The 68,248-nt window shown below is 37.0% G+C and overlaps 9 protein-coding genes across 11 annotated transcripts; 4 read left to right on the plus strand and 5 right to left on the minus strand.

Annotated features, from left to right (window-relative positions):
• Window positions 1-3,321: 3,321 nt before the first annotated feature.
• Window positions 3,322-7,902, minus strand: LOC137713721 (uncharacterized). Of its 2 annotated transcripts, XM_088684104.1 has the most exons (4): window positions 7,717-7,902; window positions 6,875-7,060; window positions 5,699-5,910; window positions 3,322-3,345 (listed from the first exon to the last, which is right to left on the minus strand). In XM_088684104.1, exons 2-3 carry the CDS (start codon window positions 7,025-7,027, stop codon window positions 5,743-5,745), a joined length of 321 nt encoding a protein of 106 aa, XP_088540230.1. In that variant the 5' UTR covers window positions 7,028-7,060; window positions 7,717-7,902; the 3' UTR covers window positions 3,322-3,345; window positions 5,699-5,742. The 2 variants fall into 2 exon arrangements, with proteins under 2 accessions (XP_088540230.1, XP_068309163.2); XM_068453062.2 differs by lacking the exon at window positions 3,322-3,345 and having other exon boundaries at window positions 5,516-5,910; window positions 7,717-7,897.
• A 771-nt stretch (window positions 7,903-8,673) lies between these two features.
• LOC137713115 (TLD-domain containing nucleolar protein) lies at window positions 8,674-12,105 on the plus strand. Of its 2 annotated transcripts, none has more exons than XM_088684103.1 (8): window positions 8,674-8,820; window positions 8,902-9,004; window positions 9,096-9,223; window positions 9,340-9,425; window positions 10,031-10,272; window positions 10,404-10,593; window positions 11,065-11,248; window positions 11,495-12,105. In XM_088684103.1, exons 3-8 carry the CDS (start codon window positions 9,155-9,157, stop codon window positions 11,798-11,800), a joined length of 1,077 nt encoding a protein of 358 aa, XP_088540229.1. In that variant the 5' UTR covers window positions 8,674-8,820; window positions 8,902-9,004; window positions 9,096-9,154; the 3' UTR covers window positions 11,801-12,105. The 2 variants fall into 2 exon arrangements, with proteins under 2 accessions (XP_088540229.1, XP_068308473.2); XM_068452372.2 differs by having other exon boundaries at window positions 9,119-9,223.
• Window positions 12,106-13,319: 1,214 nt separating this feature from the next.
• Window positions 13,320-14,003, minus strand: LOC137712574 (small ribosomal subunit protein eS17w). Its single transcript, XM_068451666.2, has one exon. It carries the CDS (start codon window positions 13,901-13,903, stop codon window positions 13,484-13,486), a length of 420 nt encoding a protein of 139 aa, XP_068307767.1. The 5' UTR covers window positions 13,904-14,003; the 3' UTR covers window positions 13,320-13,483.
• Window positions 14,004-16,319: 2,316 nt separating this feature from the next.
• LOC137712036 (short chain aldehyde dehydrogenase 1-like) lies at window positions 16,320-17,368 on the minus strand. Its single transcript, XM_068451183.2, has 2 exons — window positions 17,322-17,368; window positions 16,320-17,152 (listed from the first exon to the last, which is right to left on the minus strand). Exons 1-2 carry the CDS (start codon window positions 17,366-17,368, stop codon window positions 16,339-16,341), a joined length of 861 nt encoding a protein of 286 aa, XP_068307284.2. The 3' UTR covers window positions 16,320-16,338.
• A 3,740-nt stretch (window positions 17,369-21,108) lies between these two features.
• Window positions 21,109-23,227, minus strand: LOC137712447 (secoisolariciresinol dehydrogenase-like). The gene is made up of 2 exons (XM_068451518.2): window positions 23,165-23,227; window positions 21,109-21,919 (listed from the first exon to the last, which is right to left on the minus strand). The coding sequence occupies exons 1-2, from the start codon at window positions 23,200-23,202 to the stop codon at window positions 21,127-21,129; spliced, it is 831 nt and encodes a 276-aa protein (XP_068307619.2). The 5' UTR covers window positions 23,203-23,227; the 3' UTR covers window positions 21,109-21,126.
• A 7,988-nt stretch (window positions 23,228-31,215) lies between these two features.
• LOC137712876 (IAA-amino acid hydrolase ILR1) lies at window positions 31,216-35,213 on the plus strand. The gene is made up of 5 exons (XM_068452055.2): window positions 31,216-31,746; window positions 33,557-33,682; window positions 33,805-34,119; window positions 34,371-34,499; window positions 34,715-35,213. The coding sequence occupies exons 1-5, from the start codon at window positions 31,399-31,401 to the stop codon at window positions 35,099-35,101; spliced, it is 1,305 nt and encodes a 434-aa protein (XP_068308156.2). The 5' UTR covers window positions 31,216-31,398; the 3' UTR covers window positions 35,102-35,213.
• A 6,955-nt stretch (window positions 35,214-42,168) lies between these two features.
• On the plus strand, window positions 42,169-45,350 carry LOC148691452 (IAA-amino acid hydrolase ILR1-like). The gene is made up of 5 exons (XM_088684422.1): window positions 42,169-42,779; window positions 43,907-44,032; window positions 44,115-44,429; window positions 44,560-44,688; window positions 44,765-45,350. The coding sequence occupies exons 1-5, from the start codon at window positions 42,417-42,419 to the stop codon at window positions 45,140-45,142; spliced, it is 1,311 nt and encodes a 436-aa protein (XP_088540548.1). The 5' UTR covers window positions 42,169-42,416; the 3' UTR covers window positions 45,143-45,350.
• Window positions 45,351-47,499: 2,149 nt separating this feature from the next.
• LOC137713967 (bric-a-brac protein) lies at window positions 47,500-48,647 on the plus strand. Its single transcript, XM_068453328.2, has 2 exons — window positions 47,500-47,778; window positions 48,194-48,647. Exon 1 carries the CDS (start codon window positions 47,551-47,553, stop codon window positions 47,740-47,742), a length of 192 nt encoding a protein of 63 aa, XP_068309429.1. The 5' UTR covers window positions 47,500-47,550; the 3' UTR covers window positions 47,743-47,778; window positions 48,194-48,647.
• A 603-nt stretch (window positions 48,648-49,250) lies between these two features.
• LOC137713006 (uncharacterized) lies at window positions 49,251-52,620 on the minus strand. The gene is made up of 3 exons (XM_068452234.2): window positions 51,797-52,620; window positions 51,306-51,431; window positions 49,251-51,119 (listed from the first exon to the last, which is right to left on the minus strand). Exons 1-3 carry the CDS (start codon window positions 52,277-52,279, stop codon window positions 49,692-49,694), a joined length of 2,037 nt encoding a protein of 678 aa, XP_068308335.2. The 5' UTR covers window positions 52,280-52,620; the 3' UTR covers window positions 49,251-49,691.
• Between the last annotated feature and the right edge of the window lie 15,628 nt (window positions 52,621-68,248).

Raw genomic sequence — 68,248 nt, forward strand, 5'->3', positions numbered from 1 at the left:
TGATCCATGACTAATCCTCCAAAGGTAGATGCCTTTCAAGCTCAGAAAGAATTTCGTTAAACGATTGAATTCTTCATACGTAGTTGGGCAGATAACTTCCACAGAAAAAAGGACCTCAGAAACAATTTCAATTAAGTAGATGAGATTACTACAAAAGCTCTTGATTAGTTCTTCATATATCTCCTTTAATCTATATTAAGGAAATGGTCTAGTCTTTTGTTTCCCCCCTTGGTTTATATACAGTTGCATCATTTACATTCGTAAACCCTAATATGATGGCACTAATCTGTCTCTGATTATGCAACTGAAGAAATTCCCAGAGAGTCCCACTTTCCTAGCAGTCTAAAGATGAATGCGGTAACTATTGTTTCGATGCTAAAATAGACCTTTTTGTATCACCCTTATAATACAGGGGGAAATATTTTGGACTAATTGGAACAATATAAAAGGCTTGCCCTCCTATCAAAAATACAATACTACAAACTTTGAATCAGCAGCAGAGAAGGCTTCATGTTAAATTTTATTACCAACTTGCAAGAAATTGGGACCATTTTCACAGTAACTACTAAATAAGTAAAACACTAGCCTTAAATCTTCTCACAGTACAAACTACTATAGTAAGAACAGAAAAAAGAACCATCTGGGATGATCATAGACATGTGAAGGAGAGGGAAAAGCAAAGGTAAGACAGACAGGGTACTAAGATCACAATAATGGTGATTCCAGAAAATGGTACTAAAATTAAAACACTGTTGTAATTAAATGCCTCTTCGCAAAAATCATAAATTGAAGTGTCAGGCATTGTAATTATGTTCATCCAAATATTAAATCCAAACATGAATCTCAACACAGGTTTCTTCACAAAAAGTTTTGGAGTTCAAACGTGAGACGATGACAGCAAGGAAGAACCCTGCACCAACTTCACTCTTTTACTGAGTACACTTACGAACACTCACCATTTCATGAGAAAATAAATTAACAACAGTTTAAATGCCTCTGCCCCAACGCAACAACAGTTTAATATTGAGAGGACAAATTTCATGAGAATATTAAAGGATAATAGCTGTTGCTGTGCCTTTTGATCAACCTGAACAACATATACAGATCCCTCAGCCCCTTTTTAAATTACTAATGGACTATCCTTCACTATTTTAATAAAAATGGAACGTAACGATCTTGTTTTGTTTTTTAGTTGAAAATATCTCTTAAGCAATCGGAGAAACACTTTGATAATAGACATATAATTATATACAACGTTACTGAAATGACGGATTTTCTCCAATGGGTGGTTGAGACTCCCATTTATTATTATTGATGATACGTGCAAGACATAAATATGAAAACAGTTCCACCTTTGAATCACAATGAACACAAGTTGACAGAAAATTTACTTATTTCTGTGTGACATTAGTTAGGACGGCTTCAACCATTTTCAGAACCAAGAAGGTTGCGGATCTCTGTTTCGAGTGTCTTGGGCTACCAAGAAGGGGAAATTAACCTGGATATGATTGGCCTAAACTTGCCATGTCTATTATTTTGCAGAAGTTACAGCATTTAGATCGATACATGGACCTAAAAATAGTTTCTCAAGAAATTCTTATTTTTATGGGATTCATTTTACTTTTTTAAAGGTTTTCTGAACATATAAAGTGAAAGGGAAATCATATCAAGCAAAAAGCATAGGCCATGTTCGGTATTGCCTTTTTTCACTGAAAAGCGGTTTTATTTTAAAGTTAGGTAGTAAAAACTTCAAGTAAAATTAAAATATTATGCTTATTTTGATTACTAGTTTGGTATTGAGATGCTTATATATATATATATATATATATATATATATATATATATATATATATATATATATATATATATATAAAGTGGGTATAAAAAAAAGCTAAGCTCAAAAAGGTGTTTGGTAAACACTTAAAAACAGCTTATTTTCATACTTTTGGATGAAAAAAAAATTGAAAACGTGAAACAACAAAAATGAGCCCTAAAACCACAGCAATACCAAACCAGCCCTAAAACCACAGAAACAATTTTTTTTCAAAGCACAGCAATACCAAACCAGCCCTAAAACCAATAGCCTTCAGACAACAAATGAACAAAACATTTAATGAATATCTCAATTCTCGTGATACCCTCACTAGTGTTTAAGAATGACATGTTTTCACCATTCCTTGTGTTTTACGCTCTTTATCTAACTACCAACGAACGAACCACCACCACCACCTACCATCGCCACCACACCATGACCACCATCACCACAAATAACACCCTCTCCACCACCGCCATTGTAGCCACTACCACTTCGCTGCCACCTCGTCACCATTGTTGCCCTTACACCCCACCATTACCACAACCACCACTACCTTACTGCAACTTGGCCTGCAATCTAAAAGTACATACTGATTTTCAAGGCCCCTAACCATGAACGTAGGTTGACTTCTGATATGTGGGAGCAAGGCCCCCTAACCATGACCGTAGGTTGACTTCTGAACGTAGGTTAACTAGAATCATGCAAACATCCCAAGTTCTCACCTGCCCATGATTGTTCTGGAGGATTTGGGTTGCAAATCGGTTTGATACAATTTAAATTCGTGCTAGGCTCATTTTTTTATTGAACCCTAATACCTAACTTGACTGATTTCTTCACAGTTTGCCAAAAGTCGACTGTGCAATATACTGTGACATATAACGCTAACTTCACAGTAGAGCATCAAAGAAGGCCTCAAATTGTATTCAGGAACCATGATGACTATGACTTTGATACAGAGCTGGAGCTACTTACTATGATGAATGCGCTAATTATGGATATAATGCGAAAAATAGATTGGAATAATGTAAAGGGCTTGCCCCTCCTATAAAAAATATAAAAACTACAAACTCTGAATCAGCAGCAGAGAAGGACTCATGTTAAAGTTTCAGTACCAACTTGTGAGAAACTGGGACCATCTTACAACACTACTAAATAAGATAGGTTGAGGAAATAAATCGGAGAGACGGAAAGAGAAGTAAATCGCCAGCCTTGGTCTTCTCAATGGTAAAAATTACAACAGTAGGAATGGAAAAGAATACAGAAGTGCATCTGGTATGATCGTAAACATGTGAAAAAGAGGGAAGAAAAATGTAGGTAAGAATGGCTACTCAAAATACAATAATGACGTTTCCAGAAATAGTACTGAAGAGTGAAAACAGAAATAGTATGAAAGAGTGAAAACACATCGAAAAACCTATTCACCAAAATCATAAATTGAAGTGTCAGACATTGTAATCAAGTTCAGATCGAAATGTACCTCCTACAACTCATCAGCCCGATGAGTGGGTTATACAGCGACGTCTGTTCACCTGAATTTTAAATCCAAACATGAATCTCAGAAGGTTTCTTCACAATAATTTTTGAAGGACTTGCGAACAATAAACTTTGAGACAAGAGCTGCAAGGGACAATCCTGTACCAACTTCACACACTTACGAACACTTCCCACTGGGACCTCCTGAACAACCACCATTTCGGCAGCTATAACTTAATGCAGAAACTTAATAAATCATAAGACAAGATTTCTAGCTTAGAACTCCAGCCAAGGTATTGGTTCATGTTTAAGTTTGGTAAGCTACAGAAACCAATCAATTTACAGGGAATCACTAAAGGGCTGGACAACAGACAATCTCGGACTAAGCATCTACAAAATTTTCTAAAGTAATCCCAGTGTTAGATATTATGTTTAAGTAATAGGTAATAATAAGTTATAACATGATGCTTTTACAACACAAATAATTCAGAAATATTACAAAGATACAACCAAGGCCATACTATTGATTCACCAGTTTACCAAGATGTCAAATACCGAATCAGTTTTCTACTATTGACTACTAGAGAAGACTCAAATGAACCAGAAACGTAAAACAGCAAACCACAAAAAAGTAAATATCCATAGCATTATGGCAAAAGACGAGATAAGAATTTTGGTAATGTGATTTGCAACCAAATGGATGTAATTTCACATGAAGCTAAACAATAAAAGGGAATTGGGATTCCCTACTTGCAGATACAAACATGCTGAAATTAACATGTATGATCCATGACTAATCCTCCAAAGGTAGATGCCTTTCAAGCTCAGAAAGAATTTCGTTAAACGATTGAATTCTTCATACGTAGTTGGGCAGATAACTGCCACAGAAAAAAGGACTTCAGAAACAATTTCAATTAAGTAGATGAGATTACTACAAAAGCTCTTGATTAGTTCTTCATATATCTCCCTTAATCTATATTAAGGAAATGGTCTAGTCTTTTGTTTCCCCCCTTGGTTTATATACAGTTGCATCATTTACATTGGTAAACCCTAATATGATGGCACTAATCTGTCTCTGATTATGCAACTGAAGAAATTCCCAGAGAGTCCCACTTTCCTAGCAGTCTAAAGATGAATGCGGTAACTATTGTTTCGATGCTAAAATAGACCTTTTTGTATCACCCTTATAATACAGGGGGAAATATTGTGGACTAATTGGAACAATATAAAAGGCTTGCCCTCCTATCAAAAATACAATACTACAAACTTTGAATCAGCAGCAGAGAAGGCTTCATGTTAAATTTTATTACCAACTTGCAAGAAATTGGGACCATTTTCACTGTAACTACTAAATAAGTAAAACACTAGCCTTAAATCTTCTCACAGTACAAACTACTATGGTAAGAACAGAAAAAAGAACCATCTGGGATGATCATAGACATGTGAAGGAGAGGGAAAAGCAAAGGTAAGACAGACAGGGTACTAAGATCACAATAATGGTGATTCCAGAAAATGGTACTAAAATTAAAACACTGTTGTAATTAAATGCCTCTTGGCAAAAATCATAAATTGAAGTGTCAGGCATTGTAATTAAGTTCATCCAAATATATAAATCCAAACATGAATCTCAACACAGGTTTCTTCACAAAAAGTTTTGGAGTTCAAACGTGAGACGATGACAGCAAGGAAGAACCCTGCACCAACTTCACTCTTTTACTGAGTACGCTTACGAACACTCACCATTTCATGAGAAAATAAATTAACAACAGTTTAAATGCCTCTGCCCCTACGCAACAACAGTTTAATATTGAGAGGACAAACTTCATGAGAATATTAAAGGATAATAGCTAATAAAGAATGTTCATGATACTTAGCATAACTGTTAAAAAGGTTCAGCCCAGCAAATATACCATTGGGGGTCTCCTCAATGATAACCCGTTAGGGACTGTTAACTCAATGCAGAAACTTAATTAATCATTAGACGAGCTTTGTAGTCCAGGACTGAAACCGAGGTGTTGGTTCATGTTTAAGTTTGGTAAGCCGAATGAGAACTGATTCACCAGGAATACTAAAGGGGTGGACAATAGGCGATCCCAGCATACAGCGTCTAGGCAGTTCTCATCCCTGTGTTTGGTGTTAGGATGTTGAAATAATAGGTAATAAGTACTAACATGATGCTTTGAGGATAAATATTTCTCTGCAGTTATTGGTTATGTTCCTCCAAAATATTTGAACCTTGGTTTTCATTTCATGCCACCAAACCATTTACTCAAAATTCACCAATATACAAACTTTATATATCCATAACATACTGGCAAAAGATAAAGAGTTCTGATATTGCACTTTGCAACTAAACAAATGTAATTTCACGTGATGCTAAGCAATAAAAAAGAATTTATATTTTCCTACCTAGAGGTACAAGCATATTGATGTTTAATACGTCTGATCCATCATTAATCCTCCAAAAGTGGATGCCTTTCCAGTTCAGAAAGAAGTTCAGTCAAAGGAGCTGAAGTGCTATTGACAATCTCATTTTCACCTCTACATTGTAGCAATTGTTCTCGAAGACTCCGCACAAGCTCATTAAGTTTTTGTATATTTTTCTCTTGGGAGAGGATAATCTGCAGTGAAGATGAATTCAATGAGATTAAAGAACTTATCTACCAGTTGCAGCCCACCATAATTTGTAGAATTAGGCCATTATGCTACTGCAGGTATATAAGATGCAGGTAACTGAATAATACATTATCACATAACTCATAAGTAGTAAATTGTGTACGCTAAGAGAAACTTAGATTATCCAATGTGAAAATTAGCCTTTTAAGTACCTAATGCAACAAAATTCAAGAATCAAAGCCCAACCCAAAAAACAAACAAAGGTATATAATACTGCATATTTCCTTCTCGCTAAACAAATTCAAAGCCCAACCCAAAAAAAAATCAAAGATCGGTCATTTAGAGAAGGGAATTGCCGTTTGTAAGCACTTCAAAAAGCCCATCCATCCAGCAGTACCCCCTCCGTTGTTGAGTTCATGATGACTTTTTTGCAGTGCCAATAATAACTCCCATACAGAAATGGGCAAACACTTCAGATATAGAGGTCATTAACGGAAGAAGCCAATTATTAGGGGCCGTGGCATCAACTAAAGAATTTTTATCTAGATCGTTCATGCATTGTCGTAGAACACTTACTCTCTCTGGACAAGAATCAAAGCAAGGGTATCATTATGTATACAGGGCAATGTGGAGATATGAGTTTGTTATATTAACTGCTATTAAAAGTTAGAACTTAAGTCCCGAATGAAGCAAAAAAATGATCCAAAACTCAGGTATGTTGACAGCTTAAGTCTTAATCCCAAAGGCTCGCTGCATAAATTTCTGAATTTGAAGACCAGAATGACCTATTCATTACTAATTTGTCTTCTATTCCCCCAAGTAACAACATTACATAATTGAAATACATGTATATTGTTCAAACTAACACTTGTGAAAGTAAATAACTATAGATTTCCAACTCAAAATCACACGATAGGGTAGGCAAAGAAAAGAATCTGTATGTTATAGATTTCCAAAATTAGCACTCACTTTTTCTTTCACGGCTTCTTCCCTTTCAGATATATATTGTTGTTTCTTGGAGGTACTTGGACTTGGTTCATCATTCCCATATTGCTTCCATTCAAACTGTGATGTAAACACAATTAACAGGAGCAGACAAACCAACACCCATGGTCTGGACATTGTCACAGACTCAGATGCAGCGCTCACCGAAATCTGGTATACATTTCCAAAATTAGCATATCAAATATTTCATGAATGAAGGGAACTCACAATTCACAAAAAAGAGTGAGAAATTATTTAATTTGACAGCATGCTCTCATTTTATAGTTCGGTTGGACACCGATAACCATTAGGAAGAAACTTTGTCTTCATTTATCCTTCTACATTTATTTCATGTAATCATGTTTCATAACTGAGTTTGTGAAGATTTAAAGTTCTATATTACATAAGTATTTCTGGACTTAAAGATGGGTATAATTTTTTTTTTTTTCCATGGGAGCATGAAAAAAAGAACAAAAACAACAACAAAAGAAAAATGGCTTCCTTTCCTAAACATCTGAATGCTTCAGCAATTTCTGCCTTTTTTGGTTGCTGACAATACAACCCCCCAAAAAAATGGTGCCTAAATCTCAAGCATTTTACCTTAAATACACAGTAACACAAAAACCAATAGCAATACAAGTACTGAAACACAATATATGAAAGGGGGAAAAAAGGAAGAAACTTTGCAGTTAATTTTCTGTTTCCTACATTTTTCTTAACAACCAAACACGGCCTAAGAAGCAAGAAAGAAGAACCCCGTTACCCCAATCCAAGATACTACTAATAAAGTTTAAAAAATCAGTGAAAGAGAAAAGCATGGAACTTACAGATCTGAGTTGAAGAAGAAGAGTTGCTGTTGAACAGCTTGCAGTTTAGAAGAAAACCCAGATGGGTTTTGCGTTCTGGCTTTTGGCTTTCGGCTTTTAGCTTTTGCTATAATAAAGTGTGGATTTTTCGGTTGGGTCCTTGAGGCTCTGAGTATAAATTCCTTCACTAAACTTGCGTATAAACCTCTCTTTTCTCTTTAGTTGTGATTAACTTTACAGTCTCCATTTTCTGCAATTCGGTCCCTCAAGTTTGTAAAAGCTTTCAATTTAGCACCTCAAAGCTCAATTCTCACAATTTTTAATTTTTTTATACTATCCTTGCTATTAAAAAAGGCTAAATGTTCTTTAGATATTGATTCCTTGCGGACACAAAATAGTTCTTAAGGGACACGTACCAGAAAAAGAGTTGAAGAGAAAATGGAAAAGGAATAAGAAATCTTCATGATTTTGGCAACAAAATAATTTTTTTCATGATTTAATCCTATGACTTCCATATCATCATGAGGTCATTACTTATTGAGAATGACCTTCATACTTGCATGTAGTTTTTTTTTTTTTTTTCTTTCCTCCAAATCAATTGAAAAAGTCTAAATTTTTACACTTTTAAATTGAGTACAAAATTGACGTAAAATAAATCCCACCTGCAATTACTCGTAAAATAAAGTGTTGGTCTAAAGTAAAAATGCAAAATTAGATGATATCTCAAATTTTAACTCTAAAATTGTAAAAAAAGGAAAAAAAAAATTAAAAGGGGCAAAAATGATTTTTTTTCTTTTCTCGATAAGTGATTTTTATAGACTGTTTTTTAATTTTCACACACTTATTTGTATTTAAGACCATCGAATTGAATAAATTAAACAAAATTAATGACTAATATTAAACAAAGGTGTGTAGAATACATGTAATTACCAAAATGTTTGGGGGAGTTTGAACATATTGGTAAATTACAAGCACCTACTTCAAAAAAATTGCCATGAAAAAGTATAAATATCAATCTAGATTTTTTCGGAGTCCACACTGCAGAGGGAAGAAGAAAACCAGAAAAAAAATGGGGAACTCTCAGTCACCTCCTTCTCACAATCCTCGCTTCGCTTCCTCCTCTAGGTATCTCTCTCTCTCTCTCTCTTTAATTATCTGCATATACATAAATATATATTTGATTGATTGATTTGGAACTGATTGCAGAGCTTTTACTCATACGGAACTCGAAGATCTCAAATCCCTGCACGCGTCTCTGGCTGCTAAGTCGCAGAGCGGTGGTCCGTACATCTCCCCCTCAGTTTTTAAGGTAAATTAGCTTCACCCATGTCTTCGGCACTTACAATTTTCATGGAAATTCCATTTCTTTTGCTGTAAAATGATCTTTCCTCTGTACTTAGATATAGAGTTTGTGCTTTCGCAGACTTATTTCGGACTAAAGGGAGCTCTCGGAGATAGGATGTTCGACTTAGTTACCCAGCAACGCAAAAACGGAAAGCTCGCCTTTGAAGACTTAGTTATTGCCAAAGTAATTTTTTTTTTTTTCTTGAAAATCTGGTGAATTTTGCACTATTTGTTTTATATTTTTGAGTTTTATCATATGCCCATTTGCTTTATTTTGCTTCCCTTTTTGTGGGTTTTCAGGGGATTTATGAGAAGGGAACGAAAGATGACATTGAAGAATTCATATATCAGTTGTTAGACGTATCCGGGGATGGCATTGTGGGAAGGTAGAATTGGAACTCCAACTTTATCGAGAATATACGATATAGATTCATATTTTGATTGCACTTGGTTGAAGTATGTGGTTTTGTTATATCCTGTCTACAGAACCGATTGTTGCGTCCTGTAGTTTAGATTCTGTTGGTATGGTTTTAGTAAGTTTCACAGCGTGAACTTTTTCAATTTCGTGGAATAGAAACGCAACTAGCATTTGAATGATTTAAAGTTCATAGAAATAAGAACAGATATCTTAAAGTATGGCATTGTCGTATTACATGACTTGGGTTATACTTGTTACTGTGGCTTGCAATTCATAGAAGTATATGGGTGCTACGTTAAGTAGTTTAGTTACTGTTGTTTATTTTAAGTTCACAGTGTGATATTTCTTCAGATTCATTGAATAAAAACGTACAAGTAGCCCTCTTAATAATTTAAAGTAAATAGAGATAAGAACATATGGCATATTGCATGACTTTGGATTTACTTCTTGTTGTGGCTGCAGTAAGGATGGAAGAGTTTCGTGATTTCTATTTATAATGTGATAAGAAGTACCCGTCTTTGTATTCTTTTTATGTCTTGTCTGATGTATATGATATTAGGAATTTAAATTCAGGTCGGATTTGGAATGTGTTCTGGGTGCATTGTTTGACAATATATTCAATATGGACACCCCTGAACGTGGATCAAGTGCACATCAGGGCAGTGTCGATGTATTTCTTAATGCTGCAAAGTTTACTAAGCATGATGAAGGACATGATCAAGAAAGTTTGTCTCTTGAAGATTTCAGAACTTGGTGTACTCTTCTCCCATCTGTCAGGAAGTTCCTTGGAAGCTTATTGATACCTCCTCATCAAGGTTTTCTGATTTCTTTCACTTTTATCCTCTGGATTTGTTGGTTTTGCATTATAAACTGTTATCCCAATTAGTTTGGGAATCTGAATTTTGATTTGTATTTCCAATACTTTTGACATTGCCGCTCTTTGTAGGAAGACCAGGTTCCCAAGTTCCTCGACTAATGCATGTGGAAAACATCGATTCAAATATGGTGTTACTGAAGGAGGTATATGCTTGGCATATAGGAGGAATCCTTCCACAACAAGAGCTGGTGGAATGGAAACTGCTATACCACAGTTCTTTTAGCGGTCTGAGTTTTAACACCTTTTTGGGCAGCGTGTCGTGAGTATCTTGTTTACACAGTTATTTTTTATTTTATTTTATTTTTTTAATTTCATTTTGAATCTCTTAAAGTAAATTATATTTCTATTGTGAAGTTGAATATGTCCTTGTCGCAATGTGAATTTATCACTGTTCTCAAAACGAGGATTTAGATTTCTTGATACACTTTTAGAGTCAAATGGGTGGGTGTTCATGGATGTGCCTTGTTATATAGGCAATGAGCACAAATTCTGTATAATGTAGCCTGTTTTGGTTTAGATGCACAGCTACTTTGGTTTTGTTTCATTGATCTTGGGTTGAAGGGGAGATCATGTATAAAGACCGCTGAAGTGTTCCATTAAATGGTTATGCTTTGCCACTTTCCCGTCTTAGATAAAATGCTAAATACATTTTTTTTCTACTTTAGTTTCAGTCTTGTCAGTTGCTGCAACTAATTTGGGATGGAATGGGTAATTGTTCAATGAACTGCAGAAATGATAAAGGACCAACTGTGTTAATCATCAAGGATAAAGATGGTTATATTTATGGGGGTTACGCTTCCCAGCCATGGGAGAGGCATGGTGGTTTCTATGGAGATCTGAAGTCTTTTCTTTTCCAGCTGTATCCGAAGGCGTCAATATTCAGGCCAACGGGGGCAAACACCAACATACAATGGGTGAGTTCCCACTCGATCTTATAATTTATATTGCTCTCGAAATAGAAGACTTGTTTCTTTAATACGATTTAAGCATCCATTTGGTTGATGAATGTCTTAGGTCTTAGTTTCTTTCAGTTTAGAGTCAATCAACCGAACCACATCACATTGTAAAAGCTTGTTTATTCAGATGATCACCTTCGTAAATCAGTCGAGTCTGTTTCGGATTATGATGTTTTGAATTCTTCTTGTTTTGTATGCTGGCAGTGTGCTGTGAATTTCAGTTCAGAGAGCATCCCGAATGGTATCGGTTTTGGAGGAAAGGTGAATCACTTTGGCCTTTTTCTTTCAGCCAGCTTTGATCAGGGGCACACTTTCTCCTGTACCACATTTGGCTCCCCTTGCCTCTCCAAGACCAACCGGATACACCCGGAAGTTATAGAATGCTGGGGAGTTGTTACCAAAGTAGCAGAACAAGAAAAACACGCCGGTGGAAAAGGTACTGTACTGGAGAGATTTAAGGAAGACCGCCATATGCTTAACATGGTTGGGCTTGCTAATTCAAGTGAGTAAAGAATTATACGTACGTAGTTTGTATCTCCAAAACTTCGCGTTGAAAACACTTGTAGATTGAAGAGGCAGCTTGTGTTTGATGTGGTGTATGCTGTGCGAATTCATGATCGCGATTTCCCTGTATATCGAACTTTCGTTTTTCTTGTTTTGGTCTAAACGCTGTATATTTCATTTAGTCCTGTAATATTGGCGGCTCTTTTTACCAGTGACTGAGCTACAAGCCACCGGGTGCTGTCGATTTCTACTTGTCTATATCCTCGTTCCTTTCGAACGAGGAAAACATAAGCGACACTCATTTCATCAAAGCTCCTTTTACATGGAAGATGTTGATTTTTGTTTTGGGATGGATTAAGTACTAGTTTGGTATTGAGATACTTTTATAAAAAGTGAGTATAAAAAAGAAAAAAAATGCTAAGCTCAAAAAAATGTTTGGTAAAAACTTAAAAGAACTTATTTTCAGAGGTTTTAGTGAAAAAAAAAGCTGAAAATGTGAAGCATAAAAAAATGAGCTTATTCTCACAGCATAGCAAAGAAGTTTTTTTTCAAAGCACAGCAATACCAAACCAGCCCTAAGCAAAAGCATAACAAATTCTAACAAGTGGAAATTAAAAACCGATCTTCCTAATAACCTTTTGAAGTTAAGTCGCTGACAACAAATCTTAACCATACATCTTTTGTTCAATGGATAGAATTGAGTCATAGATTCCAAAATCACCACCATGCAGCAAACATCAACCCTAGGTTACAGGGCAAGTTTCGCATTTCCTAAAATTTTGTCTAGGGGATGTAGAAGAGGGCTTTTTTCGTCTAAAGGCAGGGGCTGGCTATCTCACTATACTACGAACGAGGAGGAGCATATGACGCGACAAGAAGAATTTGTGAGAGAGGAGCAAAGTGGGCATCATCGTGACAACAAGACATGCTTAAGTTATTTGCTAGCATTGGAAAGCCATTGTAGGACTAACCCAAAAGTCCACAATGGCGCAAATCACACCAGATGCAGTGGTTCCGGGACTTAATTCGACAATCTTTGGACAGTATAACAACCCAGTTAACAAGGAGGACATGGCAAAAAACCAAAGACACTACTGCTTATGTATTTACGGGAAGGAAAAAGCAAAACCGGCGCTGGTGTGGAAGCAAGAGACATGACTGAACCAAGCATACAACAATGATACTGATAGCGACAACTGATTAAACTAACCATTTTAGGAAGTAAATTGAACAAATCACTACAGCCTACATGCTGAATGTCAAAGTAGACTGAATAACGCATGAAAAATCAACAATAAGCATCAAAATCGGAATCACAAAGGTTCCAAATTCCAACAGATCAGAAACAAAGCCATAACATTGTTTCTGAGATCAAACTAATCATTCCCGACAACAGCACAAACCAATACCACGACCATAAAATTCGACACCAAATCGTAATCGAATCACATTCTTGAAGCCGAAAGCAACAGTGATATTAACCGAAAGAAGCAACAATCATCACCAATACGATTCATCCGACGAATTCAATAAAATGCAACATTTTCCATTCTAAATGCAAATTTGACACAATCCCATAACAAAAATGTCACACGCATTACATCCACAGTAAAATTAAACACATAACAAACTTCTTCCTAATTCAAAAACCAAATGTAATATAGCATCAAAACCCAATCATTCTCCGTTTTAGTACCTCCTGGGTGCACCACGCCCGTACCCGAGATTCTGAGTCTGAGCTTCCGGGTCGACCCGCTTGACACCAGGCATGTCAGCCATACCGAGAGCGGAGAGCATGTCGAGGGTCTCCTTGTCGACGGAGATCTCGTCGATCTTGATGGCGGACTCCTCGGGGACAAAGTCCATGCGGCGCTCGCGCTCCTCCTCCTGCAGCTTCAGGGAAATGCCACGGACCGGGCCCTTCTGGATCCGCTTCATGAGGTGGGTGGAGAATCCGGCAATCTTGTTGCGGAGGCGCTTGGAGGGGATGATGGCGACTTCCTCGAGGATCTTCTTGTTGGTGTGGAAGTCCAGGGTCATGCGCGAGTAGTAGCGCTCGATCACCTGGCGGGAGGATTTCTTCACTGTCTTTGTGCGGACGCGACCCATGGTGGTGGTGGAATTGCGCGGCGGAGCAGGGAGGAGACGAACGGCGGGTGAGTGTGTGTGCTCGTGAGAAAGGCAAAAAGAGGGTAAGGGAAGGGAAGGTAGGGTTTTGGGATATTTATAGGAGATCTCTGTTGGTGGGTTATATGAGGTTATTGGGCTAAATTACTGAATTTGGGGATGAAATTGGGCCACTGTATTGTCAAAATCCTGGGCTTTATTTGTTAAATTGAGTCTGTTTGGGAGAAAAACTTATATATAAAAACTTTGTCGTGATATTTTGATCAAATAATGCATTGTTATGTAGAAAATGCTTACACATCGTAATGCAATATTGGATCGAAATTTCATTTGGCAGTTAACTCATTCCATATAAATCATTCTCTTGTTTGGAATTTTGCTAATGGAAATGTTAACAATCAAAAGCTTTTCTGATTACGTTTTACTTAAAAACGCTTTAGGTTATAGAAACTATTTTTCTGGAACATAATCTATAAGCTATTGGGGCTAGCAAGTTCTTATTCTGGAAAAAAAAAGACCTAGATTTTTAATGGAAAAAGAAAATTCAGTATGTTTTTAACTAAAAAGTACTTCTAGCAAAAGCACTTATCAATAGAAATACTTTGTACAAAAGCTGGCTCAAACAATCAAGTGGATGAGGGTGGGGAATATAGATTAGAATATTACTAGAGAGACCACATAGTTACACCATATTCATTCACTGACGTGATATGTATACTCATCACTTGACGCATCATATGGTATATTAGCTAATACGGTACAAAGTTTCCCTAGCTTCGTAATGTGAGTTTAGATCAAACTATTGTTGTGTATTGTTATGATATCTATTGTAAGACTTCCATTTTATTTATGTGTATAGTTTATGAGGGTAAACTAGAGAGTTTAGGTAACGACTACTAAAGTTGAGTTTAGGAACAAGAAAACTACGTTTCGAATAAAATTTCTCTGCGTAATAGACACTTGTTATTATTGGACTTAGTATGGATTAAATCTAATTTAATCATAATGGAAGGAAATTATTTGAACTCAAGTTTTGAAGTAAGAGGTAGTTTTATTTATTTTATTTGTAGATGACACTTTAGTAGTGGTGGACAACAATTATGTCCATGTAGCCTGCTAGAGTTTTGATCCTCACATATCCCTTAACAATTCAACTCGCTAACGGCATGTTTGTTAAAAGAAAGAGATGTAGTTTATTTTGATTAGAAAACTAATGGTAACTGCTACCTTGATAGGAGGAGCAATTATCAACCTCTATATACACATCTTTGGTCTCTCTTCTCAAGTTAACCAGTTCGACAAATACTCGTCCTATCTACAGTGAGAACTATGAGGAACTATGAGAGAAGAAGATTGAATACCACCGTTTCAAGATGGCTCTTTGGAAAATCTTTATATTGAACTAGTCTTTTGTATTAGGGTTTTGCTGCGTGTGGTAGTTTTGCAGACAAGAATTACTGTTTGTATAGAAAGCTTTATAGCAAATGCGGTTAATGCCTTTATTGGATTATAGGGTTTATGCTTTATGGCTTTCATCTATTATATTGTAACAAGAAAAAGAACAATTTATTTTACATTCATTAATTTATGTTACATAAGAAACTTTGGAATAAAAGAAAGGATATTGCTTGAATCTTTACATACAAGGAGAGATTTAATTCTCCTTTAACGACAATGTGACATTGATCATTTCTCAATACAAATATTGTCAAAATCAGAATCGTTTACTAATTATCTTCATCATCGTCAGAAGACCATCTTTTAAAAAAGTTAATTTGATTTTGAAACATTTATTAGTTATCCATATGAATCAAACAAATTAAAACTCGATGATAAGACTGCTCCTATAATCGTCAAATTGAGGTCTCATTATAATATTTTCAAAAGGTTAGGTTTAATACCCTACGCTGCACATAGGCTCGCTCCTGTTGGACTTGGTCACCAACTGGAGGTGCAATGGCGGGAACACCCACCTGATATACTCTCGGATGTGCTAGTGCAAGATAGTTCTATTTGATTCCCCTTAGTCCGATTATTTAAGCGTTTCGATGAGGATAGTTACTTCTAAGCTTGTAAGTGCGGGACACTCTTTTTCTCTTAGACCAGAAGGAATCTCCGGCAAGATTTTTATTGAGGCTCAGTTATGCACCCTATCCTCATTTTGCATTGTAAGTTTCCCTCTTTTCAATGAATATCGTATTTTCTCTCAAAAAAAAAAAAATTGATACTATAAACTGATATTTCACTTAAATCATAAGAGTGCAAGTGTAATTAACTCGTTACAACTCATTAGGTCAGTGTTTCATAAAAGAGAGGATGACGAGTTTTGAAATGAAGATTCATACTTCAAATAGAGAAAGCGCGAAGGATCAAAACATAGCAGACTAACTAGTAGTAGCACAAGAAATGAATAATGCTTACAAAGCCTGGCTTGAGGACATTAAATTCCTCAAAACCATACTAAGAGACTGATTAGTGGTGCTATAACCTCCATCCACAAGAAGGTTCAGTCCGTTCACAAATTTAGACTCCTCACTCGCCAAGTACACGGCAGCCTCCGCCACATCCTCTGCCCTCGGCACCGCTTCTTTCAACACCGCAGAAGCGCAGATCAACTTCTCGACCGTATTTTTCTCAATCCCCATAAGATTTGTCAGCAACGGGGTTGCCATGGCACACGGAGATATGCAATTGACTCTAATCCCATGCTGCCCCAACTCCACACACAAGCTCTTCATAAGTCCCACCACCGCGTGCTTTGACATGGTGTACGCGTGTGTAGACTCGCCGCAACTAGCTGATGCCACGCTCGAAGTGAAAAGAATGACACCTTTTTTAGCAGCGATCATTGCCCTAGCAGCATGCTTGGCGCCCAAGAAAGCTCCGTAGACGTTCACATCAAACACCTGCTTGAAGTTCTCGGCATCAGCTCCCAAAATCGATGGGTCCAATTTGCCGGATATGCCTGCATTGTTGTACATGATGTCAAGCTTTCCGTACTTTGACAGAGCCACGTCTACAACATTTTTCACATCCAAATCGATAGTGACATCGCAACGTATGTACGAAATGGACTCTCCGTCTGAGTTGAGTTCTTTGCAGAGGGACAGAGCTAGTTCATCTTGGACGTCGGCTATGACGACTTTTGCACCATGGAAGACAAACAATCTTGCAGTGCTCTCTCCAATTCCACTAGCACCTCCAGTAATAATTGCGACTTTGCCTTCTAGCCTGCAAAATCAATGACGACAAATGAGACGTATGTTAATAGATGTAAAACTTAGAGATTCGAGCTCTGGACCTCAAGTGTAGGGTTATAAACAGTAATATATTAACCACTTGACCCTATAAACACCTGCTCGAACTCTAGATGTTGAAACGGGACGAAGACTAAGCGTACCTTTTGGGACTCGGAACCGGAACTAGTGAGGAAGAACCGCTCATCATCTTAGAATTCTAGTGACTGACGCAAATGTATGGTGATGCTTGAGGCATGAATCAAACAGTGTATGTGATGTACGTCTATAAATAGCATGGAAGTATTGGATGGAGTGAGAAATGCTGGTTAGGTCGCCGACAAGTTAACGCAACCCGATTTGAATGCATGTGACAGACAAATTCTGGGTTTGAAGCTTTTAAATTTTGTTTGGAAGTGTTCTTTCTTTTCATGCTTAGGTTGCATTTTTTTTTTTATTTTAGGATTCCAATTGTATATACAAATCGTGGGGTTAAGTACGCTTGCTTTAAACAAGAAAAAACTTAGTCAGAGATAAAAGCCGAGCAGAAACGTCCCAGTTACTACCAGATGAGGAGATATTGCAAATCAAATTGCCTGGCAAGGATCACAGGGTATGGAGGATTATATTTGTTTTTTCTTTTTCCTGGACCACATTTTGTCCTGCATAGGATTAAAAAATAATGGGTTTGACTTAATTGTCGACAACCCTTGGGATGAATTTAATTTTTTTATATTTTCTGCATGTTAAATTTGGGGTAGATTAATTGCATTTGGAGAATCAGAGTGACTTTGAGTTCAACTATTATAGTTTTTGTTGCAGTATTCAGATACAATATTAGGATAGTGCAGATGCATAAAAGGCTGTCTGTTAGTGGATCGAATATTTTTTGTTATTTTATCTCAGTGCATGCAAATTAAACAATTCAGCAGAGTCAGACTTGTAGTGTGATTAACTTTAAAGGTCTAGAACGGTTCACCACTAATATTATTGGTATTGTTTTTAATTTAACCACTTATTACTAGGTGCAGAGTTTTATCTTAAAAGACCTTGATGATATTAGGGATGGAAACTCCTATATATTAATCATATATTATTTTGTTATATTCTAATGTGAGATCATATTCTTCAACACGCCTCTTCATGAGTGGCCCCACATGGGGTCGCTAGGGAAACCAATTCCTATATTAGGAGCTGGTCAAGTCATTATACTTGAGCTAACGCTAATCTTTTCGAGAGTCTAATCAGTCTGCATTCAGTCACTGGAGCTAACATCAATCTTTTCAAAAACCCATTCAATATTCAGTCATTGGAGCCAATGTCAATCTTTTGGAAGACCCAATCGTTCAACCAATACTTTAAGCTGGAGCTAGCGAAACTTTTCAAAAACCCAATTTAAGAAAGCAGATTCAAGCCCAGTAACTCAAGCCCAAGACGTGTAGAAAGAATAGCATGTACTATGATAAGCTTTATAAGCCTAACCTCGTTCACCATCAATATTGCCGATATTATTCCCAAGATCACATTCATCAACTGCATGCATTAGTAGCTTCACTGGAACAATTTGCTCCTCTTATGCATTCAAGTTCGAACATCTTTGTGTTATGTAGTTCGTGCAGTTGCTTCTTCGCATCATTATTATTTTACACACAATTGTCACATAATGTAGCAGATTATTCAATTATTATGACGAATGAGCGCCGTCGTTTCCTATGACCAAATTGAATCATGTTCTCAAGTGATTGTTCAAATGTAGCCATGGCCTAATTAATAAGAAGCCTCGGCGTCTATCTATGAATCTCTAACTTGAACCAATAAGGAAGGAAATGATTTCTGCTCTCTTTTCTCTTTATGCTCTCAAGTGATTGTTCAATTGGTACACGAATCTAAAGCCTGAGTCCATTAACAGTTGGGAGCAATTAGAGTGAGAGTTCTTGAACTTCTTTTGCAACACACATCGCACCGTCAGCATGTTGGAGCTCACAAGTACAAAGCTATGGAAGGACGAGCCAGTTGTTGACTACATCAAGAGATGGAGCACTCTAAGTCTCGACTGCCAAGACAAACTCTCAGAAATCTCCTTGATCGAGATATGCTTACAAGGCATGCATTAGGGATTGCACTACATTCTTCAAGGTATCAAGCCCTAGACTTTCGAAGAGTTAGCTACTCGCACCCACGACATGGAGTTGAGCATCGCCCATCATGGGAAGAAAGACCCGATTGCTGATTACAGAAAAGACAAATTCTTTGGGCAGAAAATGGACAAATCCATGAGGGAACCTGTCAAGGAAGCGATGGTGGTTAACATAGCTCCCGTTAAAATCTCTACACGAGACAAGGTGAAGCGGACTGAAGTTTTTTGTGACCAAGAGAGGCATAAACGCACTTTAAAGGAGTTTGATGAGAAGACTTATCCATTCCCCGACTTCGATGTGGTTACCATGTTAGAGGACTTGCTCAACAAAAAAATGATCGATTTACCCGAGTGCAAACGGGCGGAAGAGATGAATTGCACCGACAACCTAAGATAATGTAAGTACCATCGCGTCATCAGTCACTCGGTTGAAAAGTGCCTTGTGTTGAAAGATCTCATCATGAAGTTGGTCCAAGAAGAAGTCATTGACTTAGGTCTTGATGATGTGTTGGAATCAAATAATACCACCGTCACTTTTGGCTCATTCAATTCAACATCTTCACCTCAATTGTTGGGGGCATACTCCAAAACCATGCCAGTCAAGCCGAGTGAAGTTGAAGGATGGACTCATGTCACTCCAGAAACACCACGCAAGAAGCATAGTTACACGGGCTTTGAGTAACTTTTATTTGGATCTTAATATGGAATTTGAGAGAGTTTGTGAGACTTAGTATGATTTTTAATAGATTTGCATAGATGTCAATGTTTTTTTTAATCGGCTGTTAAAATGGGTATTTCCACTAGTTTCAAAGTTTTAATTTTTTTTTAAATAGTGGTGGGTCATCATGTGTAATATTGGTGGCGGTATTAGAGGTGGGTAGTGGGAAGTGGTGGTGGCGGTGATTATGTTTCTAATAACGGTGGCAGGATAGTGGTGATGGTAGGGAGGATGGTACTAGTGATGGTCACAACAAAGTGATAGTGATTGTGACGGTGACGGTAATACGGTTGATTTGATTAGGGTTACATACTTTCTTATTCCTATATTTTAAATTTGGTCAATTTGATTCTTGTGTTTTAATCTATTAACAATTTTGAATCTTTCGGTTCAATTTGGGTTAATGTATACAAATGACACACTATGCTAACACGACAAAGTAACGTCAAAGTAGTTACAAGGGACAAAATTTGTTGATGGGATAAAATATAAAGATTAGCTACTTAGTACTAAAGTTCAGTAGTATTCATCTTCACTTGTAAGTGAGATGTCTTTAGTTCGATTTTCACCAAATGCGAATTTCAGCCACATTATTGCATGTCAGCCCATTGTGAGGCTGAGCTCACCTCATTCCCCTTAGTGTAGATACTATCGTTTGTTAAAATAAAATAAAAATAATATAATAAAAAAAAGGTCAATTTCAAAATATAGGGATCACAATAACAATCAAATATTAGGAAATGTACATAGATATCAAAATATAACTTGAACGTGGAAGTCTCTTTTATCACTCTTCTCCACTCAAACTTGTAGCAAACGAAGATGATGTACAACCTTCTAAAACGTACAATAACAAGATTGCTTATTGGAAGACCCGAATATTTCTACTCCGATAGGGGTACTTAAAAACCGGTCCTTTTTTTTTTTTTTTGTATTTTTTGTTTTTTAAAGGATGAACTTATAACAATTAAAAGTAATTCAAACTCAAACATGTAAAAAGGAAAAAAAAAAAAAAATCTATAGCACTTGAACGGATCAAGGCTTTGGAGGATAAACTGTCATAATAAAATCATCAACTGATCCATTTTTTAAAAAACCAAAAAAAAAAAAAAGATCAAGGCTCTTGAGGGTACTGAAACATTTCGAAAGAGGGATTAAGGATGCTGAAACCCCCATCTATCAAGAGATTATGCCCACTAATATACCTAGCCTCATCACTTGCCAAATATAGAGCTGCATTTGCCACATCCACCGCCTTAAGTGTCACGCCCTTCAAGTTGGCTAGAGATCCCATCACATTCTCAAGCTCCTCATCCTCAACCCCCACAAAATTCCGAGCCAACGGCGTTGCAAGCGCGTACGGCGACAAGCAGTTCACTCGGATCCCGAACTGACCTAACTCAACGGCTGCATTTTTTGTCAAGCCATTAACTGCATGCTTGGAACAACAATATGCATGTGAGGCTGCACCACCAACATATGAACTTATACTAGCAGTTGAAATTATGCTGCCCGTCCGCGTAGGAATCATGGCTTGGGCAGCATGCTTTATGCCGAGGAAAACTCCGGTGACATTTATGCTAAGCACGCGCTCGAAATCTGCCTTTTCATTGTCGATGATTCGGGCTTTGTTTGGGTCAACTACGCCTGCGTTGTTGAACATGATGTCTAGTTTTCCGTATGCGGCAACGGCTTTGTGTACGGCATCTTTTATTTGGGCTTCATCTGTGACATCACAGTGGACGAACGTGCAGTCCGATGGCCCGATGGACTCGCGAACCGAATGGCCCAGATCATCTTGGACATCTGCAATGACGACTTTGGCCCCATGCTGGACAAAGATTTTGGCTGTGCATTCTCCAATGCCACTGGCTCCTCCGGTTATCAGAGCCACCTTTCCCTCCAGCCTGCATTCAGTTACAAAATAATAATTACTTTTGAAAATTTCAACATACATAATCTCCGAACAGTAGGATTTGCAATTTACAGAGTTAGATTGATGGTGATCTACATTTCGTCACCACATAATTTTTTATAATTTTGTATCAATCGCAACGTTATGAAACTCATTCGTTTATCCATAAGGCTGGTTTTAATGGAATCAAGGTAATAAATCGCATCAGTAGACCTGAGTTTAGCCAAGTTGACTAATTAGGATAACGTTCTCTTTTATGTGCACACAAATTCGAATCTTCCTTCCAGCGTTATATGTATCTAATGAGGTTCTTTCAAAGCATCATGTTATTAATTTATTAATATACACATTGGTGTTCGCATAATGTACAAAACAGATGATGCAATAATTAGGAGGAATGAGCACTTTCACCATAAGAAAAGTGTGCAAAACTTACCCTAATGAGTAACTCTTTTTGTAGCTGTTGTTTGGGTCACAACGATGTTACCAATGAGAAAATAATGATGAAAAAAAAAATTAATGCGTTTGTCACATTTGAGATGTAACTATTACCTACTCTCTTTTTTTACACCTTTATTTCCTTTGGACATCGTTTTTACCTCAGCAACAAAAGTTACCAAAATGGTTACTAATTAATTAGGGTTGTTGTTGCTCACTTTTCTTGTAGTGATTGTTTCCAGTGACCGAATTGAATCATATTCTCAGTGGCTCCTCAACCAAAGAGTGGAGGAACCAAAGATTTGCCTTAGCCAGCTTAGCGTCTACACATCTCTAGCTTGGATAAATTAAGTAAATGAAATGATTACTCTTCTCTATTTTTAATCATTAGATTGAATAAATCAAAGAAGAATCAAGAGAGATAAACAAATAAAGATGTGCTATAGGAGAAAATAAGAGGGTGGAAATCATTTCCCATTAGAGGATAGGCACCATGAACTTGTATTTATGCGAAGCCATTTTTATTGTGAGTATACATTTGCAAAGCTGGGTCAGCAATCAGCATCTTGAGGAAACTAGCTTCATTCTATCATGAGAAAAGTTTTGTTTGATAATTTGGTAGATAGCTTGGATGAGTCAAGACTCAAGAGAGGTTGCAGTTCGTAAGTTTAATTAGTGAAAAAAGTAAAACTTGATTAATCATAGAAAGTTAGAAACTGATTAACTAGGAAAAGGTACACAAATAGAGGCACAAACTGAAAACTAAAAAACTTCGATTGATTAAGCATGTTCTGCTAACCTTCTTGGGACCGCCGAGAGTACTGAGGAGAATGCCATTGCTCAGAGAGAGAGAGAGTAGGGAGAAGGGTGGGGGGGGGGGGGTGGTGGAACTGATTCTCTTTTGAAATGGGGAGAAAACGTGAGAACTGATAAAACTTCTCCGCACATCCTGAATTTATTAGTTCTCACAAGTTGAGTAGTGGCATATCTACTGTTGTTTTTGTGACAGTCTAGAGAGATTATGACATGTCACCAAATGTATACCCTCGATATTGCAGCACACGAGATTTTCTTCCACGATAAACAAAGCAATACATAATTTTATATGTGGATCATCATGACTCATTCAAATTTGATGTATGTGGATCTTGATTAAGGGAATGATACGTTAAGGTAGTCCTAATTTTATATGTAGGACGATGTAAATGGACCAGTCGGAACCTGACACACAAACCAGAACATAAAATATAAAAATATTGCCGCATATATAGTAATAGTACAATGAACAAGCACCGTCTTAGACCATCTCCAATGGTTGGGCTAAAAGTCAAATTTTTTAGCCCGAAAAATTTTGCTTTTAGCCCAAAAACAGCTTTTCTACTCCAACCGTTCTACCCTAAAATTTTAGCCCGGGATTATTAAAGAATGAACTTAGGCTATTTTTTTTGTTAAATTAATTTTTTTTAAAAAAATAAATATGTAGACTATCGTAAATTAATTTTATGAACATTTTAATCTAAAAAAATTTAAATTCCGATAAATATTGGGTAGAGTCCACCCCGATTTCTGGGCTAAATTTCGGGGGGAATTTGGCATTGGTTTAGCATTTAGCATTTAGCTCAAAATTTCCCCTTGGGTTGGAGTGGGTTTGGGGGGAAATTTTGGGGGGTAATTTGGCTTTTAGCCCACCATTGGAGTTGGTCTTAGGGAGGGGAAGTGCATGAATGATTACGCTAATTAACAGATTAAAGATTGGATATTCCATAAACAAATGGGCGGTTGGCTCTATCCCTTGTCTATATATTAGTAATTAGTACGTAATACTAAATGATTCCCTATAATCTTTATCGTAATTAAACAGTTTTATATTACATAATAAGGTTTATAAATAAGGTCATTGCAGGCACCAAAACAAAATATCTAATAACGACACAGATGTTTGAGTTCGGAATCATTTCATTGAGCCCTGGGAATCTTCATAGTTCCTAACCTCCTGGCATAACGGCAAACCTAATATAGTTTATTTTTAAATAAATATTTATCTACTTAAGTAATTTAGAGTTTAGGGAATAATTAATGTGCAGTGGTGGCAAAATTCAACAAATCATTCAAAAACCAACCACGTCAAGCCAGTTTGGGCAGTTTAGTTTGATCTTTACTAATTTGGTATTTTGCTTGGTGTTATATATTCACATGGCACTTTCTTTTTTGTTATCGCCGTTTGTTATTAATTAAGTTCTCTCTCATATATTGATATATTAACATTTTAATTCAAAGAACAAAGATTCCTATTCCTTTGAATTCGACAAATTCTCTACAAACTTTCTCTATCTTCTCTAATATTATCTACAATGAGAGAAATAGATAGATTTAAACTCGAAACGTAATGGTTAAAGTTATGCTCCAACCACCAGAGCAATAACCCACCACTATTTTTCTTTTAACTATTGTTTAATTAGCAATTTACAATTCCCTTTGAAATATTAATATGATGTTTTCAATTTTTTAACAAAGAGGAAATCTTCAAAACTAAATGAATAATGGATTGCTTTGGTTTGACTAGTATAGTAGTCCGGTTCGATTTAGTTCCCTTTTTTAATGTTGACTTTCTTTGTCGACATAATTTGTTTTTCTTCGTTTAGCGGTTTTTTTCCCACCCCAAGCATCAACCACATCCCTGATCACTGTAATGGAGTTGCTCATCTTGGCCAAGTTTGCACTTACTGTACTGTCGGCTATAGTTCGGTTTGAGGATCGTCTTTTTTCCTATACATGAGGCCCTTCTCCAGAATAGTGGTTGATTGTTTTCGGCCTATATATTGAGCTCTTTTCTAGTTCTGGGCCGGTCTTGTTCCATGTACTTGTCTTCCAGAGCGAGGCTACTTTATGCATGCCTTAGTGAATTATTGTTTTAACCTCAAATATTCAAACAATAATAATTTAGAGTTTATATAAGAGCTGAATAATCCATTCACATAACAATCCTTAAACCGATCGAACTCATCTTGTTGTCATGGAGTGGCAATCACTCACGGGGTTCAGAGGCGGCTGGTTCGTGGTGGGAGGTGAGTCAACTCACTCGGAAGAGGGTGGACTCGGCTCTGGTGCTCGAGTTCTTTGGTTGGTTGAGAGGGATTAGGAGGAGGAGAATCCACGAGAACCTGGAACTGGCCTTTGAGGAGGACGAGACGAGTCGACTCACTTGCGATCGGGTAAACATGGCGGAGGCACCAAGGGACCGTGGTGGTCCTGGCCTATCCTGACCTTGAAAAAATATATCTATATCTATATACATATTTGTATGATACTTAGCTATTCCTCTTCTTCTAAAACCCTCTTATTGTTTGAAACTTCAAATAAATCCAATCATTATGTCTTGTTATGGTCCTTTATCACAAATCAACCATTAAATTAATCCCATAATTCACCTTTATTTATAAGAATAAAAAATCTTGCCTCACATTCTTATCTCTGATATTTCACGGTGCAACCCAGAAATTCGAGAGCTATCCACCATCTCATCCTTAAAATTTTATATTTTTTGTCATTCCAAATTCCAAATCAAGTCAACTTATTGAAAAAAAATTACAAATCCATTCAATATGCAACAATAAGATTTGTAAATCTCTATTACTGTTACAATTGAGATCTTTTGATATAGGCATCGTACTTTTGAATTTTTTTAAACTAAACATCTATACCTTTTAGAGATTTGATTAAACTTTTTTATTTTATAATCTCGGTGCTTTATGTATTAGAATTAATTATTTCATGTACCTCCCTAAAATCTAATGACAAAAAAACACATCATAACAAATTTCCTATTATCTAGCCATTTGATTGCCCTCTCTCCCTTTCAAGATAATTGTAAAAAAAACGTGGTTAGATTCAATTTGACACACTCCGACCCGGAATGTCCACTAAGACCCCAAATCGAGCTGTGTTGGCCGGCACCTGAAAGGTGACGAAGCCATAAAGTGTGATAGTGTATAAAATGTGAATAAATTTGAATCTAACAGTGTCTAAATACCAGAGTGAGCTACGAGTAGGAGCGAACCCATTTCACACACGATGTCAGAGCATAAGTAAAGTACAGTAGTGTGGGTAAGAATCATACCCTTAAAAGTAGCCACCAATACTAAGATTAGCCATATATCCTCGTCGATACGAACTCAGCAGTTAAAACCTGAAGAGGTACAAAACAGAAAGTGTCAGTAAGCAGTAAAACCAAACTTCCCAAAACTATTACCTTTCTAACAGTAATAACCCCTCACTGTAATTCCCTTATCATTTTCTATAGGATTGTATTACACACACACACACACACACACACACACACACACACACACACACACACACACACACACACACACACATATATATATATATATATATATATATATATCCACTCATGCTCAAAAATGGTCAAAACCACAGGTATGCCGTGTTCATAGACTCTACAATGCATTAACAAGTAGGCCAAATGAACTTAATCAATATAAAATGATACATCAGCCGGAATCACCTAATGTGACCCGTACGACTGTACTCATATCTCATCAATCAATGCTAGCATATAAGTCGGGAGTCATCTCTAGTAACTTGTACGACTTATCCATATCTCATCAAGCATCCCTACACACGAGTCGGAACCACCTCTAGTGGTCTGTATGACAGGACTGGGTGTAAATAAGTACGCTCAAGTGCTACGATCATGTGAAGACTGGGCGAATAATCGCGGGTCACCTACGAGTTGGAACCACTTATAGTGGTCTGTACGACATGCATGTGCACCTACCTTGAGTCCAAGGTGAGCGTAAGGTGCGGGAGGTGAACATCACGTGAAGGACTGTGCCCTGGCCACGGACGGGAGCACTAACACCGGGGTGCAGGTATCCATATCTCATCAATCAATACTAGCATACAAGTCGGGAGTCATCTATCGTGACCTGTACGACTTAATCTATAACTCATCAAACATCTCTGCACACGAGTCGGAACCACCTTTAGTGGTCTGTACGACAGGACGTAAATAAGTACGCTCAAGTGCTACGATCACGTGAAGACTGGGCGAATAATCACGAGTTACCTACGAGTCGGAACCACCTATAGTGGTCTGTACGACAAGCATGTGCACCTACCTTGAGTCCAAGGTGAGCGTAAGGTGCGAGAGGTGAACATCACGTGAAGGACTGTGCCCTGGCCACGGGCGGGAGCACTAACACCGGGATGCAGGTTTATAAGCTCTCAATGTATCTTAATATAACATGTGCAACTCATGGCAACCAGTACGACAGTATCGGAGTTTCCTAACACATAAATGTAGTCATGCTATAACTCAATCGATTCAACTAATACCATAAACTCACCTGAACTTACCTGGGTGTCCTACGTTCACCTTTGCACTTGAAAGCATTCCCAATAATTATGTGCAAGTAATATATATATGGATATACCATGATGCAATCTAATACTCAACCATGTCGTAGCATTTTCAATTATAAACAATACGGTGTGAAATGTACAATCAATAACGCCTTACTCCCGAACTACTTATTTTCAGGGATAATTATCCATGACAACCCAATTAACACTAATTTAACTAACTAATTCACAAAACTAAAACTTGCCCTTAACAATTTCCTTCGCATTACTCAATTTCCCAAATAAGGTTTTTGTCTCAAATATATTATGGCTGCATCTAACGTCTCGTTAGACTACCTACATACCCTAAACAGGGATCAAGCCATTCGTAGTTCATATTAGTACTTCAAGCATTCACAATAATTATATGAATGTAATATACCTAATCAATTTAAAAGTGTCGATAGAACTCTCAATAATATGTACGATAAAAAAGAAAAGATCCACTCACCTGGAGTCCACGTTATGATTCTCTAACGCACACATCGAGGCGTCCTGAATGATTGGTGCCTATGATCAATTATCGAATCACATCTCAGAAATCTTATCAGTAGAATACGTAATTCACATAAAACACAACCTCAAGGGAATTCTAAAATAGTTTGAGACCCATTGACCATAAGTCAACAGTCGATCAAAGATCGACGGTAAGGTCTACAACTCTGTATAACTCAATCCGAAAGATCCGCATATCAGATTTCCAATCCGCAACTCCCAACGATCCACAATATGTTTCTAGAATAACATAGTAAAATTTCATTACAATCCAACGGTCGGATCTCCACCAATTGCCCAAAACCAAGTGGCAGTTAACATTTATTTTACTAACTTACAAATCCAATTCGGGAAGATCCGTACTTTGGATTCCCAATCCATAAATTCCTATGATCTTTAAATATTACGTATTATAATGTATCCAAGTTTGGTGACGATCCCACGGTTGGATCGTCGATTCACATTTTTATTAAGGAACGTATCGTAACAAATTTAGGTTCCAACGATCAACCTACGCCATTCAAATAACAAAACTGAATTCAAGACATTTGAAATAGCCTAAAAATAGCATTGGCGACCCACTGGCCACACGCCGCCGCACGTGCCGTCACGGGTGGCGGTCGGCCGCCCCGACTCGCCGGAAAATCCAACTATTTCCAAAAATTCTCAAACTTCACAAAAATGAAGATCTTAGTGAGTGGAGCAACTTTCATACCTGCCACGAAGTCCAAAAGTGGACGGAAGATGATCAATTTTTCCCACAAAGCCAGCAGGTGCCTAAAACTTCTCAGTGTCGATTCGTCTTCTACAGTGGTCCAACAGGGTCAAGGTTGGTTGGGTTTTGCTCCTGGGATGATGGGCTACAAAGCCCAAGTGGTGGCATCGGCCATCACTTTGCCAATTTGCCGCAAAATCAAAAAGGATGCCCAGAGTGTGAGAACCGCCAACTTTCGTGGCCTCAAACCGTCACATACCGTGGTTAATCAAGGTGGTTCTTGAGTGGGTTTTGTAGAGGAGAATGAGAGCTTCAAGATGGTGGTGGTGGCGTCGAAAAAATCCATCGGAGTTGGCCGGAATAGGCCTTGGAAAATGGGTGGTCGCGAGGGGAAAAATGCATGGGAAAGCTGGGAGCTTTCGTTTTTTTTTTTTTTTTTTTTTCCTTCTTTCTTTCTGATTGGCTGAAGGCTTTCCTCCTCTCTTCTAATTGGTTCCTTGTCCCTTTAATTTAATTGGTCCACTATTCCCTCAAGGTGGGAATTCAAATAATTTATAACTAAACTTTAAATAACCATTTTCAAACGTCCATAGCTATACCGTTATAATCCGGACTCGCAAACGGCTTTCGCCTATGCGTTCACACCAACGAGTACTACGAGAATATGTTAAAAGAATAAGTCATACGCCTCTCTAGACGATGGTCAACATAAGTCAAAATCTTTGCCTCTATGGCATTTTCGTAAATTCACATTTTTAAAATAAAATAAAAACGTAAAATTTGGAACGAGTTGTCACACAATTTATTTTCACAATAACCCTTGCAATATAGCAATGATTATATACGATTTAAAACATTATTTTTAAATCCCACAAAACTAAAGTTACCCAAATAAAATTTTACTATATTAAAAGAAAATAGGATTGAAAACAATATAAACGTGCCAATGAACGATGTGTGTGAAATCGAATGTACCTAAATGAAAAATAATGTTCCAATATTAACAATATGTACCAAATCAACCGTACCAAAATTTGCAAATAAACGTACCAATCAACGATTTTACAAATTTAAACGTACACACCGATAATATATGCAAAATGTATTATACCTAATAATAGTTCTATCAACAACTATACGTAATAAAACATCAAAGAAAAATAGTTTCACAAAAAAATTGAAAAAATTACACATAACTTGTTATGGTGGATCACAACTATTTAAAAACAATCAATAAAAACAAACCATTTGAGAAAAAAGATAATATTAAATGTTTTCAGGAAAAAAAAAAAATTGTGATCGAAGAAGCATATTTGAAAGAATAAAAAATATAGTTAACAACAAATATCTCCACTGAATAAGAAAAAACGAATCAAGCAACTAAGTGGATAAATTTATAAGTTATTTTAATTACAAAACTAAAATAATGACATGTAATTTAATTTAACAAAAAATGCTGACGAATGGTCAAAGAACTTTAATCAAATTTTAAAAAGGCACAAATGTTTAATCTAGATGATATAGAAAATTTGTAGGGGATTCTAGTTATTAATTTTCGTCAAAGACGAATTTGAATCATATTGTTGCTAACTCATTGTGAGACTAAACTCAACCCTCTTTGTCACATCCCAACCCTCAGCTCCAACTATATTGTCCGCTTTGGCATTCCCTGCCCGAAGACAGAGCTACCGCACGGTTTTGTTTCTGTGGACCGGTACTCAGCCGTAGCCAGCGCCTGCTCTCCCCTCAGGGAGTCCACAAAAGGCCTAGTTGAAACTTAAGGTTGGCAATGGATATATAAGGCCCAAAGACCACGCCCTCACGGGCGATGTGGGATACTACAATCCACCCCCCTTAGGGAGCCCGACGTCCTCGTCGGCACACCACGGCCGTGAGTCTGGCTCTGATACCAAATTGTCACATCCTGGTCTCCCGCCTTGAGGATATTGTCCGCTTTGGCATTCCTGGCCTGGACTAGGTCGCAGACACCAGACTACCGCACGGTTTTGTTTTTGCAGGCTGCAGCCCCAAAAGGCCTCCTCAAAGGGTACCACCAGGCATGTACATATAAGGCCCAAAGACCACGCCCTCACGGGCGATGTGGGATACTACACTCTTCCTCTTTCATGTAAATAATATCGTTTGTTCAAAAAATATTTTAATTATTAATTTTATTAATTGTGAGGTTTAAAGGTGATCAACAAACACGCACAAATAACCCATTAAACAAATCGAACGATAATTATCATAACCAAAAAAATAATAATAATAAAGCATAAATTTGCAGGCCAAGGACAATAATTCAGGAGAAAAAGCTTATCGCTTTTTGTTGCTATCCGGTCTGGAGTGATTCGCTTTCAAATTTCCACAAAAACCCATAAACATATTTTCATCCGACTATGGCTGCGTTGATGCTCTTGTACTTATTGCTGCCAACGATTTTGGGCCAGTCTTGGGCTTCGGAACCAACTGAGTCAGAGCTCGAATTGCTGACTCGGGAGCTCTTGGAATCGGCGAAGGAGGCCGAGTTCTTTGCGTGGATGACGGGAGTGAGGAGGAGAATCCACCAGTACCCAGAGACTGGGTTCGAGGAGCACAGGACGAGTAAACTCATCAGGACCGAGCTCGAGTCGCTCGGAATTGAGTACACGTGGCCTGTTGCCAAGACTGGTGTGGTGGCTTCCGTTGGTTCTGGCTCCAAACCAGTGTTTGCTCTCAGGGCTGACATGGACGCCCTCCCTCTTCAGGTCATTTCTAAAACGGTTAACCATATTCATAATTGCATACCCATTTACCCATAACCGAGTACCCATTTACTTTTTTTTTTTCAACCGTCTACATATTTTTTTAACAAATTTAAAATTAAAAGGAAATTTGTCATAATTTTCTTTTTACTAACTATTAAATACTGTTATAAGTACATTTAACATGTATTATATTAAAGGCAATATTATTTATGAATATATACGATGTCTTCCAATTATTTGACGGTCAATCTATTACAAGAATCATACATGGCTGTAGGTTAATTAATATTCTTGTATACATACATATATATACATAAGTACACATCAGTCTGCTAAGAAGCTAATTTGATAAATATTTGGATTTTTATTTAGAAACATATGTTCATCAATCCAAGCCATTTAATCGATTTCTAATTTTGGGGTCAAATATTTATTGAAAACTTGAGGCCAATTAAATATATATAGGTATGCATCATCTGATAATAACATGTTTCTAAATGTCGAAGGTAATCATTATCTTGAATTGGTCAAAACTCCAAAAGACTTCAAAACAAAACTGTCGAACACTCTAATGCTTTAGCACATTCAATCATATATATTAAATATTAGCCAGTTCTATAAACTATATTTTTTTCTCAAATGAGGCATATATATATATATATATATATATATATATATATATATATATTATATGGCTCTTTATAACCAAATATATCTCGGGATACTAAAGCTAGTTAGAAACTTTTTTTTTTATTTTTAGTTTTACATATATTAAAATAAACGGTTAAATGGGTGCCCGTTTATAACCATGGGTAATACCCATAACCGCTCATTTAAATTTCACGGGTAAACGGTTATACCCATAACCGTTTATTTATCTAAATGGTTACCCATAACCGTAACTGTCAAATTTAAATGGATGGATAACCGCGGTTACCTATAACTAATGGGTATTTGCCCATCCCTAGGTATGAGATAACGTAGATGGATTGGGTATCCTGCCAAAGTGATATTGTGATCTAATAACACAGTATTTTGTGTTTATCTCACCCTGCATGGTTTCGTTTTAAGGACTAAGACACCACTATGCGATTTACGTGATTCATCTTAAGTTTTGAATCTTTAATAAAATAAATAAATAATCAACAAGTGGAAAAAATTCTCATTGAGACTGGAACATGAAGTGATGAAAATTTTTATTTTTAAGTATTAATTTTTTAACAAACATATCTCATCATTTGTATGAAGACATGTGGTGTGTCATCCTGTATTCTGATCACACTGAAAAATCTCTCCAACAGGTGGGATCAAGATTGTTGGCTTGTAGAGATTTTTCAATGTACTGGAAACACAAGATGGTTCATGTTATTATACAAGTGAAAAAAAAAAATTTCAAATGTTCCTCCACTTATATAATGACACATAGCTGAAACACACTAAAAAATCACTCATGGGTCTGGGTGGGAGATTTGTGTGTGATTCATAGGAATGATTTCCCCCCTTGGTTAATCCCAAACGTATTTTTAGGTACTATTTACTTAATCATAACATGTGGCCCTTCTTTAATGGAAACCCTTCTTTAATTCCTTGTGTGTTAATAAATGCAAAACTAGGAGCGGAGAGTGGCACTCTTTAACATCCGTTTCTGGCATGTAAACATGACTTAAACTGTTTAGGAAGGTGATAAGTTCTACCAGACCAAATGTCATCGGCTATTATGGAACTTTGTTATTGACCAGAAAATGGTAAATTGGGTAAATGATTTATTTCTGGTCACTGATGATCAAAATGTACCCATTGAATTTTGAAGGAACAAGTAGAGTGGGAGTTCAAGAGCAAGATAGATGGCAAAATGCACGCATGCGGTCACGATTCTCATGTGGCAATGCTGCTTGGCGCAGCCAAGTTACTCCAAAGTAAAAGAGACATTCTAAAGGTATATATATTTCACTTGTCGTAAATTTGTCATATATCGTTGATAACTTGATACGCAGTTGAACAACGTAACTTATCAGATATTAATTCGGCAAACCCATTTGTTGCTTTTGAACTTTAAAGGGAACTGTGAAGCTGGTTTTTCAGCCTGGAGAAGAGGGTTATGCCGGAGCTTACCATATGTTACAACATGGCATTCTTAACGATATTGATGCCATCTTCTTCATACATGTTGTGCCATCACTGCCAACTGGTGTCATTGCTTCCCGGCCGGGTCCAATGCTAGCCGGCGCTGGCCTTTTTTCAGCAACAATCAAAGGAAAAGGTGGGCATGCAGCTGCTCCACATAAGAATAAGGACTCAATTCTTGCAGCAGCATCAGCTGTTGTGGCTCTTCAGCAGATTGTTTCAAGAGAGACAAATCCCCTTGAAGCTGGGGTAATTTTTCTCCTCGCACCAAAATAAGACCTCAGATTGACATCTTGATACACTAATTTACCATAATAATAATCACTAAACCAACTTGAATCTGAACTACAATTAAGATCAAGTCTTACTGAAATCGGATTTCCTTTTTATGCCTTATGTGCTTAGACTTTACTTTACCCCTTTTTATTCCAAATTGCAATAATCACGGATTATTAGATTTTGATTAGTGTATCAATTTTCATGTTGAACCGGTTACGTAGGTGGTGACAGTTGGGTACTTAAAGGGAGGTGAAGCAGAAAATGTGATCCCCGAGTCCGTGAACTTTGGGGGAACTTTTAGGAGCTTGACAATGGAAGGACTCAGCCATATCCAAGAAAGGATCAAAGAGGTAAAATTGCTAAAATTCTACAATGCACCGGTTTATGAGATTCTATGCTTCAGCGGATGGTTGGATTTGGGTTACTTGATTAAAAACATTCCAATCTAGCCTGTTCATTAAATCGGTTCATCACATACTGTAAAAGGACTTGGTAAACTAGTTCATTTTACCAAACTGAGTGGATTGCTTGTATAGCTTCTCTTACAGTTATGTTCCACTTGCAGGTCATAGAACTCCAAGCAGCCGTGCATCGGTGTGAGGGTACAGTGGACTTCATGGAGGAAACACCGCTGCCTTATCCAGTGATGATTAACAACGAAGCATTGTATGAGCACGCAAAGAAGGTTGGTGAGGTTCTACTCGGGGAACCTAATGTGGAGCTTCACCCATTGATCATGGGAGCAGAGGATTTCAGCTTCTACTCACATAAGTTTGCGGCTGCAATTTTCGTTCTCGGGATAAAGAATGAGAGTCTAAAATCAGACCAGCCATTGCACTCCTCTCTATTTGTCATTGACGAACAGGCTTTTTCTGTTGGAGCAGCTCTCAATGCTGCTGTTGCAATATCTTACTTGGATACACATGACGTTGGGAACTCATTAAAAATTTGAAATGCTTCCTTCAAAGTTCTGCAATGTAAATTTTTGGATGCAGAAACAAAAAGAACTCGAGTATGCCAGAAGAATTTCAGTGGACATTGATTGCTAATGGATTTTCACCTCACCCTCAAGGCTTGCACATCAATAACTTATTTATTTTGTTACGACTGAAAAGAATCAAACATTCGACCTAGTTTAATTCTAAGTCATTTCTCCGCCACCTTCGTCATTTGGGCTAACTCTTGGGGCTTGCAAATCAGAATCTGCCATGAGGTTTAAGATTTCAATCTCTGTAATATATTTTGATTTGGCATTTTAGCCTTACTATTTGAAGCTAAATATAATCTCTCACCTTTCTCTCTCTAAAAGAAAAATTAATACAAGAAGTTGACGTTGCTTAATAATAACCATTCAAAGAGAAAAGGACTGGAGGAGAGAGAAATTTGAAGGGAAGAGAATCGTACTTCATCCATAACCTCTGTAATTTTATTCTGAAAGTAAATATTGTCTAAGAAAATGCTTGGAGTGGTCGTGTATACATAGTTTGGCTGACGACAACAAGGTCACCAAGTATTCGAAAAGAAAATTATTTTGCGTACTTCTCACTCAGTTTCTATTAAAAACATTTAAACTCCAAATGTTTGAATCCTAGATCCGCCGCTAGTGACGAGGATCAACTCACACATGCATGTGCCACTAATCCTGTCTAGAGAAATGCTAGGATTAGTTGTCTAATGGGCGTGTAAATTGATCTTGACCATTCATGATTATGAAACCACAAAGCAAATTCATCACTTGTACATTCAACTTATCTTTTGTGCTCATCTCCTATTTATCTAAACAGAAAATGATTTTCCCACTCATCTGATTCTTTTTCTCCAGTTGTTGAATCGTGTAGATTTAAAAAGAATCAAAGAATACAAATAAAGGAAAAAGATCATACCAAAAAAAAGGTAAATGTGAAAATCAGTTCTGATTTAAGAAGTAGAGTTTCCCAAGACACTCTTTTGCTCCATTATTTTGTACCCTTCCCAAAACTCACACATTCCTTGCCCTTCACATTTAAATAAAAACATTAACAAATGTGAGCTGCTAGTTGTTTAATTTAAACCTTAAAAACAATTCTGAGTCGTAAAAGCGATTTCTCTAACTTTTATACAAGAAAATTTTTCCAATGGAATTTTTCACTTTCTTCACCTCCTTGTTATTTTCATCAGCTGCTGCTGCTACACTGTTTGATCAGCATTCTTGTGCTACTGGAGTTGGACCAGAGCTAGAGTCGCTGACTGGGGTGGTGGCTTCTATTGGCTCTGGCTCTGAACCAGTCTTTGCTCTTGGAGCTGACATGGATGCCCTCCCTCTCCAGGTTCTCTCTCTCTCTCTCTCTCTCTCTCTCTCTCTCTCTAGAAATTAGGCTAAAACACTTTTATTTTTATTTTTATTATAGCGATAGTCTATACTAATTGTGCATCAAGGGAAAAGAAGACTTGAACCCGGGACGCACTCGTTAAAACACTTTGTTTTAACCTATGTAGTTTGCTCAAAGTTCCACTTCCGTGCCTGTATTTTCAATTTCATTGAATTTGGTCCATGTATTTACAATTAGTGTATTTTCAAGTTCCACATTACGTGTCATTTGTGGACTGCTCGCAACTGCTTCTGCTGGAAGTGTCCTGGAAGTGCTTCATGAAGAAACAACACGACAAGTCTTTATCTAAGAGCAAGTACACCCTTAAAAAAATACGCCAGCATCCAGCCTATTTAATCCACTTAGTGAACAATGATAGACCCCAATGAACAATAATAGACCAAATGCATGTCCACCCTTGATAAAAAATAGCCTAGTCAATTTTATTAAAATATTATCATTTTTTATTATAAAATAATAAAAAAATATTTTTATTTTTAATTTCTAACTTTATAAAAAAATTTTTATTAAGTTTTTTGGCGGAAAAATCTGGATTGTTGATATGAAAATCGAACGGTCCTCATTGTGCCACATCAATAGCCATTATTTTTAATTTTTAATTTTTTTTACCTTTGGAAATCCAACGGCCCAGAACGAGCCACGTGGCCTCTCCGTATGAACCGTAAGTGCTCCTACGCATGCAGGCCCCACGCCCTTTTTCTATCAGGGACGCGCCCCCACTCGAGGGTGTATCACATGCGTCTGATGCAAAAAAAATTTCAGTGGGCTTTGACGTCAGATGGCCCGACTGTTGGGTCTGTTGATTCTGGGCCGATCTCTTGCCTGGCTTGGGCTGGGGTTAAGTGATTTGGTTGAGGGCCGGCCTGTTTTGGGTGCTGGGTGCCGGGTAATCCACTCTCAATGGACTTGCTCTAAAAAACACTCGATCCAAAATCACTTTTTTTTTTCCCACCAAAAATAGTCCGAAATGCTTTTGACTAGGTATTATAAATTTGGGTAAATTACAAAAAATTACCTCAATTATTGGTGTCACGACACTTTCATACCTCATCTTTTAAAATTGACAATGGCATACCTCATCTTACAAATTTGTGCCAATGTCAGATAACTGTCAGTTTTTCTGTTAATTTCCCCGTTAAGTGCTTACGTGCTAGAGACGTCACACTAATGAATTGTTTTTCTTGTGTTTTTTTTCCTAAAATCAACATCACACTAACGAATAGAATATTAAAATAATCCATTGAATAATAAATTATTGAAAAGCAAAATATAAATTCAAAGTTTTGATTACCTTAAAATACAATCTTCAAGACCATATAATAGTTGATTGAAACATTCGATAGAAATTGAGAGATTCGAATGTTAAAGGAAAAAACGATTGCAAATGGACTTGAGTTTTCTAACTTTATATGCATTTGAACAAATGGATTGGGAGTAGATTTGAAAAACAAGAAAAAACTAGTGACTAAAAAGGCAATCCCATGTTTCGAACTTAACACCCCAAAGAGAAAAAAGCTGAACATTTCCATTGCACCAACAAATGGAATTATGATATTTCTTACTTTTTCTATATTCATATGTTATTTACAGGATATATAAAAATTTTAGGGCCTCTCTGAAGTGAAGGCCCTAAGCGGGCGCGTACAAGGACTACCCTCAGGGCCAGCCCTGTGTATGAGTTAATTTGGGTCATTCATGGTTGTATGACTCAAAAGCAGGAGTTGCAAGGATCTAACTCACATAGGCGTGTGCTATTATTCCTATCTAAAGAAATGCTAAGATTTGCATGTGTGTAGATAGATCCTAGCCACTCACACACCCCAGAAAATAAGTATAATTAGGAAGTTAGGATATGACACATCAGTACCCTAAAACTCCTATCTATTATATAAAGAGACACAAAAAGAGCAAAAGCCCACCCCAGTAAGGCAATAATTGCCCCGTCGACTGGGCTGGGCAAAGGCAAAGGCAATTATTATCTTAGTGAATAGTAATTACCCAATAGTATCTGTAGCTCGTAAAATGAATTTTTTGGGCAATTAATAATAGAATTTTTTTTTAAATTAATAAAAAAGAAATAAAAATACTATATGAGAAACTTACACGCCACAAGCACTATATTATTGTGACATTCCATCAATAACACAACTTCATGTGAACAAAATTTTACACGTCCTTTTGCTCCATTATTTAACCTTCACCCAAACTTGAATATTTGACAGGATTTTTTTATCACCTGCAAAAGTAGAGATAAAAACACTTTAAAATACTTGTAAGAGTACAAGGTTGTCGTAGTATAGCAGCTCAAGTAAGGTCGTTTTCCATAGAGATTGAATGAATAATTTGTAATTAAACCCAACTCTTAATTAATTATTGAAAACAAAGTTTGGAAAATGTTGATTTTAGAATTTAATATAATAAAAACGAATTTTAAAATAAAACAATTAAAGAAATTAACTAGAGAACAATTTAAAGAAAGTCAATTTGTAAAGCCTAGGGTTCCGCCGTCCTTAACTATGCAATTTTACCAATTACTTACGAATTTCCACACACATGCTTTAGAGGTTAGGTTTTCCTAATACATATTTTCCTCGTGATGTTCAAGCGAAAACGTATATCTAACATGCAACCCGTCTATAATGTTCAGATCAAATATAAACATGCAAGACTCATTAAGCTTTGTGAAAACCCTTTGAAAAATCATGCAACCCTTAAGAGCATGATGTTCGCCCTAAGTGAACTTACAATTATTAATCACAAGAAGCCTTCTTCAATTTCAGGGTGATGTTCCAACAAAAATTGCATCAAATTACTTGTCTAAAAGCCCTAATGGTCGCGAATTACTAAGACAATTAGATAGTTTTAATCGTGGTGATTAATAATTCAAAGCAAACATACATCCATTCATAAGCAAATTAATAAAATCACATATTCATGCTAAGACTCAAGGCATCGCCCTAGCAAAAGAACTAGCTACGAATAATCATAAAACAAAATATTATTAAGAACAAAGATAGAAAACACGTAGAAAATAAACTTGAATTGTCAAAGGCTTATGCGTTTCCTCCTTTCTTGTCGCATCCCAACCCAGGCCCCCACCACATCTCGGGCTTGACTCCACCATAGCACGATATTATTCTCTTTGGGCCCCAACCATGCCCTCACGGTTTTGTTTCTGGGAACTTACACAAGAACTTCCCAGTGAGTCATCCATCCTGGGAATGCTCTCACCCCATACTCGCTTAACTTCGGAGTTCCGATGAACTCCGAAACCAGTGAGCTCCCAAAAGGCCTCGCTAGGTAGAGATAGGAATATACATATAAGGCTTACATGATCCTTTCTCTTGGACAATGTAGGATGTTACAATAATGTCAGTTTGGTATCAGAGCCAGGTTATCTAGTTGTTTCGCATATAGGTGAGACATATCCTCAGGACGAGCACAGTCAATCGAGGTTTAAGGGCTACGACCCTTCCACATACCAATGAGTGGGCTTTTGGTTTTCCTTATATACCTATATACTTGAGATTTTTCCCAAAAAATCGATTTAAATAAAATTATGTGTAGAAATGCCATGCATATTTATTTATACGTAGATCATCATTGAATTAATATAGTATGCATAAATGTGATTTGATGCTATCGACGCTCAGGTAAGTACCAGGTGAGTTGTAGATTGTTTATGTAAATTGATGATTATGTGAGATGTATTGAGAGCTCATAAACCTGCACCCCGGTGTTAGTGCTCCCGCCCGTGGTTAGGGTACAGTCCTTCACGTGATGTTTACCTCTTGCACCATACGCTCACCTTGGATCCAAGTTAGGTGCACAATCATGTCGTACAGACCACTATAGGTGGTTCCGACTCGTAGACGACCCACGATTATTCGTACAGTCTTCACGTGATTGTAGCACTTGAGCGTATTTATTTACACCTAGTCCTGTCGTACAGAGCACTTTAGGTGGTTCCGACTCGTGTGCAAGTATATTTGTTGAGATGTGGATTTGAGCCGTACAGGTCACGTTAGGTGACTCCAGCTAACATATCATTCGCATTGATTTATATCACATGGCTTATATATTTTTATGTTGAGATATCCTACATGGCATATATATGTGGATTTTTCTATTCTGAGCATGGTTGTGGTATAGATATGTATTTTATTTTCTGGGAAATTATACATGTTTTACAGCGAAGGGTTACTATCTTTGATAATTGAAATGGTTTTGAAAAGTTTTGTTTTTGCCCACTCACAATTTCTGTTTTGCGCCCCTCCAGTTCTAATTAGAAGTGCTTTTTGGTGGCTTGCGAGGAATCCACAGCAGCTCTAACAGATTATCACCATTATATGGTCATCTTTGGGTGTTGTATAATTAGTATTCGTCATGCTGGACTGCACTTAGGCTACTTATGCTCTGGTTGTGAATTTACACTTATTTCGTCTTGCACCTTATCTTATCTAGTGCTTGGGTTTTTATTTATTCGCATTTCTTAAATTAATATTGCTTCCGCATTGTGCACATGGCTACGTCACCTTCACGTGACTACCAGCACACCTTAATTTCGATCGGGGTGTGTTAGTTGGCATGGTCAGGGCCCAAAGTGGACAATATCGTGCTACGGTGGAGTCGAGTCCAGGATGTGGTGGGGGCCTGGGTCGGGATGTGACAATTTGGTATTAGAGCCTAACCCTGGTCGCGTGTGTGCTGACGAGGACGTCGAGCCCCTAAGGGGGGTGGATTGTAACATCCCACATCGCCCAAGAGAAAGGATCCTGTAAGCTTTATATGTATATTCTCATCTTTACCTAGCGAGGCCTTTTGGGAGCTTACTGGCTTCGTAGTTCATCGAAACTCCGAAGTTAAGCGAGTACAAGGCGAGAGCATTCCCAGGATGGGTGACTCATTGGGAAGTTCTCGTGTGAGTTCCCAGAAACAAAACCGTGAGGGCATGGTCGGGGCCCAAAGCGGACAATATCGTGCTATGGTGGAGTCGAGCCCGGGATGTGGTGGGGGCGCGGGTCGGGATGTGACATCTCTTCCCCTCTAACCCTAACGGCTAAAAAGTCTTATTTATACTACTACAAAATAAAACCCTAAAAGGTCTTAAAATAAAACCAGGAAACATAATAAAACAATAAAATAGAAAACAAAAGGTTTCCTATTTAAACTAAAACTTGGACTTCTCAGGAAATCAGACTTTTGACCAACCAAATAAACTCCGATTTGGTCCCAAAATGTCTCTTTTGAAAGCTGGAGACGTCCCCTACAAATCCTCAGAATGAATCTTCCTCAAAATATGTCATCTTGACCTCCAAAATACCCAAAACATCCAGAAATGTCAATCTGGAAAAGCTACGCGTGGGGCCTTTATTTCATCATCACGGTCAACGGCTTGGTAGAAAAATCTGAAACTTTGATAAAATCATCTTGAAAAATTCACGAACATCCTCCAATTGGAATCACTCCAAAATTCATCCATTTGATCATTTTTTACTCTAGAGGAAGTCGCATGTCCTACATTGAAAATATATAACAAAATATCAAAATTCTATCAAAATAACTAATAAACTATAACTAAGAATAAGATAAAATATGGACTCATCAATATTCCTTGCCTTTTGAAAGCCAAACACAATCACATTCGATCACTCGCTCTAAACCATCACTTCTAAATTGACACACCAATTACCACAAAACAAGATGCTCATACATTATTGGCTAAATCCAGCGACCAACTACTTCCTCAATCACGTGTCAATCAATGTAAGAGCTACCGGTTTGAACTTCTGAGAAATTTTTCAGTGTAGACGAAATATTAAGCTGTTTGTCTTTTGTAATAATTTGAAGATAATCCATAACGTTCTTGCTCTTGGAATCTTTCAAGATAATTTTCCAATGGGGTTTTTCACTTTCTTCACCTCCTTCTTGCTACTGTCATCAGCTGCCGCAGTGTTTGATCAGCATTCTTGTGCTGCCGGAGGTGGACCGGAGCTCGAGTCACTGACTCAAGAGCTGCTGGCGTCGGCGAGGGAGCCTGAGTTTTTCGAATGGATGAGAGGGTTGAGGTGGAGGATCCACCAGTACCCGGAGCTGGGATTCCAGGAGCACAGGACGAGTGAACTCGTCAGGACCGAGCTCGACTCGCTGGGAGTTGGGTACAAGTGGCCTGTTGCCAAGACTGGGGTGGTGGCTTCTATTGGCTCTGGCTCTAAACCAGTCTTTGCTCTTCGAGCTGACATGGATGCCCTCCCTCTCCAGGTTCTCTCTCTATCTCTCTCTCTCTAGAAATTGGACCAGAACACTTTTTTAGCGTATATCGTTCAATTTTTCTTCAAAGTTCCACTTCTCTGCCTGTATTTTCAATTTCATCGAATTTAGTCCATGTATTTCCAGCAAGTGTATTTTCAAGTTCTACTTATGTGTAATTGCTTTTGTTAGAAGTGTTTTTATTATAAACATATTGAAATTCTATTAAAACTTCAAGAGGTACCTGAAAAGCATTTGGAGTGCTTCATGAAGAAAGCACCTAGCAGCCAGTGGCCTATCCAGAATTCTAACATCGGGTTGTCCTAATCAAGATACACTAGCACTTGGCAGACAGTGGGTTGAGACCTAGCGCCTATGCACATAGACAAGGTCTAGGTAGAGGCTTAAGCGGATTTAAGTAAATTTATTATAAATTATATAGATAAGTGCATATTTGCACTAAAAAATTATACTTATTTAAAATATAACATAGAAAAACATCAGAACTATTGTTTTAGTATTTTAAAGAATTTGACGGTATGAGATGCAAGTTGTGATTACACGAGTTTGTAGTACTTTACAGAATATTTTAGAGATCGTATGAATTTATAGTGAATTTTAAAATAAAAAAAATTGTGTATACCCCATCCCTTTATTAAATAAATGGCTGGTGAAACAACTTGGTTGGGTAATAATGAAAAAATAAGAAAAAGGAAAATGGGGAGTTGTTCACGTGGGGAACGAAGGGAGAGTTTCTTCTTCGTTGGAACCAAGAACAGCAGAGTTATGGTCGTCTTCTCTATGCTCATCTTCGTTTGAAATTAGATATTTCTCATTGATTAAAAGCTTCTGTTGCACATCATTTTCACAACCATGATGATCTTCTCTCTTCCACCACATGCCTAGGCCGTTGGGTGGTCCTCGAAAGTCCTTATAGGTGCTTCTTTGGACTTGTGGGTGGTCCTGGAACCATCTTGGTCCATGCATCAATCCACCCCTACTGGCAGTTGTTTATGTAGAAAACGCTTCTATGACCCAAAATCACCTTTAAGTATTTTCGCCAAATGTAGTTGGAAGTGCTTTTGACTAGATGCTTAATTGAAATCTGATTCCTTGAAACCAATTTTAATGTTTTGAAGGAATTGGTAGATTGGGAATACAAGAGCAAAGTTGATGGAAAGATGCATGCTTGTGGTCATGATTCGCACGTCGCAATGCTACTTGGAGCAGCCAAGTTGCTTCAAAACAAAAAAGATTTGTTGAAGGTAGATAAATACATTGTGTTTAACAGCAAAAGCTACCAATCTACTACTTTGCAGGTTTTAATATTTCAACATGTTGTCGAAGGGAACCGTGAAACTAGTTTTCCAGCCTGGAGAGGAGGGTTACGCTGGAGCTTACCATATGTTAAAAGACGATGTTTTGAATGACATTGACGCCATCTTGAGCATACATGTTTTTCCATCAGTACCAACTGGTGCCATAGCTTCGAGGCCTGGGGCAGTACTTGCTGGCGTGGGGCTCTTTGAGGCTACAATACAAGGAAAAGGAGGGCATGGATCATCCCCTCATGAGGCCAGGGACCCAATTCCTGCAGCAGCCTCTATAACCATTGCACTCCAACAGATTGTGTCTCGAGAGACAGATCCACTTGAATCCAGAGTAATCTTAATCCCTTCCTTTTTCTTCTGTGAAAATCAATCAAAAGTTTCGTAAATGAAGTTGTACATTTCAGAATTATACTAGCAATTTAGAACAACAATTTTGATCCATTCATCTTTGTATCATGTAGGTGGTAACAGTAGGGTACATACAGGGAGGTCAAGCAGGAAATGTGATCCCCGACAGTGTGAAAGTCGGGGGAACTTATCGAAGCTTGACTTCTGAGGGTCTCTCATATCTGCAAGAAAGGATCAAAGAGGTGTACATATCGCCATCTTATCAAATATCATAAATGTCTATTCAATGTAAGTAGACTAAATATGTTGCACTTACAGATCATAGAGCAGCAAGCAGCCGTGTATCGATGTACGGCTGTGGTGGACTTCATGGAGGACAGACCACTGCCTCATCCGGCAATGAAGAATGACGATGCACTGTACGAACATGTGAAGAATGTCGGTGAGGTCCTTGTTGGGGAACCTAATGTTCATCTTATGCCGCTGACTATGGGTGCAGAGGATTTCAGCTTCTTCGCAGAGAAGACTGCTGCTGCAATCTTTTTTGTTGGGATAAAGAACGAGACTCTGAAATCGAGCCAACACTTGCACTCTCCCTACTTTTTTATCGACGAGGAGGCTCTTCCACTAGGAGCAGCACTTCATGCAGCGTCTGCAATCTCATACTTCTATCGCCATGATGTCAACACTGAGTAGGAACATGGTACTCTGCAATTCTAGAAACAAGGAACACGAATGTAAAAATGTTTTAGAAAATAAATGCTGCACCTTTCAGCACTCATATCGCTTGGCGATTACCCTAATCAACTAAGCAGAGCATACTTAGAAAGCCATGTTGCTAATGACTGAGTATAAACATTGTACTATCTTCACTTCTTAAAACATACAGCTTTTGCTCTTGAAATTTCTCCAAGCACTCAGAAGTCAAATTTGAGTCTATGCTGGAATAACTGGCACCTGAATTTGGCGAAGAGGGAATCGTATACACGATATGGTTCACTTCCTAACAGCATCCAGACGACAGTACCTGAAAAAGATCACGGTCACAAGCACGCATTTCAATCCCAAAGTGCTAACTTCATGGCGTTATAAGATCTCCAATGAGCCACATTTGTGTCGCCATTCTCTTACTCGAGGCGATGAGTTAGACTTTCAGCAAACAAAATGCCTTCACATATTTGTTGAAAATAACTCAGACATTTCATCAAACACCTTACGCGCGCGCACAATCTCCCTACATTTTCCATACAAATCAATCAAACTTGTTCCAACAAACGCATCCCATCAGCCCCACGCCTCACCGCCGACCATGTATTTCCCGGCCTCCCGGAACGTGCTAACTGGAGACGGGTACGTATACCCATCCGGAACGCTCTCCTCCCTCTTCTTCCGAACAGAGACAGGGTCGAGAAAATCGACGGTCGCTTATCCTCTAACGACAACTCTTGTTATTGGCCAAATTTACTTTTGAGATCTTTGATCCCTGTAGTTTGCACCAAATTTACTTTAGTCCATTTGTTTTTAATTATGCTAATTTTGACCATATAGTTTACCAAACGTTTCAATTCAATTACATGTGTAACTTTCTATTCATTTTCTTGAGAGTTATTATATAAAATGGTCCTTGAGATTTGGATGATTAATAGAAATGGTGACTGAAATTGAAAATCACTAAAAATGATCCCTGATATTGTCCACCATCCATGATTTTAGTCCTTCCTTTAAAAATTCTTTGGGCAATTTTCAAAGATTCGTAACTCAATCGATTTTTAACCAAATTCGACCCATAATATATTAAAATGAAGATAAGAAAGTGTAGAACAAGATTATACCTATTCAGAAGCCCAATGATTGCTGGAGATGGCCGGAAAATAGCCTAAAAGGTGACTGGTCCGTTGGAAAACTAGAAAACTCGCGCGGAAACTGGGTAAAATTTAAACGTTCATAACTTCTTCAATACTCAACAAAATCGAGTGATTCAAAAATGAAAATCATACTTCTCGATGAGACAAAGAGAATGGTATCTTTCTTTACTGCTAACTCGCTGTGGTTTGGCCGGAAACACTGCTCGAAAATGGTTAGCCACTTTCGAGCCGTTGTCCGACCAAACCACGATGAGTTAGCCTTTGAAAAAGGTACCATTCTCTTCGTCTCGTCAAGAAGTATTATTTTCGTTTTTGAATCACTTGATTTGGTTGAGTATTGAAAAAGTTATGAACGTTTAAAGTTTATCCAGTTTCCAACAAGTTTTCCAGTTTTTCCGCGGAACAGTCACCTTTCAGACTATTTTCCGCCCATATCCGGCAACCATTGGCCTTACAAATAAGTATAATCTTATTCCACACTTTCCTATCTTCATTTTAATATATTATGAATCGAATTTGGTTAAGAAACGATTGAGTTACCAAACTTTGAAAATTGCCCATAATCGTTTTTAACGGAATGACCAAAATCATTGATAGTGGACAATGTCAGAGACTATTTCTATCGATTTTCAATTTCAGTGACCATTTCTATTGATCGTGTAAATCTCATGGACCATTTTGTATAATAACCCTTTTCTTAATGACTCAATGACATAACATAATAAAAATGGCCTATTAGGAGGAAAAGAGGAGGCTAAGGCGGCGTATTAGGAGTAAAAATGGTATATTATCACTCATGGCCCCAAAAGTATGTATACAAACTCAAGTCTTTTAAAAGACGCAACTCTACGAAGAAAGTCCTCGGCTCGAGCATGTCGGAATGAGTTAGTGAAGAAAGAAATTTGAACTCCGTCGTTGTTCAATCAGGCACAGATAGTGAACAGAGTTATAATTGTGCTTGAGTTATATATGTGAAATTGAATTTATGAGCAATCACATGCAAAGAAAATGAACAGTAAATTACAAAGACTTCTCGTTGAAGTGGAACTAGAGTCAACCACAACGTCAAAATTATGACTCTGACAAAAATAACGGGTCAAAATTGACACAATAAAAATTAACATGGATAATAGTGAAATTGGGAATAACCCACAGGGATCAACCATGAAATTTAGCCTAACAGATATAAGTATAAAGGCGCCGAAAACTAACAGATACAGAGAAAGAGAGGGAGAGAGAATGGTGGTGTGGTCGTACCCACCGACGCGGAAGCAGCTGGCCGTGACGGCGTTCTGTTTCGTAACGGGGGTGGCGCTCTTCGCCGTCGGAGCTCACCTATCGCTGGCAAACGTGGGCCCCCAACAAGACCGGGTCAAGGCTCGAAGGGACTTCGTCAGAGACCGACTCAGAAAGCTCCTCGATGATGATTGAGATCAAACGGCTGCAGCTGCTTCTGTCTTCCTGTTGGTAAAGAATCAGATTGATAGGGTTTTCAGTGCCTTTTATATTTCAATTAATGGATTTTATTTTAAGAAAACTAATTTGAGTTTTAAACAAAATAAATAGAAGAGTGAATAATATCAGGATTGATTTTTTAGGATAAAAATATGATTTTTCGTTTCACTGAACAGTACATGAACTTTTCATTAAAGTCCCTTTTTATTTTCCCATTTGTAATTTTCATGGAATTGGAACACAAGTAGTTGAGTTTAATTGGTTTGATGCTTTGAAGAGGGCTAACACAAAAGCTGATATTTGCTGGTTTCTGACTATGAGATGACGATTGTATTAAATATATATATATATAAGTATTTTGCGGATTTCTAATTAGCAAAAGTAGAAAATTGCAGAATGCTGTAGCTATGTAATCTTTTTTGTGCAGATCAAGCCAGCCAACTAGGGGAATGACTTGCTATCATCACGCCCCAACCCGCAGTTTTGGTGGTTGCGGTTTTGGATATGGCTTCAGATTGGGATTCACTTCGGTATTAGCATTACCGCTACCACCAACATCTGAAGTGAATCTCAATCTGATTTTGGAACCAATACTGCAACCATTAAAACCGCGGATTGGGGCGTGACACTTACCTACATCTCCGAGATGACGTTGTGATATTGCAGACCAATGATACAGTGTTATGTGTTGTAATTTTTTTACATACCACTACATTATTAGATTGAGACTTCACATTGGCGTCTTGTCTATATTGTATGATTGATCAAACCAAGGTTAGATTTGTTTGTGGAATCAGTCCGCCCCATTCAACCAGGGTAAAGCAAAAAGTTGTACTTATCCTATAATTTGGTTATAAATATTTGCTCCCGATTGTTGGCTAGTTTGAAGTGTTATTAAAATAGCTGAAAACTCTTTTAGTGAATATGTTTTTGGATGCAATCTTCAGAAAAAATGCAAGTAAACCATGGAAAAACTTAGTGTTTCCTAAAAGCATTCTCTTAAAGCATTTTCAATCATTTTAACTTTTAAATATACTTCCAAATGAGCCAGCACAATGGTCTTCCACCCTTCCCAACTGCACATGCAGAGAACCCTTCACCCATCTCCGTAAAATTCCCTCAAATTATTAGGAACCTCCTGCCTCCATATACGTAATTGAAAAGCTGTCCTCTAACCATATCCATTAAATTTAGAAAACTTTAACGAAAAATCATATTTTTACATTAAAAAATTAATTCTAGTACTATTCATTTTATCTTTTATTTTGCTCTTATCATTAAAACTTAAAATTTTCAGATCCTTTTCATTAATTTTCCTTTAAATTTAAATAAGCGCATAAAATAATATGTGCCAAAATTCTTTGACATACTAAAAGTGACTTTGGACCATTAAATTTCCTTAGGGTTTATAATTACAGTCAAAAGTTCACTGAATTTGGAAAGATTATCAGGTGTAACCGGTTTTCTAAATTCAAATCGATACATAATTGTAAACAACAGTTGATTAGCGCAAAATTGTTTGTTCGCTACAACCGGAAGCACAATCTCCTTTCAAAACACAAAATCTTGCAAAAATACTGTCTAAAAAAAACACCGGAAATAAGGTACATACAGATTACTATTAGCATGAAGGAAAGAGAAACAGAAAAGAAAAAGAAGCTAATATATAATGTTTCTATATAACTGAGACATAAATCACATCTTTCTTTGAAAAATCTACAGAACAAGCTTCTTAAGCGAAAATGGCGTTGGTATAGCGCAGAATGAGCAGCGATTACTGCAACTTAGCAGCTCCTGGTGATCACAAGCCAAAAGCATCGATGGGCCAAAACGCTGCTTCTCATCATTCAAATCGCCTTCCTCAAAGCATGGCCTTCTACAGCGCTACCCTGCATTTGAGCATCGACCGTGGCAAACAAAAGGCTTCACCGTTTATACCTTCTGCCATTCTGGCCTTCATCTCTCACTTCCCCCAATCTTGACTTCGAACCACTGCCTTGCACGCTGGGAGGCCTATCTTGAAATGTACCGGTAGGATCCCTTGAAGGCCATGGCTGCCCCCATTGCCGTGTGGGACTAGCATGAACTATAGCATGTCCAAGCCTAGAACCAGACAACATTTGGTCCCGAATACCCCTTGATGATTTATGTCCTTGCATTTCATTTGCACAACCTTTTCCTTGCCGTTGCCTTTGCCTCTCCAGTTCAGGAAACCTCTCCCAATCTATCCCGTCTCCAGAATTTTGGAGCCTTTCAGTTTGCATGCCCCATTCCACTCCATCTGATATACTTCTTTGCAAAGAAGTGCTTCTTCTCGGTGGCTTCCCAGAAGTACACTTGCTCCCTTTGATTTCTTCAACAAAAGGTGCTGCCCGCCTTGGATCAAGAGTGGCTGCAGAAGTGTGATTCAAGTTGTAGCTTTCGCTGTTGTTGCCCATACTTAACTCTATGGAATGAAGATCACTTTCAGCAGAATCCTCTTCACATTCTACTCCGTCTTCAACTTCTCCTTCATCCTCATCTCTTTCTTCATCCTGACAGGAACCAAGATGAGCTCTACTTAGATACGCAGAAATTTCTTCGTCATTCAGATGAGTAGAACTGCGTCCTTTTTCTTTGGTTGCCTTACTTCCCATGAAGGCTTCAAGTTGACTCCTCAACATATCAACGGCTGCATTCTTCTCTTCAAGAAGATGTTTTGCCTCTGAGAGTTTCACTTGAGCTCTCTCCTCACGCAACAAGTCAGCAAACAGCATCATCTCCCTTTCCTTCTCAACCTCATCACGAACTTTTGTGGATTCCCTCTTCATTTCCTCTGTTTCATCTTTATCTTCAGTCACATCCCTGGCTAATTCATCACATACTTGTTCCATGATCTCTCTTGTTCTCCTTTCACCTTCAAGTTCTTTTACCGTATTAACAAGAGAGGCTTTTGTCTCCGCCAGTTCTTTCCTGAGTTTCTTGTTCATGCTTTCGAACCTCCCTCTCAGTCTCTTCTCTACCTCAAGTTCTCCTGCAACAGCCTCAATGGCAGCCTCGACAACTTTATGCTCCTTGCTTTTCCAAGCTGCCTTTTCTTCAGCAAAACACTTCATAAGGTAGTTGATCTCATTCTGGTCTGAGTGTTGTTCTTGGATCAGCTGATTCACCTGTAAACGAGCCCTCTCCAGCTCAGCATGTAACGCTGAGATAAGGGCCACGCTTGACGAAGGTCGATCTTCATTACCCCAAACACAGTTGATAATTTTCAGTAGCTCTTTAGACGTGGTCAAAGCATTACTAACATCTTTCAAACGTGTCTTGGCTCCAGCTGTAGAAGCAGTAGGCGTCTGGGCTCGTGATCTAGTCTCAACCTGTATAACAAAAAATGAGAAGAAAAAAAATACTATCGCCCACATTAACAAATCATAAAGTTGAAATTCCAATAAACAATCATCTGATTTGAATTAACAAAAGTTAAAATCCGCAGATGTGATTACTTCAAATGAGCAAGAGTGAGGCACACTCCTTCCTGATAATAAGGTGGATCACTGACTCACCTCCATTAAGCTACCATTGCCATGAGAATCCAACATTCCAGCATGATGGTCTGTGAGCCTGAGCCGCCTTTGCGAAATGGGCGACGCCCTTCTATGGAAACTACCGGTTCCAGACCGATCCATCCTCTACAAACGAAAACACACAGCACGAAAAAATTGCAGTCAATCTCTCAACCGATATGCCTAACAGATGCTGACCAATATCAAAAATATCAGAAGGATCGAATGTACTATAAATTTAACAAAAAGTTTTCGAATGAGACATATAAAACTCCAAATTTACCAAAATGTTACAATCAACTGGCTATCAAACAACAAGATCAAATTGCCGCAAGCATGACGAGAAAAAGACATGTATGCTGGGACGAAAAATCTCAAAAAAGCTACTTAAAAACTAAAACCTTAAATTAAAACCCAAGCTACATTTTCCATCAAATTCCCGCAAATTTTCTCAGCAACCAAACAGAACTAGAAGCATAGAGAAAACCCACCTCGGAAACGGGACTATGAAATGGATCGGAGAGATGGGGCGGCAAAGAACCGGAGTGCGCCGATCTCGCAATCCTCTCCCTCTCTCTGGCCTTACGATTACGCGCCTCCATCTTCCTCAGCCGCCTCTCGTCCGACCCCTCTTTCACTATCGGAGACGGCATGTCGTTCATTTCCCAGAGCGTAGCGGCGAGCTTCCTCGCCGACACGGGCTGCTGCTGCTTAGACCTGGCGCCGCCGTTCTGGGAGTAGTTGGGTGAGTCCATGGCGCGCAATGCGGAAGCGGTGGGTGACCTGGAGCTCATGAGCTTCCAAGTGGGCACGGGCGTACTGGATCCGCCCCTCTTCCCAACCAGAATCGCCCGCTTGAATCTGTAGTTCTGGATGATCGACGATGACGACGACGCCGACGACGAACAACCCCGCTTCCGGATTTTTCCAGGGATCATCAGGTCCATCCCCAAATTGCTGTTCGGCCTCGGCATTCTCAAATTTTCGAAAAAAAATCAGAGCAAAAAGATGGAAACTTGGGAGATTTGGGTTCAGGGGATGGCGAAACCCACCGTTTTGTCCATACCGGAAACCCTAGGAAGAGAGAGGGAAGGAGGAGAGAGAGATTTTGATGGCGCCGACTGAGTAGAGGGTTGTAGATTTGAGGAGTGCAGAGTGTTAAGCTTGTGCAGGGACTGTGTGCAAAGGGGAAAGGAGAGGAAGGAGGATGGCGGGAATGATTGCATGAGGTGGGGATTAGGTGAGACTAAAAGCGCGGCGAGCAGTTACTGGCAGCGGTGATTCGGCTGTTCTATGGGATTAATTGTCTTCACCAATCGTGTGGTTGTGGTTTCTCCTTGGGGATTTAGGGTGCTTCACGTGAAGGATTAAACAACGATTGTTTTCAAAATTTGAAGTTTATTAGCGAAAGGTTATTCAAGGATAAGTATGATCTCTTATTTAAAAAATTTCGTGTTTGAATCACAAAGTTTTATTTTTATGATCAGGACTATTTATATTATGAATCACTTTATTAAGATCATTTCTACGAAAATGAATTAAAACTAAGTTCGTTTAGTTGATATTGCAGCAAATATATAGACAGTTTGTAATACTTTTACCAATTATGTTCATCTATTTTTATAAAATTCAATGACTAAAACGACCTTAGTTTGACTTTATTTTTTGCAGATGCGATATTTATAGAGAGATTTATAATATGAATGGTTTTAATCATAAACACAAAGTTTTATGAATCGGCAACAAACAGTATTGAATATGAACTCTTACTCATTCTTTGTGTTCTTAGCGAAATTGAGTGTTTTTTTTTTTTTAAAGCTTTGGGTTCATCATGGAGAACACCTGTTTTTTCTTTCTCAAATCTCAATTGTTGAAATATGAAGAAAAAAAAATACAACGTAATTTTATAATGCTAAGTTTGTGAGAATATGAAGATTGTCAAACATTAAAAAGTGAAGAAATTCTATATGAACTTATAAGAGATTGGATTACTTTCTCTATTGGGACTCTAACTTTCATTTTAACGTTGTCTGAATAAAGTAGCCCGCTCATAGTGCATCTTTCTGGTCTAAAGCCACCATGATTGTATAATAAAAAATGATAAACACGCACCTATTAATAATTAAAAAAAAAAAAAAAAAAAAAGACTAAAGGAGAATGTGTAGTAGTAACATGTATAGTTGGGTTATTGGTTGTTTGCAGGTGCTCACCATGTAGATTTGAGGTTCAAAAATAGTGAAGATCCAAAATGGCTTGAAGAAGTGAGGAAACAAGAGATCAAGATCATTGTAAAAATGGATCTCCCAATACTTACCATGACCTTTCTCAACTATCTTAATCATATCAACACACGTTCATACTCGACGAAAGTTCATGGTTTGCCTTAAAAATTGGTGGCTAAAATTTAAAAGGGCGTCTCATTTTTCTTTAGACAATGACCCTTTTTTTTCTATGCCAGCGATAATGAAAAGGGAGAATTCGAACACAGAATCTTCAATGCAAGGGTGAACACTCTTAAATATTTAAGTTATAAGCTCGTTACAAATAATGAATCTTGGGCATGGAAAATTTGAGCATATAAAGCAGTTAGGTTTGTAGAAAAAAGATTGATCCAAACCCAACAGGAACAAATATCAACAATTCCAACCAAATGAAGTTCGTAAGAAAATTCACATTACAAGGACGAACTAAAGCCTATTACTGTCAGCAAGCCCAAAACAATATTCAGATTCACAAATTGTGGAAACCCGTAAGTGGTAATTGTTCTGGATAGGTCTTTCTCTTCAATCCATTATTTAGGCCTTAAAACTCTTCTTCCTCTTCTTATTTTAGGCATGTTTATCTAACCATAATTTGAATCAAACACACGGAATTGAATTCCGATTACTGGATATATCTTTGTTTACTAAACTTGAAGAGTAAAAGAAAAGGTGGGACCCGCACAAAATTTGGGAATTCAATTCCAAAATTTGGATGATTTGGATTCCTTAGATTAACATGGTATTTGGATTCCTGATTGCTTAGGCAATCGGAATGACACTTTTGTTCCCTTTATGACCTCACTTACTTTTTCTATTTTCAAGACTATCCTTTATAAACCCATTAATCCTAGTTTAATTATGCACAATTCCTTACTTTTTTTTTTATTTCCATGCTCATTCACATTATGCACAACTCCATGCATATGCCGAAGAGAATAAACTACAACTTGAGAGAGAAAATTTAAATATTAAAGTAAATACTTAAATTTATAAATAAATTAATTAATTAAACAAAAGCATTTTAGTGTGTCTATGAAATTAAAAAACAATTTAATTTTTTATACCATTATATATTATATCAAATTTTATTGAAAAAAGTATATAAAATATTTGATTTGGGACAAGGGTATTTTAGTAATAATACTGGTTTATATTCTGATTCTACTTAATTAATAAATAGTTTTATGGAATTAGTATCATTTCTATTCCGATTCCAGAATATTTCAGTAAACAGCTTCAACAAAAATCCGATTCTAACTTCTCTTCATTTCAACTCCTCTTCAATTTATTTCTTCCCATTTTCTTTACGATCGCATAGACACGCTATTAGATTAGAGTAGTAATATGGCCAGTATTCGAAGGATAAAAAATAAAAAGGAGAATTGTGGAAACCCAAAAGAGACGGAACATGTTGGAGACTTGGACCTAATGCAAAGGACAGGTCCAATAGTTTAATGGCATGTCTTGCTTGGGCCTGGGATCTACTATACTTTCTATGAAGCCTGCAGTCAACAAAGCCAGTGCCACAGCCCAAAAACCCATTCCATTATGTTAAATGCCAGGTCCAAGTTCTAAAACTTCGGCAAGTGTACACAAACTCAGATTCAATGGCTTAAAAGCACTTGAAAGTACTTCTTCAAAGTCTTAACAACTCATAAGCGCTTTTAACGTGGTTTCTGGTGAAGCATAATCAGAAACGTTTCAAAAGGTTGTTGTCAAACGTAATCAGAAACATTTTTCAACATAAAAAAAACCCTTTATAGACACAAACGAGCCCCTCAATTATTTTGTTAACTACCTAACAAAGGAGTTGGACGTTTAGGCCATTTCCAATCGGAAGGGCTAAACATAGTTCCGTCCTGAATTAAAGCCCTACAAAAAAATTATCTTTTAATGAACAATATCAAGTAATACTAATGTATCATCTCCAATCGAAATGAGCTAAACATAGCCTCTCTCAATAATTTATTACTTTTAAGTTTATACTTTAAATTTATTGGTAATTTAGTTAAACTACCATTGGATTTTTTTCAAATATAGCAGTTGAATTTGAATCAATTATTACAATTGAGGAGTTGAGCCCCAAAAAAGGGCTATGGGGGGGCTACATTTGGCCAGTCTAATGACCCTTTCACCAAATAATAACCTGGTAGGTTCCACAAAATTATAATCCAGCTATCATTTAGAGATGAGTTTTTTGACAAATCAAATCATTTTTTAGCTTTTAGACCTTTAGCCCTCTCCATTAGAGATGACCTTAGTGCAAGAAAATAGATGTAACATAAGGAGACAAAGGCAATGAGATGCATGTCAGATAAAGAACGTGCTTATACTAACTGTGGATAATGTGCTGATATCGATTGATGGGGTCCCAATTCGGCTCACTTTCTTCAAAAGTTAGGCAGGGAACGGAAGGGATCAAGGGGAAAGGTCGGTTCATTGTTCAAACTTCAAACTTTGGTGTTGTGGGTCTTCCATTTAAGACCATCTTGAAGGTGAAATCTTTCTTCTATGATGTGAAAGTCTTTTGATATAAACATCATTGGCCTACATTATTATATGTTAAGTATGATTAACTCCAAAACTGGTTGTGTTTATTTTTTATGCGAACATTCTATGCAGCTTTGATGCATCAACTGTCACAATCAATTTACGAGTGTAATCTTTATTTCATGGTTTTTCTTGATTGTATTTATTAATTATTTGTCATCTCGTGGTAGTCATAGAGTAACTCACTATACCGCGACGTATATAGAGGAACCCAGTAAGACCAACGTGATTACATGTCATTTTGTTATTAATTGATAACATTTTGTGACAATGACAAGTGCAACGCCCCTGTTCCATTTAAGACTTTTAGGAAGACAAAATTAAGAGCTGTTTCATGCCAATAAGTGATCGCAGTTCATTGGGCATGCGCGATGACATATTCCATCATTGAATTATTCAGATCAATGTGATGTGAGCTTAGTAGTGAGTCTAGTGGCCAATGCAGCCTATCAATGCTAAAGCCTTAATAGATTTGTACATTATTTCAATGTCCATCTCATCCTAACCTGGTTGTCAAGAATTCAAGATTGAGTAACTTGTTATAAATTCTTACGAGCCCTACATGCTTCAACAACATATATACCACATATTAGTCTAACATCGACCTATCTCCCGCACAAGTGAAAGGTTTAATACAAATTGTCTAGATGTTATTTTAAAAATCTCTGCCTAACACCGCCCAGGTCCATCCTAGGCACTAGATAGCTGGTCACTTTCCTGATTAGTCCCTAGGTTTTTGAAAATTAATAACGAACGCTTAGACCTGCTTAGGCGTCCGCCTAGGTCCTGTCTAGCCCGGCCAAATCTCGCCAAGGTCGTGACTCTCACTTACACAAAAATAGATAACTTTCATTTTTGGATTATGTTATAGTACTTTATAATCCATATGTCATTTTATTTTATAATTTATGGATCCTAATGCAATTATGTATTTTTTTTTAAATATAAGTAGCACTTATTTGCATAATATACAATAAAGTTAAATAAATTTGTCTAGGACACTAAGCTCCAACCCACCGCCTGACTAGCGTCTAGCATCTTTATGAACCTTATTATTAACGGTGAAACTTGTTTTGCCCAATTTTTTATGTAGAAATGGGAGGCCTACGATCTTGTTAACCTATAAGAGAATGCTACCTCTGAGGGGATTCCAAAACGAATCCACAAACACGTAGTTTTGTTTTTTTTTTTTGAACAAACAATATTATCTACACTAAGAAAAAATGGGTGGACTTAGCATCACAATGGGCTAGTAATAATGTGGTTCAAACTTGCGCCAAGAATCGAATCTAATACCTCTCACTTACAAGTAAAGAGAAATACCACTAAACAGTATTACTAAGTGGCCACACACACATAGTTATTGCTTAATTAAAAAGCATGCTAATTTACCGCTCAACATGAAGAGGACAATATTGTCTTCTTATATTCTCAACTTACACATGACGTTATCCTGTTGGCACTTGCCACAAACATGTAATTGAAATGTAAATAAGTTCCAACTTGATAGCATAACAATGATCAAAACAGTAGATACCTAACTCATGCACTGCAGTGTACGTAGTGTAACGCATGCTGCTGCTGCTGCAACATTGCAAAGATTTTGCAAGTGCCATAGTCCCTCTGAAAGGCAAGTTGACAGAGTCCCTTTCACAACCCATGTCCCATCTTCCTCAAATTCCTTGGCAATATTAGGGTCATGGCCTCTAGTTGTAGGGTTCTTTTCTTCCAGCTTCCCTCTGCAAAAACCTACCATATGGTTTACGGTCCCACCCCTATAACTGAAAACCCACCACGCCACCAGGTCGTCCACCACCATGTACTCCCACACTACAGTTAATTTTACGGTGCTGCAGTATCGCATGCCACGTGTCAGAAACCCAACTGCGTCACCCATGTGCTTCTGATTTTCCATTTTTCATTCCTCTTTTTCCTCTATTTGCTCGAATTCACCACGATAAAAGGGGGAAGGTAAAAATTATTCAGATATGCAGAGACATGCAGTATGCACACCCGATTGGCCTTGTGGGTCCAACTGTTAGGGCCCACTTCGGAAAAGAAAACATTTGATCTCATGGGCCCTGGCCCTCGCATGCCGTTTCTGATAGGGGAAGGGGAAGGGGAAGGGGGAATTGGTTTCATGACCCTCCCGTTTAAGGGCAGACCAGAAAACCAGAGAGTTTGGAGACGTGGACTTATTCCATATAGTTTTGGATCATGCAGTTTTTCAATTTGTTGATTCCCCAAAGTTCGTGGCTGTGATTGAATTGGTGACACATTGATTTTGCTCCTGCTAATGACATATGCCTTGGGAAATTGCTACATTTTATCCATATATATATAACAGCTTTTTAGCAGAGTTTTTGCTCGCGACTAAAAATGAGATGAGTACACGACTTAAGAGATTATGAATGTTATGGTACTCGATGCAGATTTTTATCGTCCCGTTTTTGGTACAGTAGATCGGATTACTGCTAAAAAACAAATCATTAATTTAGTTTTGTTGGCTTTGAGTTAGTTGGCTGCTTGGAAGTTGGCTAATATATGAATATTTATGGTTGCATTTCTTTGAATATTTTTTGTAACTCTAAAGTCTAAAGTGCCAGATGTTTGATCATGCATGCTTTGTTTGATTGCTGTATTTTTAGTAAGCTCACTAAAAGGGCACAGAGAGAGAGAGAGGGAGGGTGGGAGATGGGTGTGATGAGAGAAAACTTCGGTGTTTGGTTTCTCAGATTTTAAATGCTCCAAATTGCAGGCCAACTAATAATTTCTTGGGCAAATTTATTTTTTGTCTGATATGTCAGAACTTTTGCTAACTTTTTTTTCGGTAATTTCAGTCATTTAATGTTCTTCGATTCATTCGATCTGATGGCGAAAAATTAAGAAGAACTTACATAAGGTAAAAAGATAGTGGTTTTAGCTACATTTGCATTTGAAATTTTGAAGTGTCCTACAAATAGAAAATTAATTGTCTTGTTTTAAAAGATAGTGAGTGAAGCAAATTTGAGCTTAATCAAGTTGATTAAAACAGTGTGTTCGCAATTATACAACCACGTTCCAAATGTTTGCAAATCTCACCGACTACAATTATAACATTAAAAATTTCAGGCAAACCTAAAATTTTCGGAGATATATCATATATATGTTGCATTCTACTATCATCTTATCCATAATATCAAATTAAACTCAAATCTCCTGGAGTTAATTCATCAAAGTTCAATAATATATATAACCATTGCTTATTATCAGTCGTCCCATTTAAAAATTGGAGTTACACTAAAAAGTCAAACCTAATATTATTCACGTTACCCTTTATTTTATCTTTATAGTTAAAACTCAAAGTTTTCAAATCTTTTTAAAAAAAATATATGTATTGTTGAGGTGGCATCACTAAGAAATTATTAGGTCTGAGAAATCGGCTCCATAAATTTGCAGGTGCGAACAGTTTCCAAAATGTGTGGTCCATTACAACACATGTATCCTTCATGTGAGGACCAAGGTCCCCACTTTTCATAGACAGCTGAAATTGAAAAGAAAGTTATTTTAATTAATATGAATTCAAAAAGTGTGGGTGTATACAAAATAATGCTCATATAATACATAAATCTTGTAAAATATATATATATATATATATATATATATTAATTTAATGCCTGTTTGGCATCTTATTTAAAAAATTTCGTCATTTCGTAAAATATTTCTTAAGATTTTTTTTTTAAATAATTTTATTTAAGATTAAAAAACTTGTTTAGTATGAGATTTGAAATTATTTTTAAGTCTTAAAATTTAAAAAGCGCAAACAGATCCAAAGAGAGGATCAGAAGAGAGAAAAAAGAAGAAGAAAGAGGATAAGAGGAGAGAGAACGAAGAGAGAGGATCATAGGAGATGTAGAAAATGAGGAGAGAGAACGAAGAGAGAGGATCAAAATGAGGAGAGAGAAAAGATGGAAGAAAGATAAAAGAAAGGAGTGAGTCTTAGGAGAAAGAAGAAGAAAGAAAAAGATGGTAGAAAGATAAAAGAAAGGAGTGAGTTTTAAGTTTAGAAACTCTAAAATTCATTTTTGTGCTTTTAGAGAATAGGCTATTTTAAATTAGTCTTGAGTTCAGTTTTTTAAAATAATCATACCAAATAAATTTTTAATGCCTAGAACTTAAAAAGTGTTTTTAAGTTTAAAAAGTTAGATTCAAGTAGAGTACCAAACAAGTCCTAAGTAATTTTTAGTTTTTTTATATAGCTAATATTTTAAGAATAAACGTATTTAAATTACAAAAACAGAGTTTGAACTTGTACAGAAGAAAATAACACATTATTTTAATCAACTTGACGGATAAAACTTCTTATTCGCTAAATATGGGTTTCTTGGTCAAAATTGTATCTTGAAGTCTACAAAATAATTTATGATGAAGTTAGGGGAAAAAACAAACATTCGTTTTATACTTTCGATCAATTTATCATATCAATTTACAGCATGCATGCATGGTCGTGTATTGGGATTCAAATTATTCTTAAACGCAGCATGCTAATTTTGATAAGGTTGTTAATTAATTTTTTTTAAAATATTGGTTTTGTGACTCAGTCAAATAATTGAAAAGTGAATATTGTAGCTTTGAAAAAGACGGGAAATATCTGGAAGTTTGCCACCAACTTGGTAGATCCCAGAGGATCAAGATCCTCTCCTGATCTAAAGATGAGGATTTTCTCCTAATTTAAAGATGAGGATCCTCTTGATTAAGAAATATAGATCGTTAGATGAAAATTCAACGGCTACAAATAAGAATGTCCCTTTAAAATTATAATAATTATAACCGTTGGATTTTCATCAAACGGTCCATATTCCTTGATCAGGAGGATCCTCATCCTTAGATCAGAAGATGATCCTGAACCGATCCCAGATCGTTTTCCGTTCCCATGCATGTTGCTTTATATTGGGTTAAGTGTGATCATCATACGCCACATGTTGTAATTCCCAGAAAAAGGAGGAGTGAAGAAGAAAAAATTATTGTCTATATTTCAATGTTTTGGCACACTAAAATTTTTTTCTTGTTCGAGGTCCGAGTGAAGCAAAAACCATTAGATTGTATATCATTAGTTCGTCCGAAAGCTCTCTAATCATGACTGAAAAATGTAAATAATTATGTATCTCTAGTGAAGCAAAAATCACATTCACATCTCTGAAAAATGTGAATGTAAACATGATGTTTATGTCTTCCCAATTCCATTGCAAATGTCTTTATTTGTATTTTGTTTGCAGTTTATTTGGATTTTAACTTTTATTTCATGTATTTTTTCCTTGAGTCGTTATAGTTTCGTTTAGTTTTCAGTTAGTTCAAAATTCTGATAATTTTTTTTTTTTTTTTTTTTTTTTTGTGAACGAACTTGAGTTTTCAAAATTTTCAATTTTAATCTTCATGCCCATATTAGAGTTTAGGAAGTGTTTGATTCTAGGTTAAACAAATCAAATTAAAGGTCTTCATGCATGTTTTTTGGTGCTTTGTCAACAAAACCCTAGAACATGAGCAAGTTAAACAAATCAAATGAGTTTTGTATATGATGTGAAACCTACTGTTACAAGCTTTGAACTTCCCATGATTATTTATGTCAAAATATAAAATTTATGAGTCAAAACTTAACGTGAAGTTCATATATTTTACATGGAAAACCAAAACTTGTAAGGAATTTTGCCTCGTTTAGCAGACAAAAGTGAAAACTCCGTTATAGGGGCCTCCGGTTCAACTTGGCCTATATAAAAATAACAGAGGACTCATTTCTAGTTTGGTTTAAAATTCATTACAAACCAATAGCTAGGGAGGAAATTTTCCTTGTCCTGTTTTTTTATACAATGTGATATATACAGTGGTGGATCCAGGAATTCAAGATTGGAGGGTCTCAAGATAAAAGTTGAAAAAACAAAAAAAAAAAAAATAGGCTAATTTGGTTCCATATCATTATTTTCTATTGAATTTCGTTCATTGAATAAATCTAGATTAATCTCAAAGGTAATAAAACCAACAAATTCTCCTCAACAACATAACACAATTAGTGACTCTGCAAAGATAAAATTTGTTAATGTAACATAATATATATATATATATATATATATATATATTATTAATTGGGAGTTGGGACTAGAGTCTAGGATTATATGAAATTGGAAGAATTTAAATTAGGCAGCTAAAGGATTATATATATATATATATATATATATATATATATATATATATATATATATCCTCGATTAATGCTTCGTTTTGGGCTGTGCAAAAGATGAGTGTGGCGGCCGGAGATGAAAATGTTTCGTTGAATGTGTGGGCACACGAGAAAGGACAGGGTTAAGAACGAGGATATTCGATGTTAAATCGGAGTGACCACAATTGAACATAAGATGAAAGAAAATCAATTAAAGTGATTTGGACATGTGAACCAAAGACCTATAGATGCTTCAGTTAATTAGAAGATGTAATTATAAGACACACGCTCATGGAAAAAAGGGTAGAGTAACACCTAGAAAGAGTTAGAAAGCGACTCCAAGAAAGACATAAAATACTTGGAGTTAACAGAAAACTTGGCCTAAAACTGAGGCATTCTAGGATGTATACAACTGACTTCATTTAGTAAAATAAGACTTTGTTGTTTGTTGTTGTTCATATATATGCTCGATTGTAGGACAAATTCTCTTGATTAATTGTCATGCAACTAATCAATTAAGAATAAAGAGAATGGAAAAGGTGAATAGTGATTTGGTATCACCATGGTTCAACAAAAATATTTGGACAAAAATGCCCTCAAAACAAAAAACTTCAAAGGCATCTCAAAATAATGCATCAATAAGGTAAGGGCATTTTCGTCATTTTAACAGTATTTTTTTTTATATAATAATTTACTTTTTGGTGCTTCTTTTTCTTTTTGTTTTAATTAGTACCTCATAATATGTTATCAATAATGTGATTCAATTTATTTATTTTTAATCACATTCAAAACATCTTAAGAGACATGTAATACCAATTATAAAAAAGGTTTTTTGCACGCGGATAACAATGTGATTAAATAAATTGTCAAACGATTGTTTTTTTTATTAAACAAACAATATTATCTACATTAAAGGGGAGGGGGTGGGCTTAACCTTACAATGGGCTATCAATAATGTGATTCAATCAGTTATTTATTAAATATTAGTTTCTCTATTTTTAAACACATTCAAAACATTTTCAGAGGCGTGTAATGCCGGTTAAAAAGGTCTTTCGCATACGGATAATAATGTGATTAGATTAATTGTCAAATGATAGTTTTTTATTTTTAATAAACGATATTATCTACACTAAAGGAAAATGAAGTGGGCTTAGCCTCACAATAGACTAACAATAATATGATTCAATCAATTGTTTATTAAATATTATTTTTTCTATTCTTAATGTAAATTCTATAGAGATAGATTTTATTATGTGAATTCAGCTAATTGGTTTATGAGAGGTTTCTTATAGCATGATTTAAAATTATTCATTTACTTCAAATATTTGACTTTTCTTTTGTCAATTTACGCATATAAATATATTTAAAATATGTAAATTGCAAGTAGTATGCCGTGATTTAAAAAATACATTCTGCACATGAAGGCTAGTCAGTTAAGAATGTGATATGAGAACAAAATAAGAATCAGATATTTATGAAACAGTATAAATTAGGTGCCATGCATGCGTGTCCATTGAATTAGAAATATAAGTTGAAAAGAGGAGATGGATGCGTATCAACCTTGAGATTTTGATACATTGTTTCTGGCCTTCGAGTCGGTACGTACATGTTTGCCAGTTTGGCCAGTCCTCCCTCCTATATTAATCTACTACTGATGCATCTGAAGAAGCATCAGCATCAGCCACATAAGAGTGATTAAGCATTCCTGATTAAACTATATAATATGCAACTTTAAGATAACTCCAGCCCAGTACATGTACAAGTTTAACATTTTTCCAGAAAACCCAGCTTTTTAACTGACAAATATCTGATCATTATTTCCTTTTCTTTAAAATATTTTTCACAAGAAAACAAAAGAAAACTGAGCGAAAATGTCACGGTGTTCTTTAGTATATTTTAAGAGTTTTAATAAGGAATATGCTATTCACACATCTCATTTTACTTTTTACACATTCTTTGTTAATTTTTATCCGTTGATTTTTTTTCAATTCATCTGATCCGACGACCGAAAATTAGAAGAGTGTGTAAAAAGTAAAATGAGGTGTGTGAATACCACACCCCTTTAATAATTAGATCTTGATTATTATATTATTGACAAAAAAACCTAACAGTTAAAAATACAGAGTAATTGTGACATCCCACATCGCCCAAGGGAGTTTAAATGTATATTCTCACCCCTACCTAGCACAAGGCCTTTTGGGAGCTCACTGGCTTTGGGTTCCGTAGGAACTCCGAAGTTAAGCGAGAAGGAGGCTTGAGCAATCCCATGATGGGTGACCCACTGGAAAGTTACTCATGAGTTCCCAAAAATAAAACCGTGAGGGAATGGTAAGCCCAAAGCGGACAATATCGTGCTACGGTGGTGGAGCAGGCTTGGGAAGTGATCCGACCCAGGCGGGGATGTGACAGTAAAACATGTCGAAGCATGCTAGAAAATTCCAGAGCTGAAATTGACTAAGACCACCTCCAATGGTAGGCTAAATGATAAATTTCACCCCAAAATTTCCTCCCACACTCACTCCAACCCAAGGGGAAAATATGGGCTAGATACTAAAAAGGGAAGTAAGGCCAGAAACCGCCCAAAATTTAGTCCAAAATCGAAGTGGGCCCCACCAAAGAGAGTGGTTTTCAGCGTTTGAGCTCCAAACCCAGCCCGTGGACTCGACTAACGCACGTTCCTTCCGACCGGCTAGGACCACCCATGTGGCCCTGTCGGCCACATTCCCCAAAGCTCCAACGACTCTTTCGATCTAACGGCTGTAATCATCAGGGCGTTGGTTAATCCAACAGCCTAGATTCAAAATTTTTTTTTATTTTATATTTATCTATTATTGAATCTAAATGCTGAGATCGAATATAATCAAATCTAACGGTAAAAAAAAAAGATCTAACGGTCCAAATTAAAATCCAACAGCTAAAATAATTTTTAAAAATTTATTTAACTCAAAATTCACCCAAAAACTCTATAAATACCTATGTATTTGTTCAAATATTTAGTGATTTTTCAATATTTATCGGAATTTAAATATTTTTAGATTAAAATATTCATAAAATTAATTTACAATAGTCTATATATTTATTTTAAAAAAATTAATTTAAGAAAAAAAATAGCCTAAGCTCATTCTTTAATGATTATGGGCTAAAATTTTAGTCCAAAATGGTTGGAGCTGAAAATGTAGTATCCCACATCGGCCGTGAGGGCGTGGTCTTTGGGCCTTATATATCCATTGCCAACCTTAAGTTTCAACTAGGCCTTTTGTGGACTCCCTGAGGGGAGGGCAGGCGCTGGCTACGGCTGAGTACCGGTCCACAGAAACAAAACCGTGCGGTAACTCTGTCTTCGGGCAGGGAATGCCAAAGCGGACAATATAGTTGGAGCTGAGGGTTGGGATGTGACAATTTGGTATCAGAGCCAGACTCACGGTCGTGGTGTGCCGACGAGGACGTCGGGCTCCCTAAGGGGGGTGGATTGTAGTATCCCACATCGCCCGTGAGGGCGTGGTCTTTGGGCCTTATATATCCATTGCCAACCTTAAGTTTCAACTAGGCCTTTTGTGGACTCCCTGAGGGAAGGGCAGGCGCTGGCTACGACTGAGTATCGGTCCACAGAAACAAAACCATGCGGTAGCTCTGTCTTCGGGCAGGGAATGCCAAAGCGGACAATATAGTTGGAGCTGAGGGTTGGGATGTGACAGAAAAGCTGTTTCTAGGCTAAAAAATTTGGCTTTTAGGCCCAACCATTGGAGTTGGTCTAAAAAGTACAATATATGATGAATAATTGATTTTTTTTCTTTTCTTCTTCTTTTTTTTTTTTTGTTTTTTTTTAAATAAAAAGGACAACTGGTAGTAAGCCATACATATCCATATTGTCCGGACCCGAAGAGGCTATAAGGAATTTCATTCTGCCCCATAGTCAAGCAAAATCACCAACTTAGAGCATCCAAATTGTTTTGTTTTTTAGATAAGAGCATTTATACAGGGCCGACCTTAAGAATTTAAGGGTCCTAGGCAAGCCTTTGAATTGGGATCCTAGAGCGTACTAACGCCCGATGCTTTATACATTAATGTGTAGAAAAAAAATTTGCAAAATACATTAAAAAAATATATTTCTACATCAAATACTACGAAAAACTAATATAAAAAATATATACAAACAGTACTTATATATTACCGTTGAGAGGCCAAAAATTAAAAAAAAAAAATTCCTTTTAGATTAGGTTTTCTATTTGTATTTGGATGTTTGTTGGGAGTCTTCGGGGCTGTAGTGTGACCTTTTTAGTTAATACGACCTGCTTCGAGTTTCGAACCGAGAACATGAAGCAACCACTACACCAGTTCCACTGCGCCAGCATGTCATCTATCTGACCATCATAGTATTTATAATACAAATGGATATAGAAAATTTGTATTACCGCTCCAAAAGTCTTATTTTATACTCTTCACAAGTGTATTTTCTTTCTAATTATAGAAACTTTGGAGTGCTAATTGAGATTTTTGGAATGACAATAGTAATTCCTATAGATATATTAAAAAATTTTGAAGCCCCAAAAAATCGGAGGCCTTAAGTGGTCGCCTTATCTGACTACTCTCAGGGCCGGACCTGCATTTATAGTAGGAAATACAAATTTGAATCGTAGAAATCATATCTAATTTACAATTACGATGGATGTGAATGTAGTTATTGGTCCAATAGGAGGAGATGCAATGCTTTATAATTTCACACTTGTCGTATATATGATGTAGATATTATGTAAATTAAGAAGAACATCGATATAATTAGTAGTGATCCAAAAACAGCCTTTTATCTCTGAAACTGGGCAGAAATCAATGCGAAAAAGAGTGGCCTGGACTTTAGTTGGGGTAGCGAACGAGGAAGGAGGCTCAAAGTCTCACGGATTGCTCTTACAAGAACCAGGTGGTGTACGTCTTTTTACTTGGGAATTGAAAATTTCCCAGAAATGAAAAAATATTAAGGGTTTCTCCATATATATCGAAGGCCCCTCTTGTTTGTTACCTGGTCTCTTTGAACAAGATAAACTTTTTTATTATTATTAAAATATGGATATTAATAAATGATTTTCCAGAATATTAATTTTCAGAAATATTAAATATGTTTGCAGACGAATTATGCATTACATGGCAGAACCTCGCCCACTGTATAGGTTTCTTTATGTTCAAGGATTCCAGCACCTGGCCAAACATAATCTTTGAGAGATACTTATTAAAAAGATTTCAGGTAAGTTTCTACCTTTACGTAACAGGTGTATACTTGCAATATAGTCAAAATTTCGACATCTATATACTTAAGTTTAAATTTGAAATTTGTGTTTATTTATTATAAAAATGTCGAAATTTACATTCAATTTACATCATTTAACGACAATAAGTAAAGTGATAAACATCACCGTCATTTAAGGGTAGTTCCTTTACGTAAGCGCCTTTCTCACTTGACCATTTTTTCTTCTTTGCTTTTTTTTTTCATTTAGGGTAAATCTCAATTTACTACCCTCAAGTTTCGTGGTTTTCAACATTTGGTACATGAAATTTTTTTTCGTTCCAAAGTCATACCTAAAGTGTTAATTTTGGGACAGTCTCATACATCCATTAGTTTGACTGTTAAGTTTCCCGTTAATTGATGACGTAACGCCCATGTGGACAGTGAATGAGCGCCACGTGTCATTAAGGGGTCCAAGGGGAAATTAAAAATTCAAAAAAATAATTATTTAAAGAAAAGTTATAAAAATTAAAAAATTAAAAAATTAAAAAAAAAAAACAAATCCCCTTCATTTTCCTCAGAATCCTTACATGTGCCCACCTTCCTACCCCTTCCCCCATCACCCGCAACCATTACCTTCCCCACTGCGTCTCCATCTCTGATGAGAACCTCCTCGCCGAGCTCTTCCCCCAGTACACCGGCAAAACTCGCTGGCAAAGTAGCTCTG

This window comes from Pyrus communis, chromosome 14 (assembly GCF_041283825.1).
Source record: "Pyrus communis isolate YQ-2024b chromosome 14, ASM4128382v1, whole genome shotgun sequence".
Lineage (NCBI taxonomy): Eukaryota > Viridiplantae > Streptophyta > Magnoliopsida > Rosales > Rosaceae > Pyrus > Pyrus communis.

What these genes read in the sequence shown, in the direction of transcription:
- LOC137713721 (XM_088684104.1), bottom strand. Translation starts at nt 7,027, where the DNA reads ATGTCCAGACCATGGGTGTTGGTTTGTCTGCTCCTGTTAATTGTGTTT. An exon ending in AAGAAGCCGTGAAAGAAAAA is followed by an intron (nt 5,911 to 6,874) that starts GTGAGTGCTAAT and finishes TCTTCACTGCAG; the next exon opens with ATTATCCTCTCCCAAGAGAA.
- LOC137713115 (XM_068452372.2), top strand. Translation starts at nt 8,690, where the DNA reads ATGAAAAAGTATAAATATCAATCTAGATTTTTTCGGAGTCCACACTGC. An exon ending in AAGACTTAGTTATTGCCAAA is followed by an intron (nt 9,224 to 9,339) that starts GTAATTTTTTTT and finishes GTGGGTTTTCAG; the next exon opens with GGGATTTATGAGAAGGGAAC. An exon ending in ATTGATACCTCCTCATCAAG is followed by an intron (nt 10,273 to 10,403) that starts GTTTTCTGATTT and finishes CGCTCTTTGTAG; the next exon opens with GAAGACCAGGTTCCCAAGTT.
- LOC137712574 (XM_068451666.2), bottom strand. Translation starts at nt 13,903, where the DNA reads ATGGGTCGCGTCCGCACAAAGACAGTGAAGAAATCCTCCCGCCAGGTG.
- LOC137712036 (XM_068451183.2), bottom strand. Translation starts at nt 17,368, where the DNA reads ATGATGAGCGGTTCTTCCTCACTAGTTCCGGTTCCGAGTCCCAAAAG. An exon ending in CCGGTTCCGAGTCCCAAAAG is followed by an intron (nt 17,153 to 17,321) that starts GTACGCTTAGTC and finishes TTGATTTTGCAG; the next exon opens with GCTAGAAGGCAAAGTCGCAA.
- LOC137712447 (XM_068451518.2), bottom strand. Translation starts at nt 23,202, where the DNA reads ATGGCATTCTCCTCAGTACTCTCGGCGGTCCCAAGAAG. An exon ending in CTCTCGGCGGTCCCAAGAAG is followed by an intron (nt 21,920 to 23,164) that starts GTTAGCAGAACA and finishes AACTGAATGCAG; the next exon opens with GCTGGAGGGAAAGGTGGCTC.
- LOC137712876 (XM_068452055.2), top strand. Translation starts at nt 31,399, where the DNA reads ATGGCTGCGTTGATGCTCTTGTACTTATTGCTGCCAACGATTTTGGGC. An exon ending in TGGACGCCCTCCCTCTTCAG is followed by an intron (nt 31,747 to 33,556) that starts GTCATTTCTAAA and finishes TGAATTTTGAAG; the next exon opens with GAACAAGTAGAGTGGGAGTT. An exon ending in GTAAAAGAGACATTCTAAAG is followed by an intron (nt 33,683 to 33,804) that starts GTATATATATTT and finishes TGAACTTTAAAG; the next exon opens with GGAACTGTGAAGCTGGTTTT.
- LOC148691452 (XM_088684422.1), top strand. Translation starts at nt 42,417, where the DNA reads ATGGGGTTTTTCACTTTCTTCACCTCCTTCTTGCTACTGTCATCAGCT. An exon ending in ACAAAAAAGATTTGTTGAAG is followed by an intron (nt 44,033 to 44,114) that starts GTAGATAAATAC and finishes ATGTTGTCGAAG; the next exon opens with GGAACCGTGAAACTAGTTTT. An exon ending in CAGATCCACTTGAATCCAGA is followed by an intron (nt 44,430 to 44,559) that starts GTAATCTTAATC and finishes TGTATCATGTAG; the next exon opens with GTGGTAACAGTAGGGTACAT.
- LOC137713967 (XM_068453328.2), top strand. Translation starts at nt 47,551, where the DNA reads ATGGTGGTGTGGTCGTACCCACCGACGCGGAAGCAGCTGGCCGTGACG.
- LOC137713006 (XM_068452234.2), bottom strand. Translation starts at nt 52,279, where the DNA reads ATGCCGAGGCCGAACAGCAATTTGGGGATGGACCTGATGATCCCTGGA. An exon ending in TTCATAGTCCCGTTTCCGAG is followed by an intron (nt 51,432 to 51,796) that starts GTGGGTTTTCTC and finishes TTTCGTTTGTAG; the next exon opens with AGGATGGATCGGTCTGGAAC. An exon ending in GCAATGGTAGCTTAATGGAG is followed by an intron (nt 51,120 to 51,305) that starts GTGAGTCAGTGA and finishes TTTGTTATACAG; the next exon opens with GTTGAGACTAGATCACGAGC.